Source organism: Aedes albopictus, chromosome 2, assembly GCF_035046485.1.
Source record: "Aedes albopictus strain Foshan chromosome 2, AalbF5, whole genome shotgun sequence".
Lineage (NCBI taxonomy): Eukaryota > Metazoa > Arthropoda > Insecta > Diptera > Culicidae > Aedes > Aedes albopictus.
In genome coordinates, this window is record NC_085137.1 from 78423728 (window position 1) to 78495816 (window position 72089).

A 72089-nucleotide genomic window follows, 5' to 3' on the forward strand; every position below is an offset into this window, starting at 1 on the left:
TGCTTCTCAGCTTAGTGTTCTATGAGCACTTCCACAGTTATTAACTGAGAGCTTCCACTGCCAATGACCATTTTGCATGTGTATATCGTGTGGCAGGCACGAAGATACTCTATGCCCAAGGAAGTCAAGGAAATTTCCTTTACGAAAAGATCCTGGACCGACCGGCAGGCTTGTCCGCACTGAGCGCATGAAAATTCTGCTCTTTGGATTTACACCATCAAACACATCATAAATTAGAAATCTTTTCATCTTATCAGATAGAAGGATGTTAAAATATTGTAAATGTCATTTCGAACTATCACAAAACCGCACCGCAGAGCCACACGGAGCGCGCAAAGAGATTTTCACCCGGGTGAAAACACTCCAGTGAATTTCACTTTGAACGGCCCGTGCGGCTCTGCGGTGTCGTTTTTTGACAGTTCGAAATGACATTTACGATATTTCAATATCCTTCTATCTGATAAGATGAAAAGATTTCTAATTTATGATATGTTTGATGGTGTAAATCCAAAGAGCAGAATTTTCATGCGCTCAGTGCGGACAAGTCTGCCGACCGGGAATCGAATTCGTCACCCTCAGCATGGTCATGCTGAATACCCGTGCGTTTACCGCCTCGGCTATATGGGCCCTGGCAAACAAGCATGCATGCTGAATTGTTGCTTCATAATAGTAATGATAGCTGAACTAAAAATATGCTGTACACATTACTGTACAAATGATTTTTCAATTGAAAAAGATGTTCAACCTTTCATATCGGTATTAAAAATGATAATTTAAAACACTTTTCAAGTATTTTATAAGTTTTCTATTCGACTTGCACTAATTTCCTTACAAAATAGTTTGACAATACATTTTTCTGTTTCTTGATAAGTTCATGTACATTGTACAAATTAGTACAAGTATCTTTATAATGTGTTTTCCACAAATCGACGGCTGCAAAACGGTGAGTCGATAAGGAGAGTGTTCAACATAGCCCTGGTCCTCACAAGTTCCTACCTCATGCTTCCACATGACAAAGACTGCCAGTTAAGAGTTGTGTGCCTGGGCACTGTTGTCCTTCTGACTTCAGCTAGATTGAGGAGGTACGACCCGAACGTTTATTCACCAAAGAGGTGCGGCTCAAACAGCGTCTGTTCTGGCATCTAGCGGCTGAGTAAGAATCGCTACATCACGCCCAGCTATATCCAAGAAGGTAGCCCCATCAGTGTGGTCGTCCCAGTGTTGGTTGAGTCGTCAAACAGAACAGGGGATTTTTCGGCTTTCAGTCTGTTAAGCGATTGAAACGAAAATATCTTTCTTACGCCCGACGTTTCAATCGCTTAACAGACTGAAAGCCGAAAAATCCCCTGTGAATTCGAAGCAGTCGATAGCATCTACGTTAAACAGAACTAGCACGATGGCCCTCTGGCGAGACAGGAGTGTTGGCGTAGGCCCAATAAGCCACCCGTAAAAATCTCCATTGCGAATAACATAGGAGAAAATACGACTCGATACAATCGGCAAAGACCCACGCGACGAAATAAGGACTACGATTGGAAACTTGGAATTGTAAGTCACTTGGTTTCGCAAGGTGTGACAGGATAATCTACGACGAATTACATCCCCACAACTTCAATATCGTGGCGTTGCAAGAACTTTGTTGGACTGGACAGAAAGTGTGGAAAAGCGGGCATCGAGTGGCACCACCAATGAACTGGGAACAGGATTGGTTCTCAGGCGCAGCTACACTTGAAGATGGCTCGAGGGACATCCGATCCGCCATAGGTAGTACCTCGGCTACAGCACTAGGCTTCGCGACTCCGAATCACAGAAACGACTGGTACGACGGTGAATGTGAACAGTTGAAAAACTAGAAGAATGCAGCATGGGCGAGAATGCTGCAACACCGTACGAGAGCGAATGAGGCACGTTATAGATAGGCGCGGAACAGGCAGAACTCAGTCTTCCGGGTGAAGAAGCGCCAGCAGGAAGAACGAGATCGCGAAGCGATGGAAGAGCTGTACCGCGCTAGGGACATACGAAAGTTCTACGAGAAGCTGAACCGCTCGCGCAGAGACTTTGTGCCACAAGCCGACATGTGCCGAGATAATCACGGGAATATTCTCATGAGCGAGCGTGAGGTGGTCGAGAGGTGGCGGCAGCATTACGATGCGCACCTCAATGGCGACGTTGCAAGTACCGAAGGTGGCGTGGCAACAGATGTAGGAGTACGTGCGTAGGACAAAAGATTTTCAGCCCCTTACCTCCAAGAGATTGATGAGGAGGTTAGCCGGTTGAAAAACAACAAAGCCGCTGAAGCAGTTTAACTACCAAGCGAGTTACTGAAATACGATAGAGAAGCACTGGCGGAGCACTATAGTGGGTCATTACCAAGATTTGGGAGGAGGTAGTATTACCGGAGGAGTGGATGGAAGTTATCGTGTGTACCATCTACAAAAAGGGCGACCAGTTGGATTGTGGGAACTATCGGGCGATCACACTACTGAGCGCTGCCTACGAGATACTCTCTCAAATTTTATGCCGCCGTCTATCACTGATTCCAAGAGAGTTCGTGGGGCAATATCAAGGTGGATTCATGGGTGAACGAGCTACAACGGACCAGATGTTCGCCATGCGCCAGGTGTTGCAGAAATGTCTCGAATACAACGTGCCCACACATCACTTGTGCATCGATTTTAAATCAGCGTATGATCAAATCGATCGAGAACAGCTATGGCAGATTATGCACGACTACGGATTCCTGGATAAACTGATACGATTGATCAAGTCGACGTTGGATCGAGTGATGTGCGTAGTTTGAGTATCAGGGACACTCTCGAGTCCCTTCGAATCTCGCAGAGGATTACGGCAAGGTGACGGTCTTTCGTGCTTGCTGCTTAACATTTCGCTAGAGAGTGTATCCGACTAAAGGGTGAAGCCAGGAGAATCGGATTAGTCGTTAATGTGTCGAAGACAGAGTACATGATGGCGAAGGGCACCAGGGAGGAATAACCGCGCCCGTCACCCCGAATTTCTATCGACGGTGATGAAATCGAGGCGGTTGAAGAATTTGAGTACTTGGCAGGCACAGAAAGCACGTCAAAAGAGGGTGTTGGGTTGTGGTCCTCCATGGGTTCTTCGATAGCTCATTTATTGTGTGTTCCACTCCCCAACATCGGTTTTTCTTGGGTCCATAGTCATTAGAGTAGGGGTTTGAGGTATCTGGGGTAATCACATTTAAGTGTCCTTTGTCCACAATTCATTACACATTACACACGTTGGTTGAACACAAAACGAATATATTTTACACAAATAGTTACATATATTTACACTGATTGTTCTTAAAATACTACACAAATTTACATTAAAACAGATTAAAATCCTGTGCGGTAGGCCGTTCTTATCGCCTTGAAGACCTTACCGGCACTGTCTTATCACGATATGGTACATAATTCAATTTGGCAAAGAGAAAACGTTTTTCTCCCCTATCCGTAACTTATTCTCTCACTTTTGCATTAGGGTGACTATCCAACATCCTCACCCGTCCTGAAATTTCCAATTTCTGAATGATTCTTTCATACCCTGTCCTGCCTAAACTGCCTCCTTATTCAATGTTAACAAGGTTTGTTTTCTACCATCCTCCAATTAATCTCCATTCAATTCACTAACACCCTAACAATTCTAGCTGAACATCTCGCCTTACAATCACTGCATCTCCACTAGGCCCAAGTACTCTCACCCGCCGTGTGGAATGTGGATTAACAAGTTCACTCACTGAATACCCTATCCGAAGCTTCGGTAGTTCTCAGATCGGGTTGTAGTTGTATTCCTTCGGTTACTGTCGTAGTTGGTGTGCTTCTGTGGCATTCTTGTCTTCTAATGGTAGTTCAACTTCATGGCCATGCGAAGTGGCACGGTGTTGGTTGATACGCTGCAGTTAGTGCATTATTGCTCGGAAGAAGTTGGGAGTAGTGCTTGTGGTATCCTAATCAGCATATTTGTTGTCCTTGAATGGTTGATACGTCCAAATGCTTCCTGCTTCCGATGAGATATGACATGAAACCGTATGCCCGTGTATAAGCGAGTCCCATACTACGATATTGCAGACGTTTCATCAGCAGCCCAATGTGTGACAAGTTGACCTGAACTGCATACAGACCATTTCCTTGTCGATTCCTTCCGTATGGTACATAGGGACAGCCACCTTTTGTACTTGAAATCCATGGAACGACCACCCCGTAGTCGTTTTTGTTGTAGTATTGAATGTTGAATCTGCCGTGCACGAACGAGGACGAACACCCTATGCGTTCGAAATCCTTCCTTGGGAGTTGCATTCCGACACCCTGTGTGCCGAAAGGCGTGTACAAGTACCCAGTGTACTCGTAATCAGAAAACCAAGATTCGTGCCTGATGTTTTTGTCGTAACGAACACCCTGTGTGCTCGTCATGCCTTGAAGCTGCCGTGGTAAGAGTACCCTGTGCACTCTCATTCCGGTGAACCTGACACTCCGCGTGTCTGATGGCCTGTTAGACAAACACCCTGTGTGCTTGTCAGCCTTGGGGATTGAAGTCGGACACCCTGTGTGTCCGGGTACCAAGCATTCCGTGTGCCTGGGATCCTTATTACAACGAACACCCTACACACTTAATTTTGAATACCGTGTTCGGTAAATTTTTGACGAAAATAGAACAGCTGAATACAGCTATAACGGATTGTTTACCTTTTGCACCCGTTTTTGACAGTTGGTGTACTGAGCCTCAGTAAAATCGATTACCGAAGCTACCGAAAAAATTCTGCTGTTCTATTTTCGTCATAAAAGTACCGAACAGGCTATTCAGGATTGAGTGTGTATGTGTTCGCTACCCTTGGGAGTTTGATTTGGACACCCTGTGTATCCGAAATCTTGGAGCGAGCACCCTGTGCACTCGCTGTGGAACCAAAACCTTCATGTGTCTTGTAATCAGCCCATGACGAACACCCTGTGCTCGTTATCCTTAGGAGTGGGGTTTGGACATCGATTGTACCCATGAACCGTGGAACGACCATTCCATCTACTCGTCTCGTATTTATACCATGGGTTCAAAACCGTACTATACACGCAGCGCAGAGCGTCGATGATTGTTTTCCTTGGCGATGAGTTCCAATCGTCGTTGACTTGACGACATCCAACCGAAACGGAATGAGTGGTCCATGTATTTCTTATTGGTGTAGGTCTCCGAGGCGATCGACGTAGTTGTAGGTGATTTCGAAAAGAGAAGTGCGCATGTAGTACACTGCCAGGTAGTCCTAGCTTCGCTAGGCATATACGATGCAAATCTGCTTACCTTTGAGAAAGGCACAGACGGCCGATCTTGTTTACGATTTGCAGCTTGCCGGTTAATTGGTGTGGCTACTACACCAGCACATTTGTTGGCTTTGTGTCTGCGGGTGTACGAAGCTTCCTTGTACGATGGATTCCTATAGGTTTCATTTGTTGGTCCAGTAGCTAATCCATGTGGTGTACGTAATTGCGATTTGTTGTATTGAATATCTAGATGCCTCATCAGATGTTTTGTTGATCGTGTGCCGAAGAACAGTGAGTGTCAGTGGTAGATTGCCTTCAGTCCGTTTGACTTTCTCGATCGGTGCGGTTGATCATTCCGGGTCGGTGTATAGATTTTTGAGAAAACGTGGATGTGGTGTTAGCGTCATATAAAGTGGCTTCGGCTGGACATACACTAATTCTAATATTTACCTGGAGAAACAGGCATTGCGCCCAGTGTTGTCCCCTGCCGATCCGTGTCCTAACGCAAGGGGTTTCAATGGTTGATTAACGGTGATGTTCGGTCTTGCAATCCAGAGTGTTCCATGCAGATCGGACTAGTGATAGCTCGCGAACCATTTTCGTACGAAGGTCGGTGCAAGGCTCGACCCTGTTATGGCCTTGTTATTTCCATCTGGTCGGGATTAGCTGTTTGGCCTAGGTTTTGGCAATGCTTGGATAGTTTCCTCAATCCAAGTAGTGGTGCTTCCAATTGGAGTATGATGATGACCTCCTCATGTGTAGTGTTTATAGTGCTGAACCAAAAGCTCTCAGCCATTTCATTCAGCTCGACGTTGTTGTTCCAGATAGTGAAGATGCGTAGAAGTGATGAAAGTGTGTTAGTGCCGTGGATTTCTTGCTTCGGCAAGACATATACTGAACATATGCATATTTACCTGGAAGAATAGTATGCGTTGCTCGTTCAGTACTCCTATCCCGAGATGCCGAAGATGCCGTGTAACCAATTTTGAAGCGATGAAGCAACGAATGATGCATGTCCACAACTTCCGTCGATAGCTCTTGCTAGCGATGGCGACTGCTGACTTGTGCGCCAATGGGTGAGTCCAACTGCTTTCGTTACCGTCCTTCCATTGTTGGTTCCATAGGGTCATAGCAAACACAAGTCCTAGCCAGGTTCTCCTATCCGGCTCGAAGGACCATAATGTTGGGTTGTGGTCCTCCATGGGTTCTTCGATAGCTCATTTATTGTGTGCTCCACTCCCCAACATCGGTTTTTCTTGGGTCCATAGTCATTAGAGTAGGGGTTTGAGGTATCCGGGGTTATCACATTTAAGTGTCCTTTGTCCACAATTCATTACACATTACACACGTTGGTTGAACACAAAACGAATATATTTTACACAAATAGTTACATATATTTACACTGATTGTTCTTAAAATACTACACAAATTTACATTAAAACAGATTAAAATCCTGTGCGGTAGGCCGTTCTTATCGCCTTGAAGACCTTACCGGCACTGTCTTATCACGATATGGTACATAATTCAATTTGGCAAAGAGAAAACGTTTTTCTCCCCTATCCGTAACTTATTCTCTCACTTTTGCATTAGGGTGACTCTCCAACAGAGGGGTTTTTCCTAATTTTGGCCAAAGGCGGAGGGGCACCTTGTGTATGTAACATCGGTAATGGGAGGGGTTTAACCCCCAAAACCCCTCCCTTGTACATGGGCTTGGCACTTGAGCTAACTGGTGACCGCCGACAACGACACCAGCAGAAAAATTCAGAGGCGCATTGTGGCAAAAATTCGAACTTACTTTGGACTCCGTAAAACCCTCCTATCGAACAAAGTTTGCCGTCACACGAAGTTAACTATCTACAAAATGCTGATTAGACCGGTAGTCCTCTATGGGCACGAAATATGGACCCTACATGCAGAGGGCTCACGCGCCTTTGGAGTTTTAGAACGGAAGATGTTGATCACCATCTACGGCGGAGTGCAGATGGAAGACGGGACTTGGAGAAAGCGAATGAACCGTGAGCTGCATCAGCTACTGAGAAAACCAACCATCGTCCACATCGCGAAAATCGGGAGGCTACGGTGTTTGGGTCACGTCATCAGGATGTCGGATAGCTTTGGAAGTTAACACCAATGTCCTTCCAGATTATCGACTCGGTAGCCCATCAGAAGAATTGTATGGAGCAGTTTAAAGCACCAGATAGGATAGAGTATTGTGATTGTGGAAACCCTACCAAACGCTGGAAGATCTTTCCAAGTTGTCTATTCATCATTTAGCAGTTCACCAAGAGCAACATTATAGAAAGTTTCCCACTTAGCATCAACAGCTGGTACCTCATACTGCGATGTTCACTTAAACCATCCTTTGAAAGTCTATATTCAACGACTATCTAGTCGGCAAACATTAAACACGTTCAGGATATGAAACGATGCCAAACATTCACCGCTTCATTTATTCCGGTTTCCTTTTAACAAAATAAAAAAGAGAGAAAAAAACGAAACATCATCTTTGAAGAAAAAACTCCTCGACTACCCAAATGCACGAGAAGATGACGAGGCAGCAGGCGACACCTAAAGAGCAGTGGAATCCACTGAAAATCCAAATTTAATCCCCTCCATTCAAAATTCACCGAGCAAGCCACCGCCACCGCCGTCCTCGGTTCTCGCTTTTGCTAGTGCTGCAGATTTGTTGGGGAATATCAAATTTTTAAACAAACACTCCCCAAAAGGATCGTGTCCCACATTTCGGCACAGTAGCAGCCACACCAGCAGCCATTGCGAGCCGTGATGATTGGGTGCCAGATGGAGTGACACACCAGCAGAGGGAAAGCAGCAGCAGCAGCACCAGGCGTAATGAAGCCTCAACGAGATAGCAGCTCTTCCGTAGCGTAGCGCAAAACGGAAAATCGATACAGAGATGCGGAGCGGCAATGGAAATCGAAGGCCACTGTGTCAGTACGCCCCGTGATGGTGTGGGAGGGGGATGCTTTCGAGTGTTAAAGATGGGAACTTCTGTGATGAGGTTTCTAAATTTGGGCTTTATCTTCACCGACTTGGAGATAGGAGGCTCAGTTGCTGCCGGTTTCTGCTACAATGACTTCCGGCGACTGTTCTTGGTTGAGCCAAGTGTGATGAAGTGGAAACCGCAAATACTGTGTCAACCATATTCGAATAGAGGTCATCAACAAGATTGTGACCTTTTCTGGCTAACAGTGCTGTGCGTTCGTGATATGAACAATAATCGTGATTTTTTTGCATTAGTATGAAGAACGTAATATCCCAATACCCAAAAAGCGTAATGATACGTTGAAAATTTGGTTGCACCTTACTTGCGGTACATGGCGAACTTTTGGACAGGAGTATTGTCTTTCTATGGGAAAAAAAATCGATAAATTAAAAAATGGTCATTTCTTGTAAATTGACTTTAAACATTTAAATACTTTGTTTTAGAGAGTAGGAATCGGTTTTTATTTTTTTTTTTTTTTTATAACATAAGGTTGTTTCAACTGGTTGTTAGATAATAACCCACTGTTTTATCTTAACCCACCAGTTTAAGGTTGCCATGGTGTATTAAATGTTCTTTTTTCAATGTATGTGCGGTCTCACACGTGCAAAAAAAACTCTGTGATATTGGAAATTCTACAAGGAATCCTTTCAGAAATTCCTCCAAATAAAACAAAAACTTCAGATATTCTTTCAGAAAATTCACCATAAGTTCATTCATGGGCTGTTTACTATTTATCAAAGATTTATTCGGAGATTTTCTCTAGCGATTTCTTCAATTTCTTACAGGGACTCATTCAGCTAATTCTTGCTATTCCTTCAAAAATTCTCAAAAGATTCTTTTGAAATATCTTGTATGTACGGATTGCTTCAGAAGTTCCTTCGTGATTTTCTTCAGAAATCCTTCGATAATATCTTCAGAAATTCGTTTAAAGATTCCTCCAGAAAGTAATCGAAAGATCCATTTAGAAAACCATCCATGGTATCTTCAGGAATTCCTCCTGCGGATTTTTCAACATATTCTACCAGAAATTTCTTTCGATTTTTTTTTGAGATTCCTTTACAATATTTGTAGTTTTTTTAGAATATTATTCAATCCTTGTATAGATTACTCCAGAAATTTATTTAAGGATTATTTAATAAAACCTTCCTTGGATTCCTTCCAAAATTGCTCCACGGATTTCTTTAGAAAATCCACAAGATTTTTTTTTTCTGGGATTCTTCTACGAAGGAAAACTTCTTTTAGAAAATCTTCCATAAATTTCTTCAGAAATTCCTCTAGAATTGTTTGGAAAAGTATCGTAGAGGATGCTCCAGATTTTTTTTTCTGGAACTCCTCAAGAACAGCATTCACAAGTTTCTTCAGAAATTCCTTCGTTAACTCCAAAATCCGTACGAGAATTCCAGAAACTTTATCAAAGAATTCTTCAGAAAATCGTCCACGGACTTCTTCAAAAAAAAATTCCAGAGATTGCTTTAATCATTTCCCTTACAGGTACCTTCATGAATTCTTTGTGAGAATCCTCCATAAATGTGTCCAATGATTAGTTCAAAAAACTTTAATTGATTCTATTTCACAATTAGGGGATTAGAAGCAAATGGGTGTACGTGACAAGATCAACTTTCGAGCAAATAAGGTTTAAAGTTTATCACCAATTATTCGTCCCATACAAAATGTATGGAGTTTCAAAATAGATCACATTTTTTGCGAATTGTTTAATTTTTCTAATCATCGTAAAATAAACCTTGAAAAGTTCCCGAAAGTATGAAACCTGAAGAATTGTTTGATTTGCCCAGCTAAAAATCACTAAAATGGTTTGCATCAGAGCGTTAATGATTAATCATAAATTTAATCATGATTAATGAATAATGATTAAGATTAATCAAAATCATTAATCATAATCACAAAAAAATCTCATTTAATCATTAATCATTAATCTTAATCACACTATTTTTGCAATCTAATCAATAATCAGTAATCATAATCATAAGAAAAAATATTGATCAATCATTAATCATTCATCACCAAAAATGATTCATCATATAAAATATGTGATCCAATTTAAATTCGTTCAAATGCTGTTCTAAATAATATAATTTATGATTCTTTTTTCAAAAATCTCTCGGACAGAGTTACCTTTTACTTTTGAAACTCCAAAAACATGTTAAACAATAAATATATTTTAATCATTTCCAGTTTTTTGTGATTGATTAATCATGATTTTTAATCAATGAGACATTTTTAATCATTAATCATAATCAATAATCACAGATAAGACCAATTTTAATCATTAATCATAATCTTTAATCATCCTAAAAATCAAATTAATCATTAATCATAATCAATAATCACCAAAATTGAAATTTTAATCATCAATGATTAATCATGATTAAAATTTTTGTTAATCATGAACGCTCTGGTTTGCATATGGGCCCCTCAATTGCTCCATCGATTCCTTCAATTATTCTCCTGAATATTGATCCTAATATTTTATAATGTTTCTTTCAGAATTTCTTCCAGGGGTTCTTAAAAAAATCTTCAGGTCTTCCTTCAAATATTTCCTCAAGAATTTCTCTAGAAATTTCTCCAAGAACTCTTCTAGGTAGATTTAATTGGGTTCCTTTTGAAACTCCCCCAGGATATGCTTCAAAGTTTCTTTTAGGGATTCGTTTAAGAATTTCTCGAGTTTTTTTCATAATTTTCAAAAATTCATTCATTATTTATTCCAGTGGTTTCTTCAGAAAAAAAAACAGAGATTCCTTCAGAAATTCGTACGGGTATTTCATTATTTCATTGAAGACTCCCGCAGGAGTTTCCCAGAAAATCCTGCAGGAGTTCCTCAACAGATTCTTGTATTATTAGTTTCATGAATTTTGCAAGGATTTTCTGAAATATTTCCCCTTGAATTTCAAAAAAAAAATCTCCGGCAGTTTCGCTAAGGGTAAGACCAACAATTTATCACAAATTTTAGTCAGAGTTATTTCCTTGGGATTTCTACAGAAATTCCTTCAGATTCATCTCAAGATTTTTTTCGTTTGTCTGGTGGCCAAAAACAAAAGAGGGTACCACACAATCGAAGCTTGCGAAAATTCAACGTCTTGCGTCCATTGCTGTTACAGGAGCGATGCGAAGCACTCCATCAAAAGCTTTAGATGTGATTCTCAATCTGCTACCTTTGCACGAGTACGTGCAATTAGAAGCAGAAAAGGAATTGCTGAGACTTGAACGAGTTGAAAAGTTTATGCCAGGTGATCTTGTAGGTCACCTGAGCATTTCACAATACTTCCAAAATAGCCCAGTAATGAAAATGATTAAAGACTGGATGAAACCTGTGGAGAACCATGATGTTCCTTACAAGTTGCACGAAACAACTCGTGCAGATTGGGAAGTCGGAGGTCCCACTGTTGGTCAAGGGTCAATCAAATTCTTTACAGATGGCTCAAAATTTGGAATAAAAACGGGAGCAGGAATCTACGGCACTGGAATACAAATTTCAGTGGCGATGGGACAGTATCCTGCGGTGTTTCAAGCAGAGATTCTTGCTATTTTAAAATGCACAAATATCTGCCTTGAGAGAAAATACAGATATGCAAATATTTGTATTTTCTCAGATAGTCAAGCTGCACTAAAAGCATTGTGCGCTTACAAATGTACTTCAAAGCTTGTCTGGGAATGCATTTTTTCACTGCGCAGGCTGTGCCAAGGGAATTTTGTAAACTTATACTGGGTTCCAGGTCACTGTGGCATTGAAGTAAATGAAATGGCGGACGAGCTTGCTAAAAGTGGTTCCAATTTACAGTTTGCTGGCCCAGAACCATTCTGTGGTATGTAACTACCCTTGGACGCTCCACACATCCTGTGGTATCGGCGTCCGTACGCCCAGGCCAGCTCACCTTCTTAGCTCCTCAGGGTCGGCATTGACCGGGGAAGGACTGGACCACCCTACACTTACCTGCCAACATTCGATCGGACTGAACAATGGGGAAGGCCAGTTAAAACGTTTGGGAACCTCTCTCACTTTTAGAAATTGAAAGTTTTGAGCTGAATCTAACTATTAACGTATAATGTAAGGTTGTATAGGTTAGTATTTTACAGTTTCAATCATCGTTGGGGCCCGTTGCTGCGTGATGGTGGTGGAGGAAGGGAGGAGATTGGACGTACCTGAACCACGTGCTCAGCGTCGCGTCGACATAGGGCTTGGGGACGCTGCAAAACCGACGTCTTGTGGACCGGGGCATCCAATGGGTTTGGCCTCGATGGTCGAATCTCTTCCTGGGACACGGAACGGCTGCAGAACTGAAGATGTGCGCCGTGTCGGAAAGGGCGAGCCACTGCAGTTGGTGATAGGGTGACGGGTTTTTCCATAGGCCTTTGATGATCAGTCCTTAAAATCCGGTTGTCGCCGGGATCAATACACTCACTTGATTCCATGGAATCTCATTTCTCGAACTGTTAACGGGTTCGGATTTCAGGAAAACTTCCACATAAACACGATACTAGTCTTCCGCTTATCATCAAACTTTTTCACGCCACTTCAATAAAAGATGGACTCTCTGCTAGCTCTTCATCCCGACTACCTTCGTTCCGATCCTCGCCTTCAGTCCTCAGCTCCCAGTTTTCCTTCCTTCATCTCCTCTTCTCTTCTAAAATCGTCCTCCCCTCCCCCTGTTTCCTCCAATGCTCCTCTCCCTTCCAATGCATTTCTTCTTTGTTTAGTGTGGCTGCATGCAAATTTGGTCCCTCTTTTGATCATTTACAAACAAGGGGCATAGTAGAGTTTTATAGCAAAATTTTAAATTTTGATTTTGTCATTACAGTGGTTCTCAATTTGTTTTTTTTTGTATATAACTAGAACTATTTCAATTTAGATGAACGCAATGCCTGATTTTTACGTTTCCTAACACGCTAACCATATAAATATATATATTTTATTTCATTTCTAATAACAAAGGAATAACAGATTTACAGACAATAAAGTAGAACAATTAAAGATTCACAAACATTTTTTTCACATTTATTTTTAAATAATGAATACAATGAAGACCAAAATTTTCTCCTGGCTTCCATTGTCGTCGATATTGTCGGTAACAGGTATATCAAACTGTACAATTAAAATGGACCTGAAACGCTGGGCTGAGCAGAGGGTGATATCCAATTAGATGGACGTCAAAAATTACAATCAGTCAAAACGATTTATAACACCAAATGCTTATAAAACCAAAAAGCTCTTAGAGCTCAACAAGAGAGCTCTATATACATACACTGGCCTAGTAACTGGACACTGCCCGAGCAGGTATCACTTGAAAAATATTGGCCATATTCAGAGTGATATCTGTCGTTTCTGCAATACGGAACGTGAAACCTCGGAACATCTGCTTTGCAGTTGTGGTGCTTTATACACGCGCAGGCAAAGATTTCTAAATAGTGGTTGCTTGCAACCCAGTGAGATCTGGTCTGCAAAACCTGGGAAGGTCTTGGAGTTCATCAATTCCATTGCACCTGACTGGTAGACGACGCGTCGTGGCAGTAGCTGATTACTTGACACATGGTAATTAGCTGGCTAGATGCGAATATCAAAACGGGACATGCCACAATAGTTCAGCCTATTGGACGCAGTGGCTTAATTTCCCCAACAGGGGAGGAAAAAAAAGTTTTTTTTTCTGGATTTATCAACAAAAGCTTATTTAGGCGTTTCTTCATATATTTCTACAAGAGTTTATTCAGAAATACGTACAGTACCTAATACTCTCAAGAACCTTTTTTTCTGAGAATTGTTCAATAATTTTTTTAGGAATTCACCCAGGGGATTTCCGGGAATTTCTCCAGCAAGTAATCCACAAATTCCTTGTGGGTTTCGTTCGAGAGTATTTTTGGGATTTTTTTTTCAGATATTCCTCTACAAATGCTTTCAAAAGAACTTCCTGAGATTTCTACAGGGATTCTACTGAAGATTTCTTCAGGAATTCCTTAGGGGATTCTTTCAGGAATATCTGCTCCGATTCCTTCTGAAACTCTTTCGGGAATTTCTTCGAAAATATCTCAAGAGAATCTTTCAGATGTTTTAGGATATCTTCACAAATATCAGCAAGGGATTTATTAAAAATCTCTTACGTTGGTTTTTTATGAAATTTATCTAAATGTTTCTTTGAAAATCCTACGGAAATTCTTGGAATAATTCCTCCAAGAATTTTTTGAGCTGTTCCTTTAGGGACTTTTGCAGAAATTCCTACGTTTTTATTTTAATTACATCTGCAACTTCATCATCCTCTAAGATTCTCTGAAGAAATGTCCAAAACTATTCCTCCAGGCATTTTTTCAGATATTCTTCCAAAAATACACATATAAAAAGTGCAAAAAATCTAGGAAAAACCCATGGACATGTTTTTAAAGAAATACCTGAAAAACTGTCTGAGGAATCCATGGTGATACTTTTGGAGATTCCTAGAAGATTTATTTTTCTGGAGAGATTTATGTACAAATGTTCCTGAAACAGTTTCTGAAGCTATCCCTGGAGGAATTCATGGATGAATGGATCTGGGAGAGTTCTGGAAATTTCTGAAGGAATCACTTAAAAATGTCTGTTGAAATCCCTGCAGAAATAAGTGTTGAATTAGCATTAGTTAAGATACACAAAAATAAAAATAAAAATCCTGCAGAAATGAGAGACAAAGGTATTTGTGGATTTTTTTAAGCAATCACTCAGTTATTTTTCGTCCTGTGTGAAGAATTAGCATAAAGTTAAAACTCACAAATAAAAAAAAAAAGTTATTTTTCGAGGGATCTTCGAAAGGTTTTTCGAAGGAACCCTTGGAAAAACCCTGAAAAATTTCGTAGAGAAATGCGACAGAAGCAAAAAAAAAATCGCGAAGAAATTTTCGAAAGATATATTTCTTTAAAGACTCTCTGCAGGTATTCATAGAATAATTTCCTGAAAAATTTCTTGAAAAGTAGCAAGGAGTAGATCATGGAGCAATTTCTGTAGGAACTGCTGAGACTATTTTTATAGAAATTTCCTAAAGTATACCGGAACAATTCATTAAAAAAATCCCTAAAAACACCAGACAAACCCCTGGAGTATCTTTCATAGGAATATTTTGAGAATTTTCCAGAGTAATTCCTAAACAAATGCCTGAGCAGGATTGTAAAATGTACAAACCCCTGGAGAAAAAACTCTAAAAACCCTACAGCAATTTCTGAAAGCAATTTTTCAAATTTCCTAAAATTCTGTCTTTATAGGGCCCTTGTAGGGCCCATATAGCCGAGGCGGTAAACGCACGGGTATTCAGCATGACCATGCTGAGGGTGACGGGTTAAATTCCCGGTCGGTCCAGGATCTTTTCGTAAAGGAAATTTCCTTGACTTCCTTGGGCATAGAGTATCTTCGTGCCTGCCACACGATATACGCATGCAAAATGGTCATTGACAGAGGAAGCTCTCAGTTAATAACTGTGGAAGTGCTCATAGAACACTAAGCTGAGAAGCAGGCTTTGTCCCAATGAGGACGTTACGCCAAGAAGAGAGAGAGAGAGAGAATTCTGTCTTTAGAAGAAATCTTTGGAGTAATTTCTGGAGAATCTGCTGAAGAAACTCCTTGAAGAATTTAAAAAATTTCTAGAAGAATTTTAAAGAAATCCTATAGAAAAACTCCTGAAGGAAGTTATAATACTGTTGCTAGAGGAATTCCTTTAAAATGTCTGAAGAAGTGCATGCAGTCATACATACGTGAACTCCTGTAGTAATCCGTGAAGGAATCACCTAAGGAAACACCTAAGGAATCCCCAAAGAAATCACTGGAGGAATTTACGAAGAGTTTTTCAAAAAAAAAAAACATTGAACTAGTTCCAAGACAAGTTTTTCTGGGATTTGTTTTTGGGAAACTCCTGATGAAGATCCAAGGAATTCCTGAAAGAATCTTTGGAGAAATCCCTGGGAAAATTTTCAAGGAAATGCATGAACAGGGGATACCTGATGGAATCTTTGAAGGAAATCTCGCTGAAATCAATCTGGGGAATCTTGCAAGAATCTCTATTCTCTAAAATTTCCAGATGAATTTTGAAAAATCCTGAGTGAACCCTTAACCCGAGTAGGATGTTGAGGTCTATATGACCTTGAATTGAATTTCAAACAGCCATATATTTTTTATTGTAGCTCGGATCGATCTGATTTTTCCTTACTTTTAATATTTTATGGAAATAAAGGAAATGGTATTATTGCATTTTTATTAAGGTAAAGGTATACCAGTCGTAGAAAAAACTATTGATTGATTGATTGATTTGTCTTTATTTGAGAGACTTTCAGCCCCTGAAAAAACTATGAATAAGATACTGGGGTCATATAGAACCAGAAATTCAAACTCCTCTAACTAAGTGAAACTTTGACTAAACTAGGAACTTTTCATGTCAATCGAAAGGAAATTTTCTTAGAAATGAGATATTGGAATAAAATACCGTTTCGGGAAACAATGGCCACCGGGAATCGACTACAAAGGTGACAATGTTTTGTATAAAGCACAACCAAATTCTTCTGTGCATTCCAGTTCTGGTGGAGAGCTGATTCCATGTAGAAAGCCAATGTAAAATGTATCAATGTTTTCAGGTTTGTTGGTCTGATTCTACGACGAAATATGGCCACCAGTGGCCATTCCGGGAACCTCCGAGCTGCCCCGGGGGAATCTGTAACAGGGGATAATTACGCTTTTACAAAAAAAACATACCGTGCAACGGCTCTTTCTTCATGATTTTTGATAGTCATGCTGATGGTTATGACGGAAGTGATCATGACCACCATTGTCCATTTCGGGAACCTCCAAGATGCCATGGGGGAACCGTTAACAGGGTACAATTACGTGTTTACAACAAAACATGCCGTGCGACTGCTCTTTCTTAGTCATGCTGATGGTTGTAACGGAAATACCCGTGACCATCACTGGTCACTCCGGGTACTTCCGAGGTGCCCCGGGGAACCTGTAACAGAGGATTATGACCACCATTGGCCCCTCCAGGAACCTTCGAGGTGCCCCGGGGGGAACCTGTAACAGGGGACAGTAACGTTTTTACACCAAAACATTTCCTTATGGTTTTCGGTTGTCATTATGATGGTTGTAACTAAGGTGATTGTAAACATCATTGGTTACTCCGGGTACTTCCGAGGTGCCCCGGGGGGAACAACCTGGTAGTTTCTTGGCCAATTTTCAAAATATTTGTCAAAATAACACACTTTGTCCCTGAGATTTTTAATAACAAATCAAGTTCCAATTATGCAGAGTTCTGATTTGTTGATATGGACAAAAATTCCCGGGATTATGGTAATTTCAGGATTACCCGAATCTCGGTACGTAATTTTGGGATGAGTGGAGCGGACCTGGTGTGGTAGTTAGAACACAAGACTAGCATGCCGAGAACCTGGGAGCAAATCCCACTCCTGACATACTCACACAATGTGGGTTCTTCTTTCAGAAGGGAAGTAAAGCGTGGGTCCCGAGATGAACTAACCTAGGGTTAAAAATCTCGTTAATACAGACAAAAAAAAAAGATCCCGGGACTTATTGACTAATGTCAAAGTAAAACTACATCTGAAAATTCCAACTTTTGGAATCTAATCTGTTATGTCAGAAAACAGTAACAAAAAAAAGGGGTAAAGTGTCTTTAATAAATATTAATAATAATAATAATAGTAACAAAAAAAGGTTTTGTATTTGATACACAGGTAATCTCTTATAATTACTCGGATACTCTATCAAATAATACCTTTACAGTAAATAACTGATGTTCCACCTTGATACTTGTAATTAAAAGGGTTTAGCGTTTTAGTGAAACATTACGACTTCCACTTTAGTGGCGTGTGTTAGTTTTCTCAAAAATTCTATTGTTTCAATCAATTTAGGATCACAACAATACGACTGATCTAAAAGAAGCCCATTTTTTTGACAGCACAAAATTCTCAAGAAACACACCCTGTATGCTGCACAAGTACTCTAAAGTTCGGTAACAAATAAAAAAATCTTCAAGCAGGCTCACGTCTTCTAGTTTAAAAGATGAAATTTGTCATCGAGCCAAAGATGTAGAGATGTAGAACAAGACAAGCAGAGCTCGCATTTTGGCTGTGAAAAGCCACATCCAACTACTATGTATGCTCCGTAGTAGGTGCCGGATTTGGCACAGCGTATGTACATGAAACTGTGCACCCCACACTGACTGCCTCCGACTCAGATATCCTCGAAGCACAATGAAACGTGATGGTGGAAAATCTCATCGCTTCAACTAAGATGCAAATATTGTATGAGGAAAAGAAGAAAACCCTAGAACACGAATGTACGGCGGCACTTCAGCCGCCGCGGCGCAGCAGTAGTGCCTAGGTAGCGTGAAGGGCCTCGTCACGTTTCTCGCCGTTTTCCAACGCGAGACGTCGTCGTCGTCGAGGACGACAACGGCACTTCAAAGTGTTGAGAGGTAAATAATTCAGAATGTTTTTCTGCACGCAAAATAACTTTCCACGGTAGAGAGCGAGATAACCCTTTATTTTCCCCAGGAGCACCAGCACCAACAGCTCAGCCAGGCCCTCTCGAGGCGAACGAAGAGTGTCGACGGCGACGAGACAGCAGCTGAAATAATTTTCTCCGGAAGAAAATAATCATTTTGTAGAATTTTATTCTCCAAAGGCACTCGGCTCGGAGGGGAGATACCGCGGAACGCGCTGGCTGACGGCGGCGCTCCGAAGAAAATCGGATTCGTCTCAGCTGGCGTAAACTGAGTGGGTGGGATGAGATCTCGCCAAATTTACACGGAACCTAAATGACAGTTTTTCTGCGCTTCCTATGGAAACCGGGTTGGTTCCTCCTGTTATCGCTTGATGGAAGAACGGTCGGTGCAGTTTTGCGAACTGTCGGGCAGAAATCCGAATTCTGCGAAAGAAATACGTAGGTACATATTGTTTTTGTAAAAAAAAATATCAAATTCAAGATATCTAATAGTTTTTAGTCCTGAGCACCCACAGTGGTACGGAGGGCGAATTGAAACATCTCCGTTCTGGGCGATTGCCAGCCATCGCCTTAACCTGTGACCAGGTCAAATTTCTATCGACTTGTTTTGTTCCGTTGTTGAGGCTGCGCCGCCATGAACCTCTGGGTCTGCCTCTGCTGTGATGTCCTGCTGGGTTCCAATCTAATTCCTGCATGCAGATTTCATTTCCGCCTCTGCGTAGAGTGTGGTCGACCCACCGCCACTTTCGCACCCAAATTTCTGTCGTAATCGGTTTTTGATGAAATCGACGATGGAGCTCCACGTTATAATCCAATTGTTAGGCTACCATGCAAGAATTATATACCGTAGGCATCTATTGATGAACACCTGCAGCCGTTGAGTGTTCTCCACTGATACACACCAAGTTTGAGTTGGTATATGATAGTTTTTGCCTTTCTCGTACACTAAGTGTACTGGAAAGGCTATATGTTCACTCCAAAAACGACTTTTTGATAGAAGGCCCGGAGGGTCAAGTCACATATACCAATCAACTCAGCTCGACGAATTGAGGTGATGTCTGTGTGTGTGTATGTGTGTGTGTGTGTATGTGTGTGTGTGTGTATGTGTGTGTGTATGTGTGTGTGTATGTGTGTGTACAAAAAACTCACATCACTTTTTGGCAGTAAACCTCAACCGATTTTAATGACCGACGGGACGCGGAATCTGGTCCCATTGTTTCCTATTGAAAATGGTTCAGATCGGTCCAGCCGTTCCGGAGTTATGGCCATTTAGGTGTTCCGGACCAGTATCCTTGGAAGGGGCCATACATAACAAATGTAACAAACACATACATATGACACATTAAACTGCGGCATTTTCGATAACCTGATTGTCAGTAAGCAAGAAAACAGTCACAGACCATATCTGAACCGCTTCCGGGTGTCCCGTCGGATGTGGCTAAATATAAAAGTGAACCAAATCCATGCATGCGACACATCAAACTGCGGCATTTTCGATAACCTGATGAGCAGTTAGCAAGAAAACAGTCCCAGACCATATCTGCACCGGTAGTGCTTCGGAACCGGTTCCGGGTGTTCCGCCGGAAATGGCCGTATATAAAAGTTGACAAAACTTTTGCATACGGCACATCAAATCACGGCTTTTTCGACAACTTGATGACCGGTTATTGAGGAAGTAGGACCACATTATGGACTGTCATTAGCGCCGAAACTAGTTCCGGGTGTTCCTCCGAAAGCGGCTAAATATAAAATTGAACCAAACCCATGGCTTTTTTGATAACCTAATAAACTTTAGCAAGCAGATAGGCTCAGACTATTTAAGAGACTATCGGTAGTGATCCACAACCGGTTCCGGTCCGGAAGTGACACCAAACCCATGCATGCGATAGCTCAAATCACGACTTTTTAGGAAAATAGACGCAAGCCATATCAGTGTGTTACGGAACCGATTACGGGTATCCCAACAGAAATGGTCAAATGTAAAAGAAAACCAATACATGCGACATATCAATGACTTATTCAGTTACAAGATAAACGGTTAATCAACAAATAATCTCAGACCATATTTGGGAGAACCGGTAGTGTTTCAGATCTGGTGACAAGACGAGTAACGCTTCGGAAGTGGTAAAATATAGAATGGAACTAAACCATAGCGGCGTTTTTGATAATCTGATGAACGGTCAACAAGAAAATAGCCTCAGGCCACATCTAGAGCTTGTAATAATATTTCGGAATCGGTTGCGGGTGTTCCATAGAAAGTGATTTAATACATGTGAATCAAAATCACGCATGCGATACATAAAATCGCGGCTTTTTCAAAAATTTGCCGAACGTTAAGCAAGAAAATAGCCTCAGATCACATGAAGTTTCGGCTTTTCAGGTAACCCGTTGACAAAAACATAGTCTCAGACCATATTTGAGACAACCGCAATCGGTTGCAGGTGTCCCGCCGGAAGTGGTCTAACGCAAAATTTAACAAAACCCATGCAAGCTGCACTTCAAATAGCGGAATTATAAAGGTGAACAAAATACAGGGGATACTCAAAATAACTGGGACAAGGTAAAATTTTCACTTTTCAAAAAATGTTCAACTCGCTGTAACTTTTCGAAAAGGCATCAAATATTCTCAAATTTTTACTGTAAGTTCATCAACTAGTTGTGTATCATTGGTCAAAATTTAGAAAAGATCGGGCTATTCTATACGAAGTTATAAAGGTTCTAGAAAAAGGTTTAATTATTCGATAGCCAACTTTAAGCTGTTATATCTCCGGATTCAATGAACCGAATGAAATGAAATTTTTATCATTTATGACTTATATAATGAGCTATTGATAACATTTGACTAAACTTAAAATTCTTTACACGAAAGAAAATTATAACGATTAGATATTTTTTCTAATATAACTCCAATTTATCCAAAACTTCATCATCGTTTCAAAATTCGAGATAGTAATTATAGTTCATTAAAATTCCCTCTAATTGACTTGAATATATTTATGTTTCAAAGGAAAGCAACCAAATTGATGACATTAAATAGAAAAAGTTTATATATTTATTTATTTCGTCAATCATAACGTAGACTACATATATACTTAAGGCTGTATCTATATCCTATTGTTTCTTAAAGAGTTGAAATATTTCCTCAAATTTGTTCGTGATATGGTCAAATCAATTGATACACAGTGCTGATTATAAAGAGACATCATTCGATTCAAAGGACTAAATTTGGCATAATCTCTTCGATGATTGTTCAAAGCAAATAGATTTCTATTTCTCAATTGTCTAGTTGGAGCATAAAAATTTATGCACGATAGTAGATTTGCCGAGTCAATGCGTTGCGATACAATATCATTTACAAATGAGACCATAGCATATTCTCGGCGTTCCTTCAAAGTCTGGATATCTATAAGCAAGCATCGAGCCTTATATGAAGGCAACGGAAATGTGGTCCAGCCTAGATTGCGTAAAGCATATAAGAGAAACTGCTTTTGTATTGATTCAATTCGTTCTTCATGTGTTATCATATAGGGAGACCAAACTATACTACAGTATTCTAAAACCGATCTAACATAAGCTATATACAATGTTTTAATTGTATAAGGATCCTTGAAATTGTATCCGAAACGCTTTATAAAACCCAGCATATTGGTTGCTTTATGGATTATGGCATTATAATGGTCAGTGAATGCTAACTTAGAATCAAGAATAACTCCTAAATCTCTAATTCTGTCACACTTTACAACTACTTGATTTCCTAGAGATACAGTTATAGGCGGTATGCTATGTTTCCTACTGAACGTAATCAAATTACATTTTTTGACGTTCAACTGCAGTAGACTTTTATTACACCATTGAACAAAAATACATATTTCCCTTAGATACGTGTCCACGTCTTTTTCGTTTGTGATTTCCATAAAAAGTTTCATATCGTCAGCGTATACTTAAATTTTTAGATGCTTAAGAATGTAAGAAATATCGTTAACAAATAATATAAAAAGTAAACGTCCTAAATGTGATCCCTGGGGAACTCCTGATGATACATTGATAGGGTGTGATTTTTTCCCCTCAAATTTTACTATCTGTTTTCGGTTGGTTAAATACGACTCGATCCATTTTAAAAGTCTCAATTCAATTCCCAATTTATCAAGCTTGAAAATCAGCATAGGAATGTCAAGTTTGTCGAATGCCTTACTGAATGGGAAAGTAATGGGATGCATATGAAAAATAGATGAACTTACTAAAAAACATAGAATAAATAAAATCGCTATAACTTTTTTTCTTATTAATAATTTCAAATTAAGTCAACTGTTTTTCAAAGTTCATTATATTAGACATAAATGAACAAAGTTTCATTGCATTCGGTTCATTGAATCCGGAGATATAACAGCTCAAAGTTGGCTATCGGATAATTAAAGCTTTTTCTAGAATCTTTATAACACAACTAATTGATGAACTTACAGTAAAAATTTAAGAATATTTGATGACCTTTTCGAAAAGTTACAGCGAGTTGAACATTTTTTGAAATTACCTTTCCCAGTTATTTTACCTTGTCCCAGTTATTTTGAGTATCCCCTGTAAATGTCAAAGCGATAAATCAAATGTTGGCTTTTTTGATAGCATGTAAACTTTGGGTAAGATTATAAGATTATATATGCAAGAGATCAAAATCGTGAACAAAGCGATCTCTTCAAATCACATCATTTCAGATTCCTGCGGTGTAAATGTATAGTAGGATGGATCACCGTTTTATGGAAAAAAATAATTTAATCGCATCAACACCTTATACAGTTTTTAAATCTTCAATCTCCTTATGCTTCTAAAATTACTGCTCACAATTTGGGTGTGGCTGGTTGAGCCCTCACTTTTCATATTGCGATTGAAATTTGAATGGAAATGAAATTCAAGAATTTGAATGCATTTTTCTTGAAGGAAGGTCAAATTTTACATGAATCATGTTACCAATGATAATAAAATATAGCCTAAAGTGTGCTAAAATAAACATTGGCGAAGATCACAAAGTGATCTGTAATTGGAATAAAGTTAACCTTCTTCATGCATTAGCTGACGCTCACCCCGCTACCGTAGTGGATGGAATCCCGAGTAGAAGTAAAAATCAAAACAATATCATCATTTGATATTCCTCAGTGAAGTACTCAAGATCATAATTAGCTATTGGTTTGTTTGACATAAGAGATAAAAGATCATAAATAAGATCAAAAATTAGGGTAATTTTCCAATTGTTGCACGGCTAAAAACTCGCCTATTGTTGCACACTCCATGTTATTCTTATGAGGTGTGCAACAATTGGCGAATTTTTAGCCGTGCAATAATTGGAAAATTACCCTAGTATGGAGAAGAACATAATAATATCTCATTTAGATTTTAAAAGATCAGACTAATATCTGGGGAGATCTGGGCTGTAGCACATCTAACCAATATCATAAAATGATCTGACAGATTGTAAGAGTAAAAAAAAAAGAAAAATGGTCGCGACCAGAATCGAACTTATGACCTTGTGATTTATGAACAGTGACATTACCACTGCACTACGACTCATATCTGAAAATAGGAGGTAACAAGAGCATCAAGTTCTACGTTTTCCAACACAGTAAAACCGCTCAGCACTAAAATGTGTAAGCCCTACTCATAAGTGCATAATTTCCAGACCACACAAAAATGTGTTACAGTTACACATTCTCAAAAACAGCTCGTACACTCGTCTAGATGCGAAATGTTGATATTTTTTTTTTGTTTTCCAAGGTCACTAGTAAACCTAGCTAGATTGCTGTACAAAAATGTTTGAGAATTTAACGATTTTGCGGACACAGGAGCTGATTTTGTAAATGTGCAAGGGTTACACATTTTTGGTATAGTCTGGAAATTATGCACTTTTGTGCTGAGCGGCGTTAGCGTGAAGGTGTTTGCGAGTCATGGTAGTTGTGTTGGTTTGGTCCCGCCATGTTGTAGATGAGCGTGTGAAAGAACTAATTATGATCTTGAATAGTAGTTTTCAGATCTTACAAGTTTTAGATGTTATAGATGAATGTGTGAAAGAACTGATTTTGATCTTGAGCAGTCATTTTCAGATTTTTCGATTTCTGGATGTTGCAGATGGAAATGTGAAGAGCTAATTTTGATCTTGGGCAGTATTTTTCAGATTTCCCAATGATAAATGTTCTATTGCATATCAATACAGTTTCCACCCAAAATTTGCAAACCGACGTGATAGTATGGAAAATAAAAATGAATTAGGGCTCAATTAGGAATTGCATATTTTCCTAAGCTTAGAAAGCACTTTTCTTTAGATGATTTCACATTTTATGCCCCTTCTCTGAATTGTTAACAAAGCTAGTGGTCCAAACTTAAAAAACGACATGTGTAGAAACATGTTTGGTTTATTTTGCGCCTAAAACAGGACGAATTTCCACCGTCATATCAGTGAAGTAGGTACTAGATTGTAGTAATGAGCTGAATTTTTGTATGGTGAGAAGGTAAATTCTCAATCTCTACAACGAAATGACGCAAAAAGCCTGGCTATTATGATTCCTTGCCTAATCTAATGGTGTTTGAGCAAAACTTTGGGTAACTGTGTTATTGTTTTATCCATTTCATGCAACAAAGTTTTCCAAAGCTTTATTCCAACAGCACCAAATAAGGCAAGCAATCATAATACCTGCGCCTCCTGCATAATTTCGTTACAGAAACTTTTATGCCTTTTTTAAAGAAAAGCAAATATCGATTATATGCATTATTTTTGTGCCGATTACTCTGTTTTTTTTTTGGTTCAATTGCCGCATCCATAAACCCGCTTATTGAAAATGAAGGCCACTTCTATTTCATTTTTGTCCCAGTGCTCGTTCGTAAAATTTGTGGTGTACATAAGGGAACATCTATTTTTTATTATGTAACGCTAAATTCGACATTTTTTGAACTCGATGGTTGGTTCATTAGGGTCTGGCGGCCACCATTATGTGTTTTTGTATGATAACTCCAACTTTTTTGTATGGGTCGTTACGCAAGGCTGTATTTCCTATTCACCTGGAGCGCTACGTAATTTATTAATTCCCTATCTCCTGAAGCGTTACATTATTTGGGGACGGCGCATAATGAAAGTTGAAAACTTAAAAAAGTTTTTATGCGCAATGTTGGGAAATTTCGGTTCGGTTCTTCGGATTTGTGCTTTTGAAGATTTGAGATGTGGCTTCGTCATATCTTCACCTTAACACTGGGTAAGGCAAAAGAATCCAATGCTCAAACATCCTGAATTTTTCGGATGTTTTTTCTTGAGTTCATTCTTGTCGGGTGTTTGGCCCTGTGTACTTATAATTTTTGTTAACTCAACTCAAATGTAAAAAAATAATGTTAATTATCTGTTGTTTGTTTGTTATCGTAGTAGCGTAGGTTGCTATACATGTCTTAGGTCAACTTCTTTATGTTGGGTTTTGGTAGTTTGGTAGTCGGTTGTGGTAAATATTGAGCGATCACTTGACGTTAGTGATCTTTTGTTTGCTTCCCGCGTGAAGCGAACAATTGCGAGATTGTGTGCTTGTTCGGACACGTCGGTTGTGGTAAACACTGAGCGATCACTCCCCGCGAGTGTTCGATTGTCTGCTTCCCGCGTGAAGCGAACAATGGCGAGACTGTGTGTTTGTTCGGACATGTCGGTTGTGGTAAATATTGAGCGATCACTTGACGCGAGTGGTCTATTATTTGCTTCCCGCGTAAAGCGAACAATGGCGAGACTGTGTGCTTGTTCGGACACGTCGGTTGTGGTAAATATTGAGCGATCACTTGACGTGAGTGATCTATTGTTTGCTTCCAGCGTGAAGCGAACAATGGTGAGACTGTGTGCTTGTTCGGACACGTCGGTTGTGGTAAATATTGAGCGATCACTTGACGTTAGTGATCTTTTGTTTGCCTCCCGCGTGAAGCGAACAATTGCGAGATTGTGTGCTTGTTCGGACACGTCGGTTGTGGTAAATACTGAGCGATCACTCCCCGCGAGTGTTCGATTGTCTGCTTCCCGCGTGAAGCGAACAATGGCGGGACTGTGTGTTTGTTCGGACATGTCGGTTGTGCTAAATATTGAGCGATCACTTGACGCGAGTGATCTATTGTTTGCTTCCCGCGTAAAGCGAACAATGGCGAGACTGTGTGCTTGTTCGGACATGTCGGTTGTGCTAAATATTGAGCGATCAATTGACGCGAGTGATCTTTTGTTTGCTTCCCGCGTAAAGCGAACAATGGCGAGACTGTGTGCTTGTTCGGGCACGTCGGTTGTGGTAAATATTGAGCGATCACTTGACGCGAGTGGTCTATTATTTGCTTCCCGCGTAAAGCGAACAATGGCGAGACTGTGTGCTTGTTCGGACACGTCGGTTGTGGTAAATATTGAGCGATCACTTGACGTGAGTGATCTATTGTTTGCTTCCCGCGTGAAGCGAACAATGGTGAGACTGTGTGCTTGTTCGGACACGCCGGTTGTGGTAAATATTGAGCGATCACTTGACGTTAGTGATCTTTTGTTTGCCTCCCGCGTGAAGCGAACATTGGCGAGATTGTGTGCTTGTTCGGACACGTCGGCTGTGGTAAACACTGAGCGATCACTCCCCGCGAGTGTTCGATTGTCTGCTTCCCGCGTGAAGCGAACAATGATGAGATTGTGTACTTGTTCGGACATGTCGGTTGTGGTTAATATTGAGCGATCACTTGACGTGAGTGATCTATTGTTTGCTTCCCGCGTGAAGCGAACAATGACGAGACTGTGTGCTTGTTCGGACACGTCGGTTGTGGTAAATATTGAGCGATCACTTGACGCGAGTGGTCTATTGTTTGCTTCCCGCGTGAAGCGAACAATGGCGACATCGTGAGATTGTTCGGACTCGTCGGTTGTGGTAAATATTGAGCGATCACTTGACGTTAGTGATCTTTTGTTTGCCTCCCGCGTGAAGCGAACAATTGCGAGATTGTGTGCTTGTTCGGACACGTCGGTTGTGGTAAACACTGAGCGATCACTCCCCGCGAGTGTTCGATTGTCTGCTCTCCGCGTGAAGCGAACAATGGCGAGACTGTGTGGTTGTTCGGACACGTCGGTTGCGGTTAATATGGAGCGATCACTTGACGTGAGTGATCTATTGTTTGCTTCCCGCGTGAAGCGAACAATGGCGAGACTGTGTGTTTGTTCGGACACGTCGGTTGTGGTAAATATTGAGCGATCACTTGACGCGAGTGATCTTTTGTTTGTTTCCCGCGTGAAGCGAACAATGGCGAGATCTGGTGCTTATTCGGATACGTCGGTTGTGGTAAATATTGAGCGATCACTCAACGCGAGTGTTCGATTGTCTGCTTTCCGCGTAAAGCGAACAATGTCACGGCGGCCGGCATGGCGAACAAACATCAAAAGGTCATATTACTTATCAAAGTGAATCCTGACCCAACGATACCTTCCCTAATAACAAACACTCCTTCCTGCAGCCTTTGGTGGAGTCGCAGCGGTAAACGCGGTCCTTCACTTAACAAAGGTTGGTACTAATATTCCTTTCCTCTCCCAACCTGACTGCAAGGACGTGGCCGGCGCCGTTATTGTACTGTAAAAGAGAATCTCTGAAGCGTGCACAGTGAGAATGTTGACCACTCCCAGTCAATTATTCAGTTGATTCATTGCGCAACTGTCATTGGTTCGGGTCAATCACGGAGTAGCAACCATAGATATGTGCAGTCAGTCTAAGCTAAGCTAAGCTAAGCTAAGCAATGTTGGGAAATTTCAACATGTATACAGCGGGTTGCACTATGCTTTCCAAAGATCAAATAAAGAACTAATTTTGAAATCATATCACGATGAGATATTGAGCAGATATTTGGCAACTTTTTGAATATCTCATCAATATCATATTAAGATATGACATCAAAATTTGATCGTTCCAAGATATGATTATGATATTCACGTCTACCCGGGATGGGGTCATAATGATCCCAATACATGACTAGGGTTAAGGTGGTCAAGCAGTCAACTGAGAGGTCTGATATTTTTCAGCTCTGTTTTGCTGTTGAACATTACATCGGAATATATATCATCAATAAGTTTCGAAGATCGATGATGGCTTTGTTAAAATTGTTGCTTTTCTATATGAAGTGTTTCCAGGATTCAGGAACATTTTGGATAACGTCGACGAAAAGTTCATAAGTACATATTCGACGAGAAAGGCACTATCACCACTAGGTGGATTAATCTGGGTTTTTGCCTTTCTCGTACACTAAGTGTACTGGAAAGGCTATATGTTCACTTCAAAAATGACTTTTTGATAGAAGGCCCGGAAAGTCGAGTCACATATACCAATCGACTCAGCTCGACGAATTGAGGTGATGTCTGTGTGTGTGTATGTGTGTGTGTGTATGTGTGTGCGTGTGTGTGTATGTGTGTATGTGTGTGTACAAAAAACTCACATCACTTTTTGGCAGTAAACCTCAACCGATTTTAATGACCGACGGTTCATTCGACGCGGCATACAGTCCCATTGTTTCCTATTGAAAATGGTTCGGATCGGTCCAGCCGTTCCGGAGTTATGGCCATTTAGGTGTTCCGGATCGGTACCTCTGGGAGGGGCCAGACATGAAAATGCAACAAACCCATGCATGAGACATATCAAACCATGGCATTTTCGATCATCTGATAAATGGAAAGCAGAAAAATAGTCTCAGACCATATCTGAACCGGTAGTGTTCCGGAACCGGTTCCGGATGTCCCGCCGGAAGTGGCCAAATATAAAAGAGAACCAAACCCATGCATGCGACACATCAAACCATGACATTTTCGATAACCTGATGAACGGTAAGCAAAAAAATAGTCTCAGACCATATCAGAACCGGTAATGTTAAGGAACCGGTTCCGGATGTCCCGCCGGAAGTGGCCAAATATAAAAGAGATCCAAACCCACGCATGCGACACATCAAACCGTGACATTTTCGATAACCTGATGAACGGTAAGCAGGAAAATAGTCTCAAACCATATCAGAACCGGTAGTGTTCCGGAACCGGTTCCAGATGTCCCGCCGGAACTGGCCATACACAAAAGAGAACCATACCCATGCATGCGACACGTCAAACTACAGCATTTTCGATAACGTGATGAACGGTTTGCAGGAAAACAGTATCAGATCATATATGAACTGGTAGTGCTCCGGAACCGGTTCTGGGTGTTCCGCCGGAAGTGATCAAATATAAAATTGAACATAACTCATTTATACGACACAACAAACAGCGGCATTTTCAATAATCTGATGAGCGGTTAGCAGGAAAATAGTATCAGACCATATCTGAACCGGTAGTGTTCCGGAACCAGTTCCGGGGGGTGCCGATGGGTGAATGCAAACTTTTTAAGGAGTGATAGAGGATCATCAATAGTGAAAAAAATGTGTACGCATATGGTCAAATATCAACATAGTAATTGAACTTTACATGTTTTTGACTTTGCTTGCCTCAAACTGGCTATAACTTGAAAATGGTCAAACTTATCGCAGCTTTTTAACCCTCATTCGAAAGTTTATTGAATTTTCTACACACCTAGAAAAAATCATGTAATTTTAGGTGTCCTGAACCTGACATATACGAGCGTCTTCGAAGACACAAATTTAGAGGTCAAAACATGTAAATTTACATCTCCTAGGACTTATATTTTCTTAGCGTCTAGCAATCGCTAGAACCGATCTGATGAATAAAACATATAAAAGTATAATATTAACATGCCTGGATTCGAACTCAGGATCTGCTGATTGTGAGCCACATCTCTTACCTTTCGGCTATTTCACCGAGTTGAAAAGTGGCAAATGAATGTGATACGTTTCTGGTGAAGTGGATTTGTTGACATCTAACGCAACCAATCAGGACTTACATGATGCGCGTAAAATTGAGTCCAACTTGTGATTCAGTCTTGAAAATGTTTACGTTTATTGATGTTTCTGTCTCGTGTAAATTTCAGAATTTTTAAGTGTGTATCAAAAACAGATCTTTCAATCTACATATTGGTTTAGTTAAATATCTTAGTTTTTTACAGCATTTAAGCTCGAATATATTGTTTAGCCTTTCTCGTACACCGAAGTGTACTGAAAGGCTGTATGTTCACTATATGGCTATATGGCGTCTCAAAATTCATGATGGCGGCATAAACTTCAAGATGGCAGCTGTTTAATGGAGGTTTACGCTCTAAAACCGTTTAATATGGATATATTTGGTATGGGGAAGACATCCGGAGTTCAAAAATAGCTACCAGAATATCCAAGAAGGCGTCTCAACATTCAAAATGGCGGCTGTTTAATTGAGTTTTGGGCTCTAAAACCATTCAATATAGGTGTATCTGATATGGGGTAGAAGTCTGGAGTCCAAATAGCGACCAGAATTTCCAAGCTGCTGGACATAAATCCTAAATGGCGGCTCAAAATTCAAGATTGCGGCTGTGTTTTAAGAGTTCAATGCTCAAAAATCAAAAACCAGATAAATGATATGATCTCTGATGCCATGAAATGGATTTCTGTTAAACGTATGAAAGTGCGATATTCATCAACATGTCACTTGAGTTGTGTTGAAATGTGTTTTCGAAGGCACGAGAAAGGCGCCATCACCGCAAGTGGATTAATTAGGGTTTTTTCATAAATATCTTAAACGCGCAAAAGCAGCCTTCGCCTTATTGATCCGTGTACCTTTGTCGATCTTGGTACCACCATCGACCGCCATTTGGCTACCAAGATATTGGAAACTTCAACAATCTCCACCGCTGGAGCGGCTACCGTCAAGCTGGAAGGATTGACCGTGTTTACATCCAACGATTTGGTCTTGTTGACTTTGATGATAAGACCTGATGTTGAGTAGTGATCGGGAAGATCATCGAGCTTACTCTGCATATCAGCGCGTTATTGAGCTAAGAGAGCAACGTCATCAGTCAGTTCGAAGTCATTCAGGTACTGCGTGGTAATGGACTGCCACAGCAATCCACGATTTGGTTCACGATCAATCGCACCTACCATGATCTTGTCGATTACGATGAGGGCTCACAGTGGTGTCTTCGAGGTTACTCCAAGTTCCTCACTGATCTTGAAATAAATAAAAACTCTCCGAACGTCCAAGGATAAGTCACAGTTTTCCCCGGAAAAAACTCTATGGACTCTTTCAAAAAATCTTTCAAAGATTCATATGGAAGTTTTCTTCAGAGATTAATACAATTTTTCACTGGAAACAATTAAGGTATTTTACTAGATTCATCCGCCCATATAGCCGAGGCGGTAAACGCACGGGTATTCAGCATGACCATGCTGAGGGTGACGGGTTCGATTCCCGGTCGGTCCAGGATCTTTTCGTAAAGGAAATTTCCTTGACTTCCTTGGGCATAGAGTATCTTCGTGCCTGCCACACGATATACACATGCAAAATGGTCATTGGCAGAGGAAGCTCTCAGTTAATAACTGTGGAAGTGCTCATTGAACACTAAGCTGAGAAGCAGGCTTTGTCCCAGTGAGGACGTTACGCCAAGAAGAGGAGAGGAGGACTAGATTCATCCGACACTTCTCAATAGGCTTTTTTGGGAAAATTTTGCCAGAATTAACCAACAAATTAATCCAATAGGTCCAATAGGGACTGTATCATTAATTATGAGTACACCTTTGAGGCTCTATATTGAAAAGACTATGCCTTATTTTGACAACTGCTATGTGTCTATGTATTGCTAACGTTGTAAACACAAACGATAACCTTCATTAAAAGTTATTTTTTTTCCTCGAGCGGAACAATCCGAGGGTTTACGGAAGAGAAGCGAAAATCGATTGTGACCAGGTACTGTAATGAAAAATGATAATCGCCTAGAAAATAAGCAAAAGTTGAGTGTGTTAGGGTTTTTGTTGTCCAAAATGCTATCAAACGATTCGGTATGCACACTGAAAGACTCATTCGGACGCGGCAAAAAAAAACAGGTGCGTCCAAGTCAAATTTGGACAGCAAAATTTGCAAAATCGTTAAAGGAAAATAGGAGGTATTCATCAGAGATTGGGCAGCGTCCATTTATTACGTAACGCTAAAATCGGCATTTTTCGATCCCCCCTCCCCCCTCCGTAACGCTTTTTTGTATAAAAATCTTAAAATTTTTGTATGTACTCCCCCCCTCCCCCTAGAGCGTTACGAAATTTATGGACGGCGCCTTGCGCAAAAAAGTGTGGAACGACTGTTGGTATGGTTCAGTGCGCCAAGGAGCGTTATTCCCTAAAGACAGAAATGTCCAAAACGCCCTTAAATTCTGGCGGATTGTGTGAAACTGTACGTTGTTTTGAGCAAAAATTACATGTGCATAATCATGGATGATAAAACGTATGTTAACTACAAAGTACTTGCAGGGGCACAGTTGTTTACTGTGAAGCGTGGCACGGATGTTATGAACTTGGAGAAATCGATTTTTTTGCGAAAAAAATGGGAAAATCTGTTGGTTTGGCAAGCATATTGTCAATGTGGTATGAAATCGTCACCTTTCTTCACCGTCTCCAGTGTAAACGTCGAAGTATACCGGAAGGAATGTCTACAGAAACTTTTTTTGCCACTTATCTGAAAGCACAAAGGTCCTACATTATTTTGGCCGGATTTGGCATTTGGCGCGCAGTGATGCGCGTGACACCTTTGACTGGTATGAAGAGAACAATGTTCAATTTGTGGAAAAGACAAAGAATCCTCTAAATTGTCCGCAAATAAGGCCCGTTGAGAAATAGCTAACTTTGATGAAAGGGAAACTACGGAAAAGGATAGAGGACCAGAGGACGTCACCAAATTCAAGTAAAACTGGGTCAACCCAAGCAAAACCATCGTCGGAACGGTTGTCCAAAACCTTATGAAGAACACCAAGAAAAATCTCGCACTTTCTTGGCAAGATCCATGAAAAATCAGATATACAATGATGTCATGGGCTTTTCTGATAGTCAATAAACAATGTAATTTAATTTAATTGACAAAATTAATAAAACATTTTTAAATACAGCAATTTTCAGGTGTACTCATAATTAACGATACAGTCCTTAATTCATAAATTCTTTACTGATTACTTAATAAAATCTATGAGAGATTTGTCCAGGAATTCAAAAAAATCATGGATATATTCAGACTTCCTTCCATGGATTCCTGTAAAAAAAACCTACACCAATTCCCAAAGCGATTGGATCATAAAATTGTCCAGAAAATAAAAACAAAAATTCTGCCAGATATAAGCTTAACATAGCTTATCTTAGCTTAGACTGACTGCACAAACAGCCATTTCATAGAAATACGATAAAGTGCAACTCCGATTATATTGCCGGGGACCTTGGCGTAGTGGCTACACTTTCACTTTAGAAGTAGATGGTCATGGGTTCTATCCCAGCCCCGGCACTTTTTTTCGTCAGTTGCTCTTCCCCCCGAGAGCGGCTGACTCCTGACCCTCTTCTGAGCATGTGCTCTATCGGACCCGAAAACTTGGATATCGACTAATGGCAACTTTTAAGGAACCCCAATCGGACTGGAAAAGGAACAACATGGACAGGGTAGAAAAGTGACAGTAGCGCAAATATTCATTTAACTTTATGTCCCACCACTCTTTGGCTGGTCGAGGGTGGGGGGATAAAAATAATAAAGCATTTAATCTGTAAAATATTAAAAACTCATCAGATTTGTTAAAGAATTTTTAGCAAGATCCGATATTTTAATAAATATTTTTTTTATCTGCCCCCTCAAAATGCAAAATCCAGCCAAAAACTTTTGAAGAGGGGGGGAGACAAATTGTCAATATGAAATTTGTATCCGCCTTAGGTATAGTGATTGAAGAAAAAAAAACTTCGAATATCGTGAATTTTGGTGAATTAACTGAATAATTGACTGGGAGTGACACAATAACGCCACCGGCCACGTCCTTACAGTCAGGTTGGAAGAGGGGAAAATATTAGTACCAACACACTAAAAAAATCTCAATTTTAATAGTGACGCAATTGATCGAACTGCCAGAAAAAGCTTTGACACACACATAAATGTGCCACATTTTTACACTTTTTATGACGTACGTATTAAGTTGATATTGTTTGAGTTCTTCCAGCCATAATTGTAAATCACAGAACTGATAATTTAGTTCTCTATGCTGTAAATTTACGCGATATGTTACAGAAACATAATGTTTACTGATGTTGAACTGTCAAACAGCACCTTGCAAAATCATATGAAGACTGCAGTCGATTGAAAATTTGTTTATTACGAAGGTGAAACAGCATGAAAAACGCTCATAAATTTAACCCCGGAATGAGCCAGAAACTTGGAAATGACAATCCGTTGCCATCAGCCGATGCAGTGGTAAACGAAAACAGCCACGCTCAGTCAATCAAAAGGCGGCTTTGTGTGCTTGGCTGCGATGACGACTGTCTCAGTTCAGTACATATTCTCAATTTAGTTGAAAATCGGAGTTTTCGACTAGCGAAGTTGGGTTTTTCTCCAAATCCATGCGTCGGACCTAACTTCGGAATTAGTGCGCTGTATAGTAAACCTGGTCCGCTATACAGCGCACCACTTCCGACGCACGGATTTGGAGAAAAATCCAACTTCGCTAGTCGAAATTTCCGGGATTCAACTGCACGGACAATACATACACGCAGCAGTGACGACGCGACGGTAGAAGTTGTACATCTTCGACTGCCATCTCTTCAACGTGGTGAGTCAGCCGAGAGCGCAAGATCGAAAACTGACACTCTGAGGATCGAAGTTGATGAACTTTTTGTATTTTTTTTTTCAATATTCGGTGCTATAAATATCACAGTTCTCAATCATGTATACAAGCAGCCGACGGGCTGAGCTGTTGCGGTAAAATTACACGAGTCAAACGTTTTCCGTTTCAAGTAAAAATAAGATCGCACACAATTTTGCGTCAAATGTGTTGCTTTTATATGTCGGACTTATATGACACAAAATTACAAGATTTTTTCGAAGTGTGAACCTTTGTTATGCGAAAGTTGCCGCTTACCAGACGTCTCCACCAAAGGTTGAAGGACGGGTTGTTTGTTAGTTGGAACGGTATCGTTGGGTTAGCTAATTGGTTTTTAATGCCATCACCGTCGCTAAATATCAGAATAATTTAGCGTACACACACGAATATTCCTGTGCGATTTTCGCGATACATTCACATAATGGAAAACGCAATATTCTAAAGATTACCCCAGATATAAATTTCAAAGCTTCTTTTAAAATCTTACTTGAAGTCCTTTCGAAATTACTCCCTGGATTTCCTTTAAAAACGATCTTTTAAAAATTCCTATCAGAAAGTCTTCCCCGCATTATTTTTGAAAGCTCTTTTAAAACATCTGCTATGGTGAATTTCAAATAACTCAACGTACATATGTAGTTAGTTATGTAGTTGTTTACAAATGCGATTTGTTGTACAAATCCAAGTACAAATCGCATTCGCTCTTCGTACATATGTACAACAGAGATGGTTGTATTTGCGGTTTAGGGGAAGATGATATAGATCAATGAGATTAGAATTGAACCTTATGACAACTAAGTTGCCGGGTCATTAATTGGCTCGGTAGCTTAGTTGGTAAAGCACTTGTCTAGCGAATAAGGATCGTGAGTTCAAATCTCACCTGAGCTGTGGATTTTTTTCCAATTTAACCAATAATTTACCCATCTGTACATATGTACGTTGAGTTATTTGAAAATCATAATTGACCACACGGATTGGTATTACCGAAAATTTGCACTTTGAGTGAATCTGCTATGGGCTACTTTAGTAATCGCTCAAGAATTTCCTTCAGAATAACCACTAGAGGACCCTCTAGAAGCTTCTCCAACAACTCCTTTAGAAAAGCTCCATGGGTTCCATGCTTTTGATGATTCCTTCAGTTAATCAGTAGTTCAGGATTCCACAGACTCCGTCAAAAAATCCTCCAGAGTTTCCTTTAGAAATTCTTCTTGTAATTCCTTTAGAAATTTCCCTGGAGATTCTTGAAAATTATTTATTAGATTTCCTTATAAATTTGTCCAAGGATTCCATTTGAACACTTTCTATCGATTGCTTCCAGAACTGCTTCATGGATTCTTTCAGAAAGTTCCATATGAATTGCTCATGTAATTTATCTAAGAATTCTTTTATGTAAATTTTCCATGGGTTCTTTCTGAAACTCCACCAGGATTTTTTCTAGGGATTCATTTACCTTTCGGTAATTTCTCTAGGAATTCCTTCAAAATTGTTTACAATTATTACGTCAGAAGTACTCTTAACTGTTCTGTCATCAATTTAATTTGTTTTTTTTTTTGTAGTGGTTTCTTCAGATAAGTTTCCAGGGATGTGTTCAGAAATTTGTACTGATAATTGCTCCAAGGATTCGATTGACATTTCCCGCCAGAAGATCATATAGAGATATCTTCAGGACTTCAGATTTTCCTCCATGCATTTTGCAAAAAAAGCTTAACCATTTCCTTCAAAGATCTCTAAGTATTTCTCCACGGATTCCTTATAAATTTTATTGATTATTGTTGCCTAGGAATCTCTACAGGGACTTCTTCCGAATTTTTTTAAGAGTTTTTATTTTCAGGAGATCTTCACAAGAGCTTATTCAGGCGCTCTGGACGTATTTCTACAAGATTTTTTCCAGGAATATGTTCACAGACAGCTCCAGGAATACTTTCGGACAATCTTCCAAGAATGCTATCGATGAATTTCAAAGGAGTTTTTTTAATTACTCGATGAGATTTTCTAGGGATTCTTCTAAGGCTTATAGAGTTTTTATTTAGATATTTCCCCAAAAAGTTCCTAAAAAATTCATGCTGGATTCATTTTAAAAATTTCACGAGGATTTCTACGGATATTTCTCTAGAGATTCATTCAAGAGTACTTCCTGAGATTTCTACATAAATTCTACTGGAGATTTCTTCAAAAAATTTCTTCCGGTGTTCTTTCATAAACTCCTGCTTGGATTTTTTCTGAGGGATTCTTAAAAAATATCTTCGGAATTTAGGCGATTTCTTCAGGATTTTCAGTAACGGATTATTGCAAAAAAATCTTTCATAGTTTTTTTGGAAATCCGTCTAAAATGTGTTCTCTCCGTTGTCGAATGTTAGTAATGTTCAGTCTCTACAGGTCATAAGGTCAAAGACGGTGTAATTGTCTTCTTATTTTTGCCTTTCTCGTACACCACCGTACTAAAAGTCTACAGGGGGTGGTCAAAATGTTTTAGATAGGCTTTTTTTTCTCTTACAAAAAAGTTCAAAATGCTGTAACTTTTCATAGAATGCATCATAAACTCTCCAAATTTGACTGTTTGTCAACCGTGTATATGTGCATCATAAATACAAATTTAAGCTTGATTGGTTAATCTTTCGCAAAGCTTTAGAACCGTTATAGTAAAACACTGATTTTAGATAACTTATTTTTGAACTGTCATATCTCGGAAACCAGCGAACTAAATCGAATGAAATATGAAACGTTTATCAACAATATATTAATACTTTATAAGTTTTTAAAACATAGGTACTTTTAGAGCGTTGAAAAAAGTTATCAAGGATAATACTTTTTGGATCTTTCTCTAAAAAATGTTTTTTTCGGGGCATTTCAAGTCTATGACATAGACCGAAGTGTATCCCGTAGTATGCACCTGTCAATTAAACATCAGGAAAAAAATCAGTTGAAACTTTTTTTTTATTTCAGGAAAACCGTGTTTTTTAGGGCAAAATGGGGCAAAATGGACACTTACACACAGTTCCGGCGAATGAAATTACATATCATCATTCGTTTCCTTGACTTTTTTCCATCCAAAATAATTAGGTGCCTTTTTGAGTAGGTTTTTCCTCACTGTGCAACGTGAGTATATCTGAAACAATCATTTTTCCATGAAATAAATGTAACGAGATACTCGTTTTGAGTATATGCTTCAAGAGTTCGTTTTGTTTTAACAAAATATTTCAGGGACCCTTGAAGGATTTTCTAGAGGAATTCTTAGAAGAACTCCTGGAGATACCAGCGGATGAATTCGTAGAAGAATTGCTCTTACAGCTTCTGAAGAGGTAAAAATAAAAACATATTCGAAGGATAATTTCTGAATGAAAACCTGCAGTAACAAAAATAATGAAAGAATACTTGGAATACCTAGTATTCCTGCAGGCATTTACAATATGATGGCTTGGAAAACTAAAAATGATATCTTGAAAAACTAAAATAAATTTCAAGGAATAGATTCTGAAGAAAATTTATACAGGAATTGTTGAGAAATACTTCGCAGGAATTTCTGAAGCATCACCAGAAAAAAAATGCAAGAATGTCTGAAGTCAGGCCAGTGCAGTGAAAAGGCGACAAGAGAGGGGTTTTTCCTCATTTTGGAAAAAAAGGGCGGAGGGGCGCCTAGTGGGTGGCAATTGGACGGGTTCAACCCCCAAAACCCTTCCCTTGTGCACGGGCTTGTCTAAAACTACACAGATCGAAAAAAGAGTGTAAAATTCTATGACATATGATGCACATAATTGGAGCGTGGGATATCACAGAAGTTTACATGACATATCATGTAAAATTCATAAAATGTCATGTAAACTTCCATTATATGTCATGTAATTCAGCATGACCCTGAGAGTTTACATGACATATAACACAAATTTACATGATATATCATGTAAACCATCATAACAATAAGTTTACATGACTAAAAAGAAGTTTACATGACGTGTAAATATGATTATTTTTATCTGTGTAACCCCAAGCAATCCCTGGTGGAATTTTTCAATAATTGCCTGGAAGAATCCCTGAGTAGATGGAATAACTCTTGAAAAAAAAAACTGATTTTCTAAGGGTTTCCTTAAGAGGAATTTCTAAAAGAATATCTGAAAAAATATCCGAATCTCTGTGAAAAAAAATCTCCTGGATTCAAAAGGGATCCTTGGAGCAATTTTCGTGGGAATTCTTGCTGAAACCATTCTGGGAAATCCTGAAATTGTGGTCTCCTTGGAGGTAATAATGAAGAAAACTCTTTCAGCACACGGGAAGAACAACATTCTAAAGGAATCCTCCACTCTTCAGATTTTTTTTTCACTGATCCACACATAGGATCGTCCTGTCTGTCAGTTAACAACAACTCACCAGGTTTGGTTACCCAATCATCTCTATGGCTGCTCGCAGCTCGGTCATTACCATGGGAATGTATGGAAAATAGTTGCTGGAAAGAGGCTCATTACCTCAATGGCATCTGTATTTCGCGTTTCTCAGCCTTTACCGTACCAACATGACCTTATGATTAGTCAATTAGCCAATCTCCTATTGCAGACTTTCAATTCCTGACCCACAGTGCCCCAGGACGAATACATCACTCTCGACTCGTTTTGGACTGCCACAGCGCGACGTTGATAGTTACCCCATCAATTGCTGGAAGATTCCATTTTCCCATTCCCATTTTCCTCCACAGCGCGCGCAGTGCACTGCTGCAGAGGATCGCACAGAACACGTAGTGAACGCAAAACTCAAATAGACACGAACAATTCAACGAAAATATCTTTTTGATTAATTTCCAAAGTTTTCCTTCGTCGCGTCGTTACGGTGGCTTTAATTTCCTCCGACGTGAATTCTAGCACTTCCGTTAGACAACGACAACGACGACGGTGGTAGGAAATACACCTGCTGCTGCTGATGCTGTTTCTGACGTTGTTGTCGGATGAGACGAAAGACGATGGTGATGGTGATGATGATGATGATGCTGATGCTGGCTGGTTGGTTGCAGGTGCGGTTTGTTTTGCAAAAGTTGATATCAACTAACTACGGAGAGCCCTTGAAAGTGTGGGGACTTTGAGAGGAGTGCCATCGAGCGGATGGGTTTCGGTGTTACACTGTACGACGCTGAGCTCCGCGCGGTCTGCCGCCATTAGGAAGTGCTAAAAGGATTGAGGACTTTTTTCTGCCTCGGAAAAGTTTTCCCGACATTAACATATTTTATTTTTCGGGAAAGAGCAAAGCCACGGATGGATGGCGGTGTTTATCTGCGGGCTCAGAAATGAATAAGGTTAATTGCGGTAAAATCAATTATCTTTAGACGACATGCTGAGCTTCCTGTTGTCAGTTATGCAGAAACATTCTTGGAAAGATAATTAGGTCTTGCCCTGATTGTTGTATAAGTTGTTTGAATTTCATTAGAATTTTGACAGATGATTGAAATCTTGATGTTTTGATAAATTTGCAAATACATATCCATGTGATTTGAAATGCATTCGTTAAATCGTTCTTTTCATAACATTTTTATAATACCTGAAAGATCTCTTTTGCCATAGAATTGTAATACAGCTACTTTTCTATGACAACCCACTTCGGTAATTTTTATTTGCCACATGAGTAGGACGACAGCTCCAGGCCTTCATCGCCGCATTAAATCAGAACATTCACACTTTCTCCACGGTTAATGGACGCCGTCAACAGAACATTGGCCTCCATGCTACGCACTGCTGCTTGCTACTATCCTCGCCCAGTGACGAGGGCGATGCAGGTGTTGAGGATAATCCTTCTCGGAAAGTGAGCGATGATTAAGAACCCACTTGACCTGGTTTCGCTGGTAGCTAGCTAGCTGCTAGGCGGCGACATACATAATTCAGGTGAAATGTTTTGCTCCGACAACATCATCGTGTTCGGGGTGAAAGTGTTGCTGCCCGATAGCGTCAGTCCAGTCCAGTAACTGCACGCAGGGGTAGCCGCGCCGTACCACAACCAACCGTGAGGCCCTCGTTTCCGAATCACGCACAATTTAAATCAATCTTCCGTGTTTATTCCACTGCAGCACGCTAAACGGAATCGAACGCCGCGAACGGGCACCTCCTCCGGAATTTGCGTGTGTTCTTGGGAATGAACTTGGCCAAACGGGCTGATAATGGCGGTGCGAGCAACGTAGGAACTTGTGCGGCATTGCGTCGAAGGGCATTTTGGGCCGAATGAACTTTTATTTTATGCGAACGGGCGTGATACTGAAAGGACGAATCCAAATCGTACACAACGAATAGATGATAATTCGACTGTTTCTACGTAATTGTGTGGCTTGGGTAGACATTTCGTAGTCCTTGTCAAGCCTGGTAGACGTAGACGTTAAGGCCGAACTGAAAATATGAGGCAATTTCCAACAATTAGCGAAAATGTCATTAGCACAATTTGCTATTACTACGTAACATTTTTATGTGTTCCCATCAGATTCAAGGATTTATGTATACTTGCTAGTAAACTATCCAAAGGAAACTATTAGGAAATTTAGGTTATTACCATAATTTCAATGATACACATCATTTCCGAAATAAAAGCACGCCTTCTTCAGTTTGTGCAAATTTGTCAAATGTGAATAGCTCTTTACGTTTAGAGTCACCCCACTGTCAACCTAGTGAAATAATCAAGATTTGATGGTAACAAGATTGAGAAAACCACGCTATCCTAATACCACATCCACGAGTAACCAACGCAATGGCGGTTCAAGGTTGTCATTGGGTATGAAAAAGTGAAACTCATTAGCAACGGTAAGAGAAACAGGTTCACTAAGGATGAACTTTTCGTGATAACACTTGTTGTTTTGTAAACATCATTTACTACTTTATGTATTATTTGATGCACAATATCCCCATTCATATTATTTGAATCCAAGAATACTAAAACCAAAATTTCTAAGAAATATAAAACTTAAATATCGACAAAGAGCCTAGCTATTTAGCACTGTACTTGGAGGAAATGCCAATGTAGAACCCGTAGCTTCCGGTAAAGTAAGCCCAGTTCCCTGGATTAGTGGGTTGGTGTCAAGCCCTGCGAGCCAGACGTAAAAATACTAGCACCGAAAAATCAACAAGAGAAGAATGCGAACCCGAACCAGTGGCGACGATTCTAGCGACGAAAAAGGACTGGAAGCTCGGTACGTGGAACTGCAGATCTCTCAACTTCACCGGGAGCACCCGCATACTCGCAGATATACTGAAGAACCGCGGGTTCAGAATCGTAGCGCTGCAGGAGGTGTGTTGGACAGGATCTATGGTGTGAATGTTTAGAGGTAATCATTCCATCTACCAGAGTTGCGACAACACACGTGAGCTGGGAACAGCTTTTATAGTGATGGGTGACATGCAGAGGCGCGTGATCGGTTGGTGGCCGATCGACGAAAGAATGTGCAGGCTGAGGATCAAAGGCCGGTTCTTTAACATCAGCCTAATAAACGTGCACAGCCCTCACTCCGGAAGTACTAATGATGACAAAGACGTATTTTACGCGCAGATCTAACGCAAATACGACCCAAGCCCAAGCCACGACGTCAAGATAATCATAGTTAACCTACGCGCTTAGGTAGGCCAGGAGGAGGAATTCAGACCGACGATTGCTAAGTTCAGCGCCTACCAGCAGACGAACGAAAACGGCCTACGACTTATTGATTTCGCCGCCTCCAAAAATATGGCCACACGCAGCACCTTTTTCCAACACAGCAGCCTCCCTTATTGTTACGTCTGGAGATCACCATAGCAGACGGAATCTCAAATCGACCACGTTCTGATTGACGGACGGCACTTCTCCGACATTATCGACGTCAGGACCTATCGTGGCGCCAACATCGACTCCGACCACTATCTGGTGATGGTCAAACTGCGCCCAAAACTCTCAGTCATCAACAATGTACGGTACCGGCGACCACCACGGTACAACGTAGAGCGAATGAAACAACCAGATGTTGCCTCAGCATACGGGCAGAATCTCGAGGCCGCGTTGCCAGACGAGGGCGAGCTCGATGAGGCCCCTCTAGAGGATTGCAGAAGTACAGTGAAAGCAATCATCAACAACGCAGCCGAGAGCACCATCGGGTACGTGGAACGGAATCGACGGAACGAATGGTTCGACGAAGAGTGCAGAACGGTTTTGGAGGAGAAGAACGCAGCAAGGGCGGTCATGCTGCAGCAGACCGTGGAACGTTACAAACAGAAGCGGGAACAGCAGACCCGCCTCTTTCGGGAGAAAAAGCGCCACCTGGAAGAAGCGGAGTGTGAAGAAATGGAACTGCTGTGCCGTTCCCAAGAAACACGAAAGTTCTATGAGAAGCTCAACGCATCCCGCTACGGCTTCGTGCCGCGAGCCGAAATATGCAAAGAAAAAGATGGAGGCCTTTTGACGGGTGGACGTGAGGTGATCGAAAGGTGGAAGCAGCGCTTCGACGAGCACCTGAATGGCGAAGAGATTGTAGGCACGGGGGATCAAGGCAGCGGAAGAAATGACTATGTTGGTGCAGCTGAGGACGGGAACGAACCAACGTCCACGCCAAGGGAAGTTAAGGATACCATCTACCAGCTCAAAAACAACAAAGCGGCTGGTAAGTACGGTATCGCAACAGAACTCATCAAGATGGGCCCGGAAAAGTTGGCCACCTGTCTGCACTGGTTAGTAGTCAAGATCTGGGAAACCGAACAGCTACCTGGGGAGTGGAAGGATGGGATAATCTGTTCCAACCACAAGAAAGGCGACAAGTTAATGTCTGAGAACTTTCGAGCGATCACCATTTTGAATGCCACCTACAAAGTGCTATTCCAGATCATCTTCCGTCGTCTTTCTCCTAAAGTTAATGAGTTCGTGGGAAATTACCAAGCCGGTTTCATCAACGGCCGGTCGACAATGGACCAGATCTTCATCGTACGGCAAATCCGCCAGAAATGCCGTGAATACCAGGTCCAAACGCACCACCTGTTCATCGACTCTAAGGCGGCATACGACAGTATCGACGCACAGAGCTATGGAAAATCATGGACGAGAACAGCTTTCCCGGGAAGCTTATCAGACTGATAAGATTAACGATGGACGGTGTGCAGAACAGCGTAAGGATTTCGGGTGATCTATCCAGTTCATTCGAACCTCGACGGGGACTACGACAAGGTGATGGACTTTCCTACCTACTATTCAAAATCGCCCTGGAAGGTGTTATGCGACGAGCCGGGCTCAACAACCGGAGTACGATCTTCACGAAATCCGGCCAATTTGTCTGTTTTGCGGATGGCATGGATATTATTGCCAGAACATTTGGAACGGTGGCAGAACTGTACACCCGCCTGAAACGTGAAGCAGCAAAGGTCGGACTGGTGGTGAATGCGATTATGACAAAGTACATGCTGGTAGGTGGGACTGAGTGAGACAGGACAAACCTTGGCAGCGATAGACGGGGATGTTTTCTAGGTGGTAGAAGAATTCGTCTACCTCGGTTCCTTGCGCACGGCTGACAATAACGTGAGCTGTGGAATACGAAGGCGCATCACCAGTGGAAGTCGTGCCTGCTACGGGCTCCAGAAGAAACTGCGGTCAAAAAAGATTCACCCCCGCACCAAATATACCATGTGTACGACGCCAATAAGACCGGTGGTTCTCTACGGACACGAGACATAGACGATATTCGTGGAGGACCTACAAGCAGTCGGAGTTTTCGAGCGACGCGTGCTAAGGACGATCTTCGGCGGCGTGCAGGAGAACGGTGTGTGGCGGCGAAGGATGAACCACGGTAGACAGGGCATGCTGCAAGAATGCCGGACAACAACCCTGCAACGTTGGTGTTTGCTAACCATCCGGTTGGTAAAAGAATGCGTGGAGCGCAGAGATCCCGATGGGCGGACCAGGTGGACAGTGATCTGGCGAGCGTTGGGCGTGACTGACAGCTACAAATCGAGTATTATGGCGGCAAATTGTTGATTCAGTGTTATCATGAATTTGATGTTGAACTAAATAAATGAATGAATGAGGTGGGCTTCGTGGCCGATCGGATTGCGGCGTCAGTAGTTAAGGTGTATGCCTCGGAGTGTGGGTTCGATTCCCGCTCAAGTCGGGGAAAATTTTTCGTCGAACAGAAAATTCTCCACTGGGCCACTTATTCGCTTTTATGGCCTCAGGGGCGGTTAAGGGGTTGACAGGGGAGTACTTGGGGAGATCTCAGACGTATTTTAGGAGGATTCGGGATATTTTCCGGGTGTATAAAGAGGTCTCAGGGGCATTTCAGGGGGTTTTATCGCGAAAGATCCGCCGCGCTTAAAACCTATCGGAAGCGCGGTACACGGGAGAACTACGAGCGGTATTCCTCTCTTGACGAGATATTCAAGAACCTCGTAAAGGCGAAAAAACGTGGTTATTGGAGAAATTTCGTCAACGGCTTATCGCGGGAGACGTCAATGCGGACTCTCTGGACGGTAGGAAGGAGAATGCGCAACGCGGTATCGGTTAATGAGGATCGAGAAAGCTCGCCTCGATGGATTTTCGAATTCGCAAAGAAAGTCTGTCCGGATTCGGTCCAAGTGCAATCGAATATTCGTCGTTATCCACCCGAAAGGAATGCGATGGATTCACCTTTTTCGATGTTAGAATTCTCACTCGCGCTTCTGTCATGTAACAACTCTGCCCCAGGAATGGATAGAATAAAGTTCAACTTGCTTAAAAGCCTCCCAGACGTCGCAAAGAGGCGCTTGTTGAATTTGTTCAATCTATTCTTGGAAAGCAACACTGTTCCGGATGACTGGAGACGAGTGAGGGTTATTGCCATCCAAAAGCCCGGAAAGCCCGCGTCGGATCACAACTCGTACCGTCCTATTGCGATGTTGTCGTGCTTACGGAAGCTGCTAGAATTAGTAACATGGGTCTCCCCCAGGGCTCATGCTTAAGCCCCCTTCTTTACAACTTTTACGTCAGAGACATTGACGAATGTCTCGTGGAAAATTGCACGCTACGACAGCTTGCGGACGACGCCGTGGTTTCTGTCACCGGACCAGAGGCGGAAGATCTGCAAGGACCATTGCAAGATACTTTGGACAATTTGTCTGCTTGGGCTGTAAAGCTGGGTATCGAATTCTCCCCGGAGAAATCTGAGTTAGTTGTCTTTTCTAGGAAGCGTGATCCAGCAGATCTAGAGCTTCAATTTTTGGGTAAGGAACTCACTCAAGCTCTTTCGCATATGTATCTAGGGGTCTGGTTCGACTCTAAAGGTACCTGGGGAAAGCACATTAAATATCTGTATCAGAAGTGCCAACAACGAATCAACTTCATGCGCACACTCACCGGAACATGGTGGGGAGCCCACCCGGAAGATCTGATAAAGCTTTATCGGACAACGATACTGTCGGTTCTCGAATACGGTAGCTTTTGCTTTCAGTCCGCCGCGAAAACACACATCCTGAAGCTAGAGCGTATCCAGTATCGTTGTCTTCGGATCGCGTTAGGCTGCATGAACTCGACGCACACAATGAGTTTGGAGGTACTAGCAGGAGTACTCCCTTTATCAGATCGTTTCGTGGAATTGTCGCTAAGGTTCCTCATTCGCTGTGAGGTGCTGAATCCATTGGTAATTGAAAATTTTGAAAAGCTAATCGAACGGCTTCATCAAACAAAATTTATGACAGTGTACTACTCGTACATGACTCTGGAGGTTAACCCTTCCTTGAATGTTCTCAACCGCGATTGCTTCCCAGACTTCTCCAATTCCACTATAGGTTTTGATCTGACCATGAAGCAAGAAATCCGTGGAATCCCAGATCTGCTCCGATCGGAGCACATCCCAAAAATTTTTGCAAGCAAGTTTGGTCATGTCAGTTGCGACAGGAGATTTTTCACTGACGGCTCAAAAACAAATGATTCCACTGGATTTGGTGTATTTAATGAGCTTCATAGCGCCGCCCATAAACTTCAAAGTCCTTGCTCAGTATATGTCGCAGAATTGGCGGCTATACACTACGCATTAGAGCGAATTGCCTCTCTTCCCTCTGATCAATACTTCATTTTTACGGATAGTCTCAGTTTAATTGAGGCTATTCGCTCAATGAGGCCGGTGAAGCACTCCACGTATTTCCTAAGCGAAATACGATCAAGTCTGAGTGCTTTATCGAATCAAGCATATAATATCACCTTGGTTTGGGTCCCTTCGCATTGCTTGATCCCGGGCAATGAGAAAGCGGACTCGCTCGCCAAGGTGGGCGCTATAGAAGGCGATATTTATGACCGTCATATCGCCTTTAATGATTTTTTTTCAATTGCTCGTCAGCATGCCTTGGTCAGTTGGCAACAAAAATGGAATGCAGGGGAATTGGGCAGGTGGTTGCATTCAATTCTCCCACAGGTATCGAAGACGTCATGGTTCAAGGGGTTGGACATAGGTCGAGATTTTATCAAGATAATGTGTCGACTTATGTCCAATCACTACTCTCTGGGCTCGCATTTCTATCGAATAGGGCTCACAGATAGCAATCGCTGTAGCTGTGGTGCAGGCTATCAAGATATCAACCATGTTGTGTGGGAATGCCCAGAATACGGTATTGATAGATCCGATTTATGTGCATCCCTCAGGGCCCGAGGAAAACCAGAAAAGGAAGACATTAGAGATGTGTTGGGTAGACTTGATCTTGAGTACATGAAGCTTGTGTACGACTTTCTTAAACAAGCTGAAGTCTTTGTTTGATACCCCCGTCTTGTTGTTCCACTTGTCCACCTCGTGTCTTTATTTGACATCCCAGTCTTGTTGCTCCACTTGTCCACCTCGTATCCCTCCGAAAATCGTTTGTTTCTATCGTTACAGGTTGTTCGTCCACTCTACGTTTGACCAGCAGCAATACGCCGCAACATGCTGCCAAGTGTCAACGAAAAGCCCCCATAATCCTATCCTTTCCTCAAATATTTTTGTTCCCCATAACCTCGACCAAACCGCGAGTTTTACGGTTCTAACATAGTTTATAAGTCAAAAACACTAAATTGTAAAAAGTTTTAACTGAATTCGGCTCCGTTATGCCTGTGGCGCATGAGCCTAAAATAAATGATTAAGTAAAAAAAAAATTCAGGGGGTTTGTTGGGCGTTTCAAGGTTTCCAAGAGGGTTCCAGGATTTGCCGACGATATTACGCTCGAAGTCTACGGTGAAACGATCGAGGAGGTAGAGTTGACTACCAACCACTCGATCAAGGTTGTGGAGGCATGGATGCGGTCCAGGAAACTGGAGCTGGCTCACCACAAGACAGAGGTGACGGTTGTTAACAACATGCAGTCGACGCAGCAGACGGAGATCAGTGTAGGAGACTGTACTATCCTGTCAAAGCGCTCTGAAAAACACTTGGGCGTGATGATTGACGATAAGCTTACCTTCGGTAGCCACGTCGATTATGCCTGTAAAAGAGCCTCCACAGCTATTGCGGCACTGTCCCGGATGATGTCCAATAGTTCTGCGGTGTACGCCAGTAAGCGCAAGCTTCTGGCTAGTGTTGCTACGTCCATACTTAGGTATGGCGGCCCGGCGTGGGACACCGCGCTAAGTACTGAATGCTACCGACGGAAGCTGGAAAGTACTTACAGGCTTATGTGCCTGAGGGTTGCGAGCGCGTACCGTACCGTGTCACACGACGCTCTCTGCGTCATTACTGGTATGGTGCCTATCAGCATTCTTATCAGTGAGGACATGGAGTGCTTCGAAATGCGCGGCACAAGAGGCATACGCAGGACTGTCAAGATGGCCTCTATGGTCAAATGGCAGCGCACGTGGGACAGTTCCACCAAAGGAAGGTGGACCCATAGGTTGATACCGAGGGTAGATAGTTGGATTAATAGGCGCCATGGGGAAGTTACGTTCCACCTGACACAGGTCCTTACAGGTCATGGTTGCTTCCGACAGTATCTACACCGTTTCGGGCATGCGGAATCTCCCGAATGCCCAGTGTGCAATGGTTTAGAGGAAACCGCGGAACACGTTTTGTTCATGTGCCCGTGTTTTCGCACAATGCGTGACCGCATGCTTGCCACATGCGGGGAGGACACAACTCCGGACAACTTGGTCCAGAGGATGTGTAGGGATGAGGTTAGCTGGAATGCCGTTTCAACGGCTATCACCCATATCGTCTGGGAGCTACAGAGGAGGTGGCGCGTGGACTGGGAGAATGGCTAGTTCAGATGCAGTACAAGAGGCGGTCCAGGGGTTCGAAGTCGGCTTCGTAGGTCATACCGGTGCCCTGCGGTCGAGATCGACCCTTACAGCGATTAAGTGGCCGCGGAGAGGAAGTCCCAGTAGCGGTGCTGTCGTGGCGTCAGTCTACTGGGTTGGATCTGAGCCCGCGGTTGGAAAGGGGTCCCCGGCAAGGGTCGGGGTAGGTGAGACCCTGCTGTCTGCAACCTTCGGGTGCATCTGATAGGGCCTGAAGGGTAGTGATACCCTTCCTTACGGGCAGGCCAGATCGGGTTGCACGTGGGCATCAGTTCTTGATGTCTGCCAAGCAGTTGGGCGCGGGCGGGGTTGACCCTGCCCGCCTTCCGAGGACAAAGGGAGTGGCGAGGACCACTCGGGAAACTGGCTAAGCGCCAGCTTGCTACCGTGATGGACTCTCCAGAGCGAGTCATCGATGTTCGTTGCTACTAGGCTACGGCAGCTAACCTTGAGGGTGCGATATGCACTAGCCCCTCTCTGAAGCAATACCTTCTTGGTGGTTCCGGAGAGACGTAGGGTTTGGCGACCATAGGAAAATGTTTAAGTGGGTCGAGGAGAGAAGTAGTCGGTGCTTTTACTACTGTAGTAGAAGGTGGCCTTAACCCCGCACTACCCTAATCTTTCTGTTAGGGTGTCTGTTGAGCAGATTTATCCCCCTATGGTTTAGAAGGAAAAAAAAAGAGAGGGTTCCAGTAGACGGGGGAGGATACTTGGTTGTCTCAGAGGTGCTTCAGGGTATCTCAGGGGCTTTTAGTGGTCCCAAGCAGAAAAGAGGGGGAGAGGGTCAGGTTTTATGAACTCCCATGGGGTTTCAGAAGGTCCTGTGTAGTCTTAGGGGAGTTCCAGGGATCTCAGGGCCATTCAGGGGGTTCCAGTGGTTCGTGAACGCTTCAGGGAGTTCGAAAAGTGTTCCAGGGGGACTCAGGGCGTTTTATTAGATCTCAGAGGAGTTTCCGGAATTTCCAAGAGATTTAAGGAGTTTTTTTTAACTATATTTACGAGATTTTTAGTCCTAGGCTAGTTCATCTCGGGACCCACCAAGGGACCCACGCTTTACTTCCCTTCCAAAGGAAAAACTCACATTTTGTGAATTTTTCGGGAGTGAGATTTGATCCCAAATCCTCAGCGTGATAGTCATGTGCTTTGACCATCACATTAGGTCCGCTCCACATTTCATGAGGTTCATGATGACCTCAAGAGCGGGCCTTAGGACTTAGGGTCGTTGCAGGGGTTCTTAGGAGGCTTGTTAGGAGGTGTTATGGGGTTTCCTGAAACACCTTCAAAAACACCTCGCTCCTGGAATGGTACCGAACGCCCCGGAAACAACTAGGAACGCATCGGTAACGTTTCTAAGACTCTCTAAAACGTATCGGAAATGTCTTGAATCGCCTCTGAAACCCGTGTGAAGCACTTAAATGACTCTTGGGACTCAGACCTCTCCTTAAGTGGCCGAGCGATGTGTATTGAAGCAATGCCTTCATGGTGGTTCCAGAGAGACGGAGGGTTTGGCGACCATAGGAGTGTGTTTAGTAGGTCGAGGAGAGAGTGGTTCTGGCTTTTACTTTTGTAGTAGAAGCCAGAATTACCCTAACACTACCTGAATTTTCCTGTTCGGATGTCTATTGAGCAAATTCCTCCCTATGGAGGACCATTAATTTTAAATTCTCCTGAAACCCTTTGGAACGCCTTTAAAAGGCTCCAAAAACGGCTTGAAATGCTCCTGAAAAACCCTTATAGCGCCTCTGAAGTGCTATTAAAAGCCCCAAAAGCCTCTAGAGACGCTCTTGAGACGTTCCTGAAACTCCTTTCAACGTCCTACAAAGGCAAAATATGCAATCCCCAAAATCCCATTGAAACACTAACGAAGCCTGTCTGAACACCCCTTAAAGGTTCCTGAAATCATTTTTAATAACCTCCTGAAGCACCTTTAAAGCCTCTTGGGACACCTAGTTTTTGGCTATCTGAGATCTTCCTGGAAACCTTCTTGGCCCGTCTCAGATTTCCGAGAGCAATAAATATTCTCGCGAACTTAGTTTCCTCATTGAAGTCGTGACCTATTTTATGCACAAAAGTCCGTCTTTTTATGACTTTTTTTATTCAAGCTCCCTCAGTTCATGACATGAAAATATATTCAAGGGTACCTGGGTTGAGGCGGAACTAAAAACACCACAGGGGCAAAACGCTCCCCCTCATTTTCTAGTGATGTCTTCATTCGGCATAGTTGTAGTATCGAATTCCTGCCCAACAAGTAAGACAATCGTGGGCTCGCCTCAACAAGTTATCCCCATGATGTAAATCCTTAAAATCGAAGCAATGATGACACAATATACAAGCCAAACATTTCCACTGAAAGCAACTGCGAGAGATTCTTCCCGGTAATGATTTTATCCCCTGACGGTGAGGGCCGCACAAAGGTTCGGGCACACATCGAATGTACAATTGTTCAATTTACATATGTTTTCCGTTTACCACCGTTCACAGGCTGTAATGAGCTTGCATCCTGCCTTGTCATGCAACATATAATTCCCAGAGGGGGATCACGGAACATACCGTCGGACAATTACTGGTGCCACCATCAAAGAGATTCTTCGGAAAGGCACCGTTGGATGTTTTGCGCTGATCCCGAGTGGAAGGTGATTATCGTCATGGTTTGGAACAAGAATTACTTGTTGACAGAAGTAAGACCGTAAGAGTTCCAATTATTTGATATTGATTCAGGATAACCAAGCTAAGTATAAATTACAATGTTGAAACGGTTTGACATTCATGTGCACAACAGAAGCAATGTCCATGAATAAGTTGTGATTGGAATTGCTAAAAAACACACTCATTCAGGTGGGAATCAAACCAATGACTCCCATTTCTTGGACGGGCTCTTCTATTCCACCAAACCGCCAAGCCACTTTACCATCACCGACGCTGTTTTATCCGAAAGAGATCTGGATTGTAAAATAAGCAAACCATGTGCGATAGTGGAATCGAGTGCAGGTCTCCTCCTATAAGGTGACGAGGATCGTCAAGTGGCTTCGTATCTTGGAGGAATAAAAGCGCCCGTCTAACGAATCGGAAGTCGTGGGTTCAATTCTCACCGGAGCACGTGGATTGTTTCGCAATTCAATCCTCAATTTGTTCATCAACACGTGATTATGTTGTGCATACGAATGTCTGGTAATTCCTGAATGACGAGTTTTGCTTTCGATAACCAAACGCTGTCAAAAATAGCAACCACGACTCGGAAAAGCATTAAATTTGATATTCATCTGTTATTTTCACACATTCATGTCTGCTCAACGTCGGTAAGTAATATGCGGTGGCAAATTGAGGCGAGGGCGTGACCGGGAGGATGGGAGCGCGTGCAATCACTGAATAATTAATTAATTATTTATTATATTGTTATTGCTCTTATTTATGGTCGCTGTCATAAGCGCGGCAAGAATCCTGATACGGTGCTGACCACGTGCCCTCGTCGAGTGTCGTCCACCCACGTCCACCCATACGTCCGGTCGCAGCTCCCAGGTGACGCCTGATCGCCCTCCCATGGAGCCGGAAACGACCATGAAGCTAGCTTACTCGTTGGTTATCATATTTTTACGCCCCCTTGCACCTCATGCTCTATGGCCGGCCAGGATGCATTCTCTGTCACCTTTGGAAGTCTCACGCGCTCTGCGTGAAGCCTTTCGAAATTAATTTTAATTTAATTTAAAATCAATATTTTAATAAAGCGTAATGCCGGTGAAGCAAATTCTGCTGCTTTGACACGCGCGCAGCGGACAGAAGACCTACTCACGTGAAGAATTCCTTTGTAATTGTTTATTACGAACAGGACAATGGACAGGGCGCGTGATAAACGTAATTCTATTAAGAGGTATCCAAAAAAAATTGGCAATGATGAGAGTATGAAGCCGATAATGATATTTTTTGTTTTTGTTCCAGCACTATTTGGATTATTGTTGTTAAGAAAATTAATCATGGAAAAAGCTTCTGAAGATTGAGATTCAACTTTAATGTTAGATAGCCAAGAATCTGGCAGAACTTTGAGCATAGTTTTCACTTTTCAAGGGAACTTGAGAGCTTCATAAATTTCTGGAAATAAATACAACCATATCAATGTTTTTTTTGATAATAGCTATGAACAACGGCGTAGTCAGCTTTTTCTTTTATCTTACTCACTCTCCTAAACAAACACGAGAAAGAGAAGGATGGAGACAGGGGCCAATCACCCCTGGTTTCATTCCGCTCTTTCTCTTGTTTGTTTAGGAGAGTGAGTAAGATAAAAGAAAAAGCTGACTACGCCGTTGGCTATGAAGACTACTATGCAGAATTCAGCAATTAAATAGAGTACTCTAAGTGACTATTGTATTTAAAGAAAAATCTTCAACACTGACCACACCTTTGGTAATCTGTAAAACATATCGGAGATGGACCAGCCTCGGGCTGAAAATCTCCCTAATAATGCTAATAATAATAACCTTACATATCATGTGACATGATGGGAAGGGGTTCAACGTATCATCTGATGTTACGTTGAATCAGAACAAAAAAAAAAAATCGGTGGAACCACCCCTCCCTCTTTAATTGCTTTTCCCAACCGTAAAGCATGAGAGGTAGCTACACGAAGCAAAATGTTCCACAATGGCATTAACATGCAATCAATCGAGCCTCGACAGTAGCTTTCAGTGCACAACGTAAATGGACTTGGACAGTTCCTGTCCCGTATCATATCAAAGTCGTCACTCAATAATGGAGGCAGGAGGCTTGGTTCTACCGATTGATGTCCCAGGTGTCCAATCAAGCATCCACTCACATTTCAGAGTAGCAAATAGAGATGCACTACGCTTTAGTGGCTGGACTGCAGCTACCCAGGATTGCCGTTGTCGTGAATGTGGAGCGAGCTCGAACCTATGGAATGCTTCTGGCCAATGATTGTCAACCGAGACGTGTTTCAAGAGCCTCATTATGGGAGGAGCAAATGAATTGATTTTTTGATGATATTCAAATCGGAGTGTCTTCAAAATTGATTGCAACGAATTTGTATACGTTCAGAAGAGTTTTATCTTTAAAGCTTAAGATCACCACGGTTACAGCATACATTTCATCAACGTACATTGCACAGTGGGAAAAAATAGGTATAAATGGCGAATAAATTCAATATCTCTGCTCGGAGTGGATGGATTCCAATGAATTTGTGACACAAACTGTAAAAATCTCTACAGTTTCAGATAAGGAGGGTGTCATTCACCGCACGATGCTGGAAATCAGTGAATTTAGCTCGTTTTACCCCACTCTCTCTATCATGGACCATTTTGAGAAAATCTTAATCTATTCCCGACTGGCGCGCAAAATAAATGACTTATTTAACTCATATTTGTGTTAAAACTTCCATAACATCGGCAATTTAACATAGAGTTGGTCCTGCTCTTATCGATTGCGTTCCACTCCGGGCGGAGATACATGTAAAATTTCAAAGAAATAGGGGATATCGGGGTTATTTGAAGATATTTCCATTTTTAAAGCCGTGCGGTAAGCCAAATCAGCTCCATTTGATAGTACGGAAGTTTTAACACAATCACGACTTAAAAAAAACATTTATTTTGCATTTCAGAAATTTTCGAAAAAGGTGAAAAAGAGAGAGAGTGGGGTAAAACGAGCTAAATACATTGACTTCCAGCATCGTGCGGCGAATGACACGTTCCGTATCTGAAACGATAGAGAATTTTTCAGTTTGTGTCAAAAATTCATTCAAATCCATTCACTCCGAGCAGAGATATTGAATTTATTCGCGTTTTGTACCTATTTTTTCCCATTGTGCATTGGTTTGCTCTGCGTCACGTTTAAGATAAGACATAAACACACGTCAATGACCGTCCTCAGCACGCATCGCTCGAAAACTTCGGATGTTTACAGGTCCTTCTCGAGCATGGTCTTGGTCATATCTCGTATCCCTATACGATCTGTTTTGAGGAAGAACGTGGGGTCAGGTGAGGTATTGGATTCAGTTTAGGTTTTGGCTACCCGGAATTATTATCTGTTCTATGGCGAAGTTGGTTGACGCAACCTGTATAGCGAAATGGGAAGACGTGGGTTCAAATCCCACCAGAACTGTGTGCATTTTTTTCGCAATTCTCCATCTCAGTTTGTACATTTTCAACACATGTGTGCCTATGAACACCACACAGAAAGAAATTCTGAAAATTACTCGTGACGTAAATATTAGAACGTATAAATATCCATTTAATTTAATTCGATTTTTCATAAAATAATTTCTTGCACGCTAAGTTGTAAGCAAGCTCCATACTGCAGACCACCTGTAAATTTACAATTCGATGAAGAATTGTGTTGAAAGCGATGGAGGTCATTTTGTTACAGCGAACTCGATGTAACAATTTTTAACTGTGCAGGCTTTTACAGGGTCAGGCAGGCCCGTGCACAGGGAAGGTTTTTTTTCCTAATTTTGGCAAAGGAAAGTGGTGCGCCTACTGTATGAAACATTAGCAATGGGATGGGTTTTAACCCCCAAAACCCCTCTCTTGTGCACGGTGTAAGGTTACTTCAAGTCAAGTTAGTTATCGAGATAGTAGTTAGTTAGTTAGTTAATTTATTTTCGACACTTTACACATTAGTGTGCATTCGTGTCGGTAGGATCGAGATAGTAGCTCTTGAGGTAAAAAGAACTCGCAGTATGAGCGCCCACAAATATTAGGAAAACTACATATGTTTTTAGATACATTGTGCTTCCAAACATGTAAGAAAATAGCTTCCCAGTGAAATTAGAAACTGTTGCCGCTCTTCTGTATATAATAAAATCACCTACACTCCCGTGCAAAAAGTTTGGGGTAACCCCCTCAAAAACATGGAAATGTTTTTCGGTCATATCTCAGTCATCTTTCAATTAATCCAGTCGTTCTTGGACTCTATCGAAAGATTAAGTGTAAGATTTGATTCGTAGGAACTTTTCATAAATTTCATATGAAATTTTTAGTACAAAAAGTATACCTTAACTTACATGTTTTTCCTAAATCTGTAGGAAACATTATTTTCCGTGTAATTCAAAATTGGGTCGTCCAAATTATAAAATGAAAGAAGCATTAGAACCTTTATTCTATCCTTTTTGAGAGCCATTCATTAGATTTTAGAGGAAAAACCCATAACATAATTTAAATTATCGAGTTAGGTTTACAAGTCACCGTGCAAAAGTTTGGGGTCACCTTTCAAATGAAGTCTGGGTCGGGTTTTTATTCAAATCGTCATTTTTTTGGTATGTTTGTGGTTATAACACTTACAGTTTATAGGGTATAATTCAGGAATCGTCATTTTTATCTCACTTCCATCCTCTTTCGCACTTTATATAACGTATGTACTTAGCTGATTTAGTATGGATTTTATATACCATTTTCCACCTTAACTTAGTCTAGAACTTAGTTTATGAACATTCAATAACCATTTCTGTGTCTTGCCATTCAAATATCAAAGAAATAATTGAAGTTGCACAAAAAAATGACGATTTGAACAAAAATCCGACTCAGACTTCATTTTGGAAGGTGACCCCAAACTTTTGCACGGTGACTTGTAAACCTAACTCGATAATTTAAATTATGTTATGAGTTTTTACGCTTAAATCTAAAGAATGGCTCTCAAAGAGGATAGAAACAGGGTTCTAATGCAACTTTCATTTTAAAATTTGGTCGACCCAATTTTGAATTACACGGAAAACAATTTTTCGTGCAGATTTACAGCCGTTCTATGCATATTTGTCCCATGTTTTATGGGATTCCCATATAACATGGGACAATTGGGCGTAGAACGGCAGTTTAGGAAAAAACATGTAAGTTTAGGTAAACTTTTTATACAAAAAAAAATCATATAAAGTTTGTGACAAGTACCTACGAATCAAATCTGATTCTGAATTTGTCGATAGAGTCTGAGACTGACTGGATTAAATGAAAGATGACTGAGATATGACCGAAAAACATTTCCATGTTTTTGAGAGAGTGACCGCAAACTTTTGCACGGGAGTGTAAGTGATTATTTTCTCTTTTTATGCGCCCTGCATGCTCGTGCACAAAACAGGCAGCCAAGGACGGGTTTACCGTTATTTTTGTTAAATGTGAAGGTTCCTCAGGAATTTTTTCTAAAGACTTCTTTAGAATATGTTCTTAGGTTCCTTCAGACATTTTTACAAAGATTCGTTAGAAATTCTTCCACGGATTGTTTTAAGAATTTCCCTGAACATTCCTTCAAAAAATCCTAATGAGGTTCCTCCATCAATTTGCGCACAGAAACGTGCTCCCAGGAAAAAAAAAAATACGTTTGATAGCTGACGTTAAGCAAAACGTTTTTTGAATCTCGTTAATGAACTGTCAATATTGATGAGATCTTGGAAAAATATATTTTTTTCTGATAACTTCCTTCAGATACTCCTTCATGAACTTCTCCAAGCGTAACTCTACCAGGAATTAGTATAGACATTCTTATACAGTTTCGTTTGAAGAATTCATCAGATTTCTTTCAGGGAATTATTCAGAATTTTCTGAAAGAATTCTACTGGAAATTCTTCCAAAGATTTTCTAGTATTATTTTTTTAGAAAATTTTGCAGATATTCCTTCAGTGATCCCTTCAAATATTTCTTCAGGAAATCCATCAGAAGTTTGTTCTAGAATTGCTCTGGGGATTTCATTGAAAGTTCCAGCATTGATGTATCCAGTAGCTTCTTCAGGGAATCTTCCAGAAAAACACGCAGAAATTCCTGAGATTCTTGCATTATTACTTTCAGTGATTCAGGCAGGAAGTCCTTCAAGAGTTCAATCTGAGATTTTTTTTTTCAGAATTCCCTTCAGATATTCTTCTATATCCACATTAATATATCCCGCATTTTCCCTAAGGATAACTCCAATAATTTATTCACGAGTTCTTTAAGAAATTTATTAATTTTTTTTTCCTGAGAATTCTTACGGAATTCATTTTTGTAATATCTCAAGATTTTGTTTCTAGGGATCTTTGTAGAGGGATTTTTCAGAAATTTCTCTACACACTTCGAAAAAAGCATGTAATTTTGTGTCATTTAACGCCGACATATAGCAGCGAGAAAAATGATACAAAAATAAGTCAGACTTTATTTTTACACGAGGCTAAAATGATGAAAACCAGTAATTTTACAGCACCTTTTTTTCTCGTCGACATAACCTCAAACTTCTTCCTTAACTTTTTGACTCCCGATCTAAATAAACATTTTACCCGCACAAAATTCCCACACCGTTTCTTTGTTAGCTGGTAAAATACACCTTTGCTTTTCTTCGATTCAAAACAATTTATTTGTTATCTTCTGTACTGTTTTGCGTAATAGTAGCATGTAATGAATCACAACATTTTTGTACTCAGGAAATTGGCGTACTGTGTTTAGCTCTTAATATTAATTTAATTCTGCCGAGTGTTGATGCTGTAGCTGCTGCTTGGTTTTCCACAATGTGTACGATACTTTTCGTAGATTCAACCAAAAAATCTCAAATTTTAAAAGTTTGACCATATTTGTGTGCATCATTTACATAAATTTAAGTGTGGAGCGGACCTGGTGTGATGGTTAGAACACTTGACTATCACGCCGAGAACCTGGGATCAAATCCCACTCCCGACAAACTCGCAAAATGTGAGTACTTCCTTCGGAAGGGAAGTAAAGCGTGGGTCCCGAGATGAACTAGCCTAGGGCTAAAAATCTCGTTAATACAGATAAAAAAATAAATAAAAATAAATAAATTTGAGCTCGATTGGAAATTCTTTCGCGAAGCTAGAGCCGTTCTCAGAAAACACAATTTTTTAGACAACTAATTTCTAAACTGTCATATCTCCAAACCCAGTAAATCGAATTTAATGAAATTTGAACTAATCTACCAATTCTTGAATGGATTTCCTGTAGAATGTCTCAAGAAATCCCAGGTGATATTTCAAAAGAAGATTCTGAGGAAACCCGTGGACCAGCTTCAAGGAAATATTTGAGAAATTTGAGAAACATTCTCGAAAATATCTACAGGAATCTCTGGAGAAATTTTACAAAGAAGTCCATGGGCTTTCCGAAGGGATACTAAGAGAAATCTTTAGAGGTCAATTCTTGCTAAAATCACTGCCAACATCCTGCGAGATTTTTTTTTTTCAGTAAACATTCCAGAAAATTTGTTATCAATCCTTAATGAAAAACGTCTTGAAATTCCAGTTTACAATGCACAAATCTCAAGAAGGAAGCTTTGAACAACAGTGTAATTTTTATTTTGCTTTTTTGTTATTCTTAACCATATAATATAATTTACAGTTAATTTTGTCCACTAGGGCAATACGTGAGCGATTCCAATTGGCAGCTGCACTTTCACTTTTGCACAGTGCCTAAATTGATTCTATTATTCTACTATATCGATATGGTTGCTTTTGCACTGCTGTCACTTTTCTACCCTGCCCATGGTAGAATGATAAGCACGAAGATGTTGATGTGTGGCTCTTGTTCCTTTTCCAGTTTGATTGGAGGTCTATTACGAGTTGCCATTAGCCGATGTCCAAGTATCTAAGTCCGTTTGAGCTGCGGGCTTATAAGAGGGTCAGTGTCAGCTGGACGAAAGTGTCGGGGCTGAAATAGAACCCTTACTATTTACTTATGAAGCAAACGTGTGACCAATTGCACCACGGGCCCCGGTCCATATTGTTTTGCTCTTGCTAATAAGCTTGAAATAAGAAGATCAAGGGCCCTGGTTTTGATATTCATGAAATTTGTACGCCTTAAATCGTGAGTACACAAAAACCTCTATTTAGGTAACGAGTCGGGACTGCCTAAATAGATTTTTTACCTAAATGGATCCATTACCTAAATGGATTCAGTTTATAACCTAAATGGAGTACAAGGTTGCAAAGAAGTTTAAGAAGGGAGAGTTACTAGGAGATTTGAAGGAGGTCATGTTTGGGTCATGTGGAGGGAGTTTCAGGTGGCTTTCAAGGAGTTTCAGGAGGGGATTGGTGTCAGAAGGGGAGGGGTTTCAGGGGCGTTTTCGGGGGGGTTTGGAGGGTCTTAGATCAGAATTGTCATTCAAATGACTAGCTGGGCACGAAACACGAAAAACCCTGCAAAATTCCGCCAGACTGAAAAATATTGAATGTCGGGTCAATTTTTATCGTATGTTGGGTCATTGTTGGACCAACATCGAACAACTGTTGGGTCTATGTTGGGTTTGGTGGCCAAAATAAAAACAGGTGAATGATAGATTGATGTCGGGTTTGACGTCATCAATGCTGGAGCTGATATCAATTGAATGATGGAAGGATGGTTGCTTATCTCAATTTCAGCTGGAAATGACGCTTGATACAGACACTAGGGATAGGGGGCATATCTCAACATTACACCCCCCCCCCCCATATCCCCTTAACACCACTCACAACTTCTTTCCCGTAAACGAACCTTATACCTAACCTTAACTACTCCAACTGATCTGAACACAGTCAAATTCCATTTAGGTAACGTTACCTAAATGGAGGGACCTAAATAGATTTTACCTAAATGGATCCTACCTAAATGGAGGTTTGAGTGTAACTAGAAAAGCCGGCCATTGTGAGCTTCTTGCATGTTTGTCCAGCAAAGCACACCAATTGAACGGATTTTGTGAAAATCGTACTTCGGTTATTGAGCCTGGATCGCCGCATTGCACCTTTTCGAGCGATTTTAAAAAAAGGTATGTTGCAGTCTGTGGCGAGATCTGAATTAACTGGGTAGTTCGCCAAAAAAAAACCCCTCACACACCCTTTGCACACCGTCTATCGTTTCTTTGACTAATCAGGACAGCAATCCATCAGAGCCGTTTTCGTCCATGGTTTTCCATGACTCTGTGTAATCGATACAGTAGTATGCCACTTTGAATTTGATGAGCAGGTGTTGCTTTGGGGCCTGGTATTCAAGGCATTTGTGGAGGGTTTGCTGTACGGTGAAGATCTGGTCCGTTGTCGACCGGCCGTCGATGCAGCCGACTTGAATAACAATGACAATCTGTACAAATTACATTTTTTTAAATTTTTTTTAAAGTTTCAAACATTTGTAGCGAAAAAAAAAGAATTGCCCTAAACTGCGGAGGGATTTTTTTTTTGATAATAATAATTTTCCTATATCATGAGCATTCTGGAAAAGAATATATTTGCGCAAAAACAAGAGAAAAAATTGAATATTTTCCCACAGTTTTCGCAATTTTAAAATTTTAGGAGGTTCACAATTGCCTGAAAAAAAATCTGTTCGAAATAAACCTAACTTTATTTTTGGAGATACTATATTAATCTCTTAAATAAAGAATGGCAGTTCTGATTTTCAAAAAAATAATCATTTAACTTGGACTTTTATGTCAAAGATTGCACATATGTTTTTTAAAATTTTGGACACCTCCTAAAATTGGCAGCTATATTATCGCTCAATTAAAAATAAAAAATTAGCAATAAACTTGATCAAAATCGCCTAACACTTTGTATGGGTGAAGCAATAAAAATTTCGGTTTTTGTTGAATAACTGCCAATTCTATGGGTATTTTTCAATAGTTTTTTGTGCAGATGATAAAAAGAAGGAACATCTCTCTGTTATTAAAGACTTTGATAGTTTTCAATATTATTTTTGTGAGATATTGACTATTGCTAATTTTTGTCGTTTCAGTGCGCGTTAATATTTTAGACCATTATTTTAGATTTCCTTCATGCAGCGTTTTTTTTCTCCCATTCATTTCATTTATTTAGTTCACATCAAATTCATGATAATACTGAATCAACAATTTGCCGCCATAATACTCGATTTGCAGCTGCAGCTCTCCATCCTCGGTCACGCCCAACACTCGCCAGATCACGCTCCACCTGGTCCGCCCATCGTGCTCTCTGCGCTCCACGCCTTCTTGTACCAACCGGATGGTTAGCAAACACCAACTTTGCAGGGTTGTTGTCCGGCATTCTTGCAACATGCCCTGCCCACCGTATCCTTCTAGCTTTGGCCACTTTCTGGATACTGTGTTCGCCGTAAAGTGCAGCGAGCTCGTGGTTCATCCTTCTCCGCCACACACCGTTCTCCTGCACACCGCCGAAGATCGTTCTTAGCACCCGTCGCTCGAAAACTCCGAGTGCTTGCAGGTCCTCCTCGAGCATCGTCCATGTCTCGTGTCCGTAGAGAACCACCGGTCTTATTAACGTCTTGTACATGGTACATTTGGTGTGGGGGTGAATCTTTTTTGACCGCAGTTTCTTCTGGAGCCCATAGTAGGCACGACTTCCACTGATGATGCGCCTTCGTATTTCACGGCTCACGTTATTGTCAGCCGTTAGCAAGGAACCGAGGTAGACGAATTCTTCTACCACCTCGAAAGTATCCCCGTCTATCGTAACATTGCTGCCAAGGCTTGTCCTGTCTCGCTCAGTCCCACCTACCAGCATGTACTTTGTCTTAGCCGCATTCACCACCAGTCCGACCTTTGCTGCTTCACGTTTCAGGCGGGTGTACTGTTCTGCCACCGTTCCAAATGTTCTGGCTATAATATCCATGTCATCCGCAAAACAGACAAATTGGCTGGATTTCGTGAAGATCGTACCTCGGCTGTTGAGCCCGGCTCGTCGCATAACACCTTCCAGGGCGATGTTGAATAGTAGGCAGGAAAGTCCATCACCTTGTCGTAGTCCCCATCGAGATTCAAATGAACTGGATAGCTCACCCGAAATCCTTACGCTGTTCTGCACACCGTCCATCGTTGCTCTTATCAGTCTAGTCAGCTTCCCGGGAAAGCTGTTCTCGTCCATAATTTTCCATAGCTCTGTGCGGTCGATACTGTCGTATGCCGCTTTGAAGTCGATGAACAGGTGATGCGTTGGGACCTGGTATTCACGGCATTTCTGGAGGATTTGCCGTACGGTGAAGATCTGGTCCGTTGTCGACCGGCCGTCGATGCAACCGGCTTGGTAACTTCCCACGAACTCATTTACTTTAGGTGAAAGACGACGGAAGATGATCTGGGATAGCACTTTGTAGGCGGCATTCAAAACGGTGATCGCTCGAAAGTTCTCACACATTAACTTGTCGCCTTTCTTGTGGATGGGACAGATTATCCCTTCCTTCCCCTCCTCCGGTAGCTGTTCGGTTTCCCAGATCTTGACTACTAACTGGTGCAGACAGGTGGCCAACTTTTCCAGGCCCATCTTGATGAGTTCTGCTGCGATACCGTCCTTACCAGCCGCTTTGTTGTTTTTGAGCTGGTGGATGGCATCCTTAACTTCCCTCAGCGTGGGAGTTGGTTCGTTCCCGTCCTCTGCTGCACCAACATAGTCATTTCCTCCGCTGCCTTGGTCCTCCGTGCCTACATTCTCTTCGCCATTCAGGTGCTCGTCGAAGTGCTGCTTCCACCTTTCGATTACCTCACGTTTGTCCGTCAGGAGGCTCCCTTCCTTATCCCTGCATATTTCGGCTTGCGGCACGTAGCCTTTGCGGGATGCGTTGAGCTTCTGGTAGAACTTGCGTGTTTCCTGTGAACGGCACAGCAGTTCCATTTCCTCGCACTCCGCTTCTTCCAGGCGGCGCTTTTTCTCCCGGAAGAGACGGGTCTGCTGCTTCCGCTTCTGTCTGTATCGCTTCACATTCTGTCGGGTTCCATGCTTTTTTTCTCCCACGAGAGATAATTCTACTAATCTATATTATTTCCAATTGATGAAGGCTTATGTTTGAAATTTGAATAAACATTACTTGGATATTGGATAAACTCATTTCCAATAGTGGAAGTGTGGTTCGCCCGTTGGCTGGTAAACACTTTCATTGCCATAAGCCATCAACTTGATCCTAAGCTTACCGCTTTCTGCGTTGCTTCCGTTTGCACAATCATCGAATCCAGAGTAGCAACTGTTATCGTTTGTTTGCGCTTCTTCACAGCTGGCGACAAATGACATGTTCACAAACTATTGATTTTGGAGCTTGTTTTGGTTTTCACACTTTCTGAACGACAGCAGGCTGAGTGACCGTCTGTGGCAGGATAGAGCATCGTTTTCACAATCGGATACGCTATGCAAAAAAAAAGAAATGAAAAACAAGTTCCTGTCTAGGAAGAGTCCATCCAAATCTGTGTGCTCATGTTCATTTGATATCTTCTACCGCAAAATAGGCTGCTGACGACAGCCGAGGGTGTGACACGATACAAACAACATCATCATAATCAAGCAAGATTCGCTGATACACCCCTAGGCCGACAGTTTCCGACAATCCTTGACGTTGTTTTAAATCGTCTCTTGTTCGTGATAATTCGGAAAGGAAAATAATGCTTCTCAGTTTCTGAGCGTTGGAAAAGCTTTCCAAGAAGCTGCGAAACGAAATGAAGATTGAAATCCTTTCATCATTCTCCCCCTAAACAGGGAATCGTATTCAGTTGTCGGGTCGGTCATCTTTTCCTTCCAAGGATATTGAACCGCAGGCGAGGAAAACCCACATCTACCAGAGTTCAAACACATTTCAACCGAATGTTCGTCTCCCCAATTCCGAGATGGCCTCCGGGTCTATGGCTACCATGCCATGAACTGTCTCGCATCTATGTGGACGGGTTCTGGCAACTGGCTTGAGGTTTTATTATTTCAACTGTTTTATAGATTTCCACTTTCTGCTGTATCACCCTATTTATGCTTCGTAGACAATTTATTGCACGAAAACAATATTCCAGAACGGCTTCGTTGGTCAGCCAATCGGCAACGGTGCGGTGGAGCCAAGGTTCATACCAAAGCAAACCAATAAAAAATGGTTGGTTCTGAGCACAAGAGTCGAATGCAGATTGCAACCGAGGCTCCACGCTTGACTGAGGTGCCCCCGAGAAAACTTCAACCCTACATCTGTTCGTTGCCAGCGCACACATTTTTATTTCATAGACGTGCAAATCAAGCTCTGGTGTGTGTGGGAGGACAACCGTTTGAGACGAGGGTATGTGACCATGGTTATCTATTTTCTGCGAAATGTGTCATTGGCTTTGGCTTGTACAATGTGTGTTTTCGATTCCACATGAAATGCTTGGATACGAGTACAATTATGTGCCACCCTTGCTTTTGTCTGCTGGTTTTCAAAATTGTAAAAAAAGATTTTTTTAAAATACCATTACAACACCGTGTCATCAGTATTCTTACGCTCCCAAGTAAATATTACATGAGCGTACATTGAGTTTGAGCGTAAATTGGGATTTAGTGCGTAAAAGGGATTCAGCTTATGAAGATCGAAATTACAAAGTTTAAAACCTGCGATAAGTTACATAACTTTAAGTTATTTAGTTACAATCAATAATGTATCAGTTTTTCAAAGTTCAGGTATTCCCAGCCTATGGTCAAGGGTCAAGCGAATTTCTTAAGAACCGTCGGTGTGAGAATGAAGTGAAAAGCATTTTTCTGAGAGAGCATTTATTACAATGTAGTTGTGGTGCATATATCAGTGGTTCCCAATCTTGGGTCACGGGCCACAGGATTTTTTCTGGAACCGGATGTCCTAGGAGAAAGTGTGAAACTTTTTAGGATTCTCCTTCTCTAGAAGAACTTATAATAATATGGTGGTGTCCCAAATCCCAGTAGCACCCAGACTGAGGTCACGTAATGCCACTATATTGTAATAAAAAGACTCAGGATCAGAAAACATTCACGCTTTTAATTCTTGATAAATAACACTGCTCGGCAAAATTTTACAAAATTTGGTGTTATGGGATGAGAAAAAAAAGCACAGGGGTTTGGAACCTTAAAAGTGTCATAGTGAAAGAATTTTTGAAAAATATTGGACCGGGCCATCACAATTTAAAATCGAAGTTTGTATGGAGAACTTGGGGTGTTCAATTGATATGTGCATTAGAACGTGCCGTGCATATTCTTATGCGTTTTCGGTATTTGGGTTAGTTTCGTTATTGTCTAACGCCTTAATATATGCGCAGCGCGTTCTAATGCACATATCAATTGAACACCCCAAGTTCTCCATACAAGCTTCGGGTTTGAACAGTGAAGGCCCGGTCCAATATTTTTAAAAAATTCTTTCACTATGACACTTCTAGGGTCCCAAATTCCTGTTCTTTTATGTCTCATCCCATAACAAAATTTAGTGTTCAACGGTGTAAGCATGGCCCGTCGTGGCATCTGCTTGGAACCACTGATCTATGCAATACCACTGTATTGTAATACATTGATTGTACAATAAGGCAGTTCAGACTTTTAACATGTCAAAAATTCAAAGCTACCATATGTTCATTGCAATCCTTGGTGCAAAACTAGAGTCCTGTCAAATTTTCAGTCATTTCGGAGGTGATTTAATGGTGGCCCAAAAGCAAAATAGGTTTATATGGGAATTACTCTGGAGAATTTTCGAAAAAGGTTCTCCGCGCTATAGAGTATTACCACATGGATGAAGTCATAGGGTCAAAGTCATATTAAATTCTTCAGACCTCAATGATGAATGTTGCCGAAGACCGCAACTCGTTTCGACTCACGAGACAGAAGTTATTAATCAATAATCATCCATGCATGCTTGAAAAGAAGATCGCAGCTCAACCGTCACGCTTGACAGGCAATCGTAGAATGTGAGTTACCTTCTTGCACATCTTGTAGGACATCGTGTATAAAGATGCGCATGTGAGCGAGAATTTGTTTAATATCTGCTGATTGTCGAAATAAGTTCCGGTCTTCGGCAACATTCATCATTGAGATCAGAAGAATTCAATTCGGCTTTGACCCTATGATTTCATCCATGTGGTAATGCTCTATAGAGCGGAGAACCTTTTTCGAAAATTCCCCATAGTAATTCCCATATAAACCTAATTTTCTTTTGGGCCACTATTAAACCACCTCCGAAATGACTGAAAATTTGACAAGACTCTAGTTTTGCACCAAGGATTGCAATGAACATATGGGAGCTTTGAATTTTTGACATGTTTAAAGTCTGAACTACCCTATTGTACAAGCTCTTTGAGACAAATTATCCTAACAAATCCCTGCCTCTCCTACATCTTTGTGGCTGTTTATAAACCACGTAGACCAAAATTTGGTCATCTCAGACCCCCCTCCCCCTTGTAGACTTTGGTCCATACAAAATTTTTGAAATTTGTATGGAGCGCAGACTTTGGTCAGACCCCCCCCCCCCCCCCAATGCAATGTCTAGGTGGTTTATGAACGGCCCCTTTCGGGTCTTGAGATGTTCACATGGTCCGTCACTCAAGATTGGGAACCACTAAATTTTGAAACACTGCTGGTAGAAGTGTTCCTTGAGACGCGCAATAATTTTAGAAATAACATCAAATTTCCATTATATCACATGTTAGTTGTTTCAGAATACCAAGAATCTCAATTTACGCCCAAGGAGGGGAGCGTATTACTTAAGAATTAGACTCACTGTACCAGTCATGGCTATAGTACCTCAAATTCGTCATAGTTGAATTTCAACCTTTAACGATACAGATCAACAATGAAAATGTTGTGAACAACAGATTCACAAAAGATGATTGCACTCATTCAAACTTCACAATTTGCTCAAATGAAATAAATAAACCATTTTCTTAAATTTTCGGCTTCCTTGCACCCTATTTCGTCATAGTGTACCAGTTATGGCTAATCCCATAAGGAATGCATGTAAATAGTGCGAAGTGGAACCGAAATTATAAAATGTGTCCATAACTGGTAGACAGTTCTTATCATTGGCACACGCCGCAATAAATACTAAAAATACTTTTGGCTCCGTTTCTATATTTTTCCCGTAAAACTAATCAATCATTTGACGTATCGACAACATTCGTAGGTCTTCTTCTTCTTCCTCTTTTTTATGGCACTACGTCTTCACTGGGACTTGGCCTGCCTCGCTTCAACTTAGTGTTGTTTGAGCACTTCCACAGTTATTAATTGAAGGGCTTTCTTTACTTGCCATTACATGAATTTGTATATTGTGAGGCAAGCACAATGATACAGTATGCCCAGAGAGTCATGAAAATTTTCCTGACTGGAATGGGAATCGAACCCGCCGTCCCCGGATTGGCGATCCATAGCCTTAACCACTAGGCTATCTGAAGACCCCTTCTGAAGTCGGTCTTCTTATTTTTGTAGAAATAGTTTTCCTTCGATAGTGCGATATCTGGTACACGCACCCTAGTACGTAAATGGGGGGAGGCCTGAATTGGAGTTTCAGTGTGTTCGAAAACACAGCGATTACGGCTACGATTTATTCCATTCTTTTTGTTACCGTTCGTACTTCTTACAAAAATAAATAAAAAATAAAACACCAGTGCAACAATCGAGTTTAACTTGCTTGCTTCGATGATTTCTTTCAGTTTTCCTTCCTTAAAAAAATGGGAATTTTTTCAGTAGTTAAAATGGAACATGTTTAGTAATTCCTTCGTAAATTTCAACGGCAATTACTTTGATATTTTTTCTATCCATTTTTTATTCTTGCAACAGTTCTATTTGTTGTGCCTTTGAGAAATTCTTCGGTAATTCTATTGAGATATAGCTTTGTAATACCTTTGTATTTTGTTGTATTTATATTTATTCTTCTGAAAACTGCTTCGACAACTCCTTTCGAGATTAATTCACAAAGTTCTTTGAAAATCTTTTCGAAAATTGTTTGGATATTACCATGTAAGTTCTGTTTAACCTCCCGTAACTCGCGCGGTTGACTACCTGCTTCAGCACCACACTAATGCTGAGTACAAAAAGCGAGATTTTTTCAACGTGTTGTACAAAATACAACAGCGCGATCGCTCGAGGGTTAAATGCATACAGTATTTTTTTTCCAGAATTCTCGTGGCATAGGGGAGACTGGGGAGACTTAATCCCTTTTTCTTAATTTACCTGAAACTTCAAGAAAAACACAAAACTAGATCCGATTTCCGTACAAAATGGCAGGTAAACATCTATTGCAAGTTAATACACAACAGAAGGCCTTTAAATTATTGTTAAAGTTTTCAAAACTGTGTTTTCATTAAGGCATGTCTTATGATGCATTTTTCAAAAATGGGTGACAGTTGATCCCCCTTTGAGCACATGGTTTATTTAAAGGGAAAATAATTCCAGAGTCTTCTTATTCATTTTCTTTTCGAGTTTTCTTGTATTTTCGATGAATATGGAGTGTTTGAAATTGTAAGATTTCCTTAAATTTTTAAGGATATGCCATATTTTCAAAATGGGGAGACTTGATCCCCCTTTTCTTGGTTTGTACTAAAGTTATAATTATCTGACACATTTTATCGTTGAATAGACTAGAATTCCAAGTAAATAGAGGCTTCCGAATAGAATTTTATTTTTCACATGTATAATGTGTGTGTAATCCTCGAGGGAATCGGCTGTTCGGGTCCGTATGAAGTTGATCATCAATATTAACTTCTTTTCCCGATCAGCCTAGATAGCTGTGTAGTGTCGGTAGCGGTTGTCTCAATTGGCTAAGAATAACACTACGGACCACCTGTTCCGGGGGTAAAAGTCCAATAAACAGGGAACCCCAATCCAAGGTGTCAGGCGACCCGTGCTGATGGATGAATGGTTGAGGGGGTTTAAAATATGCTCGATCTTTAACGGAGCCCGTAACGTAGGTAGATCGCCTTTATGTGTTGCGTTACGGTTCAAGATCTACCAAACCGAACCCTAGTGACATCCGGTTTATCAAGTTGAGGTAATGTGTTTTGGTAATAAGGATTCATGGTACAAAGTCCTTGTTACTGGTGACAGTTTCTAAAATTGCATTTATTCTGCCTTGCTGATAGTTAAAGAATCGGGCTTTGCCCACCCGAGACTACACTTGATGCTAGGAAAACAAACATGCTTCACGTATCTAATTGCGTACTAACCTATCAAGGACTGTTAAGTTCTGGTAATTCAAGGACTCACGTGTATTCTTATTGCAGAGCACATTCTTTTATTTGACAGAGTTTAGCAACTAGCCTAAAGTCCCGGGTTTTCTTTGTTGTCCTGGGACTAAACTAGAAGCAAGACATGGATGGGGCTAGAGTTCCGATGCATGGATAAACATCAGTACCACCGTTTTGTTTTTCTCAGAATTCAAATAGATTGTGTTTGATTAGGGGCGCTCTTTCACTGGGATTTAAATCTCTATGATAACGGGACCTTTTTATCGCAATCTATTTCTTGCACCTCTGAGATAACAAAACAGGAACTGTACAGAAATCGATGCTTCATTGCCTCTCAATGACAATGGAGTAGTACGACATGCACTAAATACTAAGGATACGGGTAATGCCACAAAAGATCTAAATACTGGTCGCAGTGGCTCACCCGAACAGAAAAAAAAATCCTCGAGGGATCAAGTCTCCCCTTGTCACTGTTGTGTATACTAAGCTGAATTAATTAAAATGTGTTAACAACAGCCTTATTTGGATAAATAAGTTTGAAAGTATTTTATTCAAACTATGTGCTGTGAAATTTTGAAACGATTTGGTTCAATTTTCACAAAGTTATTGAGATTTTTCGGAATCGCCTAAAAGATTTCTGAAGGACTGAAAACAAACCATCAGCCGTTAAAAAAAATGCAATGTACAATCGAAATCACTTATAGCCAAAACATAGTCGTTTGTCCAGGAGTAGTTTTGGAAAAATTATGCTAGAAGAAAAATGTTTTTGATTCCGAGCAAATATGGGGGGAACAAGTCTCCCCAGGGATCAAGTCTCCTCAGTCTCCCCTACTCTTAGTGACTTCCTTCAGTCATTCTTTTGTAACTTTCTTAGACGATTCCTTCGAGCATTCAGTTATTTTAAATTGGAATAGATAAAGGAATTTTTTTTTTTTTTTTTTTTTTTTTGAGATTTTACCCCTGAGGGCATTCATCTCACCTGCTTCATTTTATTCAAGTAAGTTTAATTCACGTACAATTCAAATTTTTTTATAAACATTAATTTTTTTGACATATTGAAGAACTTTCGATTCAGCTTCCCTATCGTTTTTCAAAATAGTTTCCAAGCTATCTGACAGGTTCACTTCACGTCTTTGTACGGCATACTGTTGACATCCGATAAGTAAATGATGAACTGTGAGTTTCCTGTTACAGACATCGCAGGTTTCTGGAGGTTTCTTTTCGAACAGGTGATGTTTTGTTAGCCAGATATGTCCAAGGCGCAGACGTGTCAGGACGATTTGATCTTTTCTGCAGCGTTGATCAGTCCATTTATTCACTGTAGATTTGACGATTCTTGTTATTTTCCGCGTCGATGTATCCCACTCCTTTTGGTGGGCTTTCCATATTTGTTGCTTACTCCATCTTACGATGTCCTCTGCTGGTACAAAGTTGGTTGCTCTCCTACTTCGCCGTCCGTTGTTCGCTGCATGGTCTGCCATTTCATTCCCCAAAATTTTGGAGTGTCCCGGTATCCAACAAAATTTAACGTCTTTTCCTGTCGCTACTCTTTCCAGTGCTAGGATGAAGGGGTGAGATGA